This window comes from Ixodes scapularis, unplaced genomic scaffold, assembly GCF_016920785.2.
Source record: "Ixodes scapularis isolate PalLabHiFi unplaced genomic scaffold, ASM1692078v2 PGA_scaffold5__190_contigs__length_132052651, whole genome shotgun sequence".
Lineage (NCBI taxonomy): Eukaryota > Metazoa > Arthropoda > Arachnida > Ixodida > Ixodidae > Ixodes > Ixodes scapularis.
Window position 1 is genome coordinate 60,381,820 of NW_024609880.1, and position 60,948 is coordinate 60,442,767.

At 44.2% G+C, this 60,948-nt stretch overlaps 3 protein-coding genes and 1 pseudogene across 3 annotated transcripts; 3 read left to right on the forward strand and 1 right to left on the reverse strand.

Moving 5' to 3' along the window:
• The first annotated feature begins 23,717 nt into the window (after window positions 1–23,717).
• LOC115326830 lies at window positions 23,718–33,204 on the forward strand. The gene is made up of 5 exons (XM_029987762.2): window positions 23,718–23,751; window positions 23,895–24,147; window positions 24,791–24,962; window positions 28,088–28,199; window positions 32,273–33,204. The coding sequence occupies exons 1-5, from the start codon at window positions 23,718–23,720 to the stop codon at window positions 33,100–33,102; spliced, it is 1,401 nt and encodes a 466-aa protein (XP_029843622.2). The 3' UTR covers window positions 33,103–33,204.
• Window positions 33,205–34,522: 1,318 nt separating this feature from the next.
• Window positions 34,523–35,442, reverse strand: LOC115326822 (annotated as a pseudogene).
• Window positions 35,443–41,385: 5,943 nt separating this feature from the next.
• On the forward strand, window positions 41,386–43,006 carry LOC115326812 (cuticle protein 16.8-like). Its single transcript, XM_040211801.1, has 3 exons — window positions 41,386–41,397; window positions 41,502–41,555; window positions 42,539–43,006. The coding sequence occupies exons 1-3, from the start codon at window positions 41,386–41,388 to the stop codon at window positions 43,004–43,006; spliced, it is 534 nt and encodes a 177-aa protein (XP_040067735.1).
• Window positions 43,007–58,851: 15,845 nt separating this feature from the next.
• Window positions 58,852–60,510, forward strand: LOC115326800 (cuticle protein 10.9-like). The gene is made up of 3 exons (XM_040211800.1): window positions 58,852–58,911; window positions 59,016–59,069; window positions 60,085–60,510. The coding sequence occupies exons 1-3, from the start codon at window positions 58,873–58,875 to the stop codon at window positions 60,508–60,510; spliced, it is 519 nt and encodes a 172-aa protein (XP_040067734.1). The 5' UTR covers window positions 58,852–58,872.
• The last annotated feature ends 438 nt before the right edge of the window (window positions 60,511–60,948 follow it).

Here is a 60,948-nt window from a genome sequence, read left to right on the forward strand (position 1 = left end):
CCAGGTATGGCAACCAGAAAACCACGAAGTATGCAGACCAGATAAGTGATGAAATAAGGAGATGCAAAAGTACAGTGCCAGCATAGGACCTCGTTACAGAAACTGGATTCATTATTTGATATGTGTGCAATGCATCGGCACACATGCTACTTGAAGCAGCTGTGCCTAGATGCACTGTCCGATAATGAAGGCAATATGTGCATGGCAGAAAAGGTAATATTTCAATGTGAAGCTTAACTTATGTGCAAACGTAAGTTACAGGAAAATCTTGCGTGATTTAAGTTTTAGTTCCCACAAAATTTGGAAGGAAAATAAAAAAAATATCCCAGAATTTGTTCCATGGCTAAAGCTTCTGAATTTATTAATTGCTTGATGGTCTTAATACTCGTATACTAGAAAAGATCAGTGGGAGATATTCTCAAACATCATATTAAAGAAGGAGTCTGCCACCAATCTCAATGTGTCATTAAAAGTGTCCAATTGTCAAACTGCCAACACAGAAGTGTGATATGCATCACATGCATGATCAGCACTTGCTCATGCAAACTATGCAATGTGAGAAAGTGTATGGTACAAACATAAACAACAAGGAGCTTAGCTTGTTCAATCCCGATACTTGGTCCTTGCATCCCGCTCTGGCTCGTCGGTCATTTGCCTTGCATATGAGGTGGTTACGAGTTGTCATACTTGGTATGCCGTAGTACCTTTACACATTCGCCCAAGGCATGGCGAGTAGCATCAGCTCCATACAAACAGCATGTGATTAGGCTGCAAGTAAATAAAAGTTGTTATAAAATGAGAAACAAAAAACTGAAAGGGAAAACTATATTAATAACTATTTATTGAGCTATTATGCGACCACAAAAAAATAATGAGGTATGTCCTCCACACACATATCAAAATACAATACTTGAGGCATTCCGTCAAATATCACAGCATATATAGGCCTAGATGCTAGTAAAAATCGAGAAACAATTGGGGGGTTTGAGTCAATAAAAGCCAAATTAAATGAATACTCATTTATTGAACTATTATGTGAGCTCAACAAAATAACCAGCTATGTCCTCCATACAAATAACCAAATATATTTTCTTTAAACATCACAGCATAGGCTTAAGATGCTAGTAAAAATAAGAAAAAAAAACAAAAATCAATACAGATTACCTCAGTACATCACAATGGTTCTTGATAAAAATGACTATAACAGAAGAACAATCTAGATGCCTTCCGTTTCGAGTGTATACTTTTTGTTCCATTGCACATGCGACTTTCATTCAGGACCCTAAAGTTGCATAAAAATCAAGCTACACTTCTTTTAATTTAGGACTTAAAACATTAAACAAGCTACCATATTTTCCAGACTATAGTACACAATCCGTTGTATAATGCGCAAGGGTAAATTTCGGCTAAAAAGAAAAAGTATTTTCTTAGATAGTCTGCACTCGGTGTATAGTCCTCGGGGGAAACTTCAGGCTGGAGAACTCCACAAAAGGGATATCTGCGAATGAAAGTCAGGGGGCTTTCTGTGATCCGCTCGTCAGCCAATCGCAGAGCTCCTCAAGATTAAGCTTGACCTGAGTTGGTTGCTTGCAGGTTCCCAAGCAAACATGTCAGATGCGAGGTGTCGAAAGCCTGGGAAACAGACTGACAGTAGGAGGTTGTCTTGATTACTTTATCCCAGCGTAAAATACCTAAAACACGGCAATCTGGCCTAACCAGTTTTGTAATAATGAACAATCTTGAAACAAAAATTGTAGAGTCCACACCTATAGATAGACTGTAACGGTGTAAAATATCAACTTTTAGACATATATAGTTTGTGCACTATAGTCTGGAAAGTATGGTACATTTATTTTAGTTTAGAGTTAGAAAGTTAAAAGTTAAATGGGTGCTGGTACTGAAATTTGACTTCGCAAAACAAGGCACCAGAAGCACACAGTGGGATGCTACAGACCCCAAAACACCACTCATGCAGCAGTATCTCAACTGGATGGGCATATTTTCGAAAAAGAGAAGAGGAGAATACAGATGTCGCAAGCTTTGTTCAATCATGCTCATATTTTCCAAAAAGTACTGCCATCCATTAGAGATACCGTCATATGAGTTATGTTCTAAGGTTTGCCGCATCCCACCTAGTGCTCCTGCCTGGTTTTGTGCCATCCAAATCTCGGTTCAGCATCCCTTTGGTACTAGAACGGTTGTTTGTCGGCCTCATTGATTTTACGCTCTTGCAACCTTGTTCAGGAATTTCATCACAACTGGCCTTGGAGTAGTGCTGCTGAGGCCGACAAACAACCGTTCTAGAAGAGCAACTGTGTTTGCTGCCTTTTTCGAGTACTTATATTAAAAAGCCAGTAAGCCACCATGAAGGCAGTGATGTCGTCCTCTGCATTCTTCACGGACAAAAACCGCTGCTTATCGACAGCGAGGTACAAAAAGTCAGCCCCCTCGGCGTCATTGCCAGAGTACACGACGCACGGCATTGCCGGGATGTCTTGCTCCTGTGTTAGCAAACAAAATCAATGCAATGTAAGGCAGGCACCATGCGTGATAGTCTTCTCTAAATCATCACAGTTAATATATTACTATCTACCAGCGAGCTAGTCCACTGTTATTTGCTATAGTCACTTGATCTATGTTAAATATGTAATACCCCCACCCCCTGCAGGCCTGATTACACTTGTACAGAATGCAACTTAGACAAGTGGCAGTAAATCATGCTTTCCCAGCACTGAAAAATATGCAAGATCGTCAGTGCAACAGGGACACCTGCATTATCTCTGCGATTAGTAAAATTTCGGCAATGCTAGCCAGAAGTCTGGGTCCACATAGAGACGTAAACGTTGCTTTGGCTTGCTCATTGCAAAAAAGCCAGAATCAGTCAACAGGAGCCCACATTCTCCTTGTGTGATCTCCTGATCTGCAATTACTTCACCTCCCATGTACATTTTGGCCAAAATATTTTGCTTTAGATGGTTAGAAATCTTGTGGAAACTACTTTTGACCATGATATTTCCAACCATCAGTGTGTCAGGAAAGACAGCCACTGGATCTTTTGCACCTTTCTAGAAAAGTGTGCCGTGCAGTGATTAGAAAGCTTGTTTGTCGAAGTTGTAGTCAAACATGTGAAGCAGTGCCATCAGCATCATATTGGCTCCCCTGAGACCATGCGACTTCTAAACATCACCTCCAACTGCATAACTTTGCTAAACTATGATCTAGATAAAGGCTAAACTAGGTACAAGCATGGAACATGGCTCTATCTGTTGTGCAAGAAAGGTGCTAGTTTGTAATGTACTGCATGCTTGGCTGCCATTAAAAAAAAGAAAATGGAAAACTTTAATAAGATGGATACATTCACAATTGCATATGGGTGATTCCACGTCAGTTCATGCAAAGGTGGTCCGGGTCATAATTTTGATATTTTTGTTAAAAATATATATGAAAGCCATGTTCTTGGGAGGAACATTCTGCTATATATGAACGCCGTAACGTTTTTTTTTTTGCTGAGATATAAAATAGAGAAGCTCGAGGCGTGGAAATTGAGAAGATTTCACTATGCTACTTTGCACAGTCGTCATTTTCTCATCGAAGTTTTCACGTTACCATAACTTTTTTAATAAATTTCACAAGAGATATACAACACATACCCAAAAAAGTAAAAATATCAATAACATATTTCTATGCAAACCAAAAAGTCAAACATGGCATAAAAACACGTTTTAGAGACATATTCACAATTCTTTTTGCAAATAAACTATCCTCTATAATACTTCACGAAACATATCAAAATGCGCGCCTTTTAATTATCCTTACGAATGTATAAAGATAATATGGGCCCATCCTTAATTGTCTTCTTGTTATTAACGCGGAAATGCGGCTGATTTCACAAAATGTGTCAAGATTGGGCGTCTATATTTAAAAAAAACTCCATCTTTTATTTTTTTAAAACTCCCCTTGGCAGTTTGCAGTGACATGAACTAACCTGTGATGGCAAAACATTGAGTAACATATGACCTCCGAACGGGAAAAGCTGCGACAAACCTTCACTCGGAACGAGCCGACGTCTCGTTATAGCGGCTTTGCCGCATAACGTCCCCTTGATGGAAGCGTCAAAAGCTGGAAAGCGGGACTCTGTCGTAGAGAGCGGAAAGTCGTGCTGTTCCGAGCATTGCTTTATCGTTGTGTGACTATACCCCCCCCCCCCCCTTCCCCCGCCCTGCCCTCTTCTTCCCGCCCCTTAACATGAGCAAGAACATGAGCAAGAAACGCCTGCGAACGTCACTGCTTGCGGTAGTTAGTAATCGTAAGCACATCACATTGCCTTGAAACCCAAAGCTGTGAAGAGTCAGTTACGGCAAAATAAGGCGAGAGTAGTTGTAAGGAAAAATATGCATGTCAGTTGGTCAGGTAACATTTCAATCTAAACCCAGAGACGAGGAAAAACAAAAATAACGGACAGTGCGAAACGAACTCTCAAATGCAGCTGAACTTATTCACAACAAGAACGACAATAAATGCATGTCCACGCGGAAAGAAATAAAATAGGGAAGATCAAAACATGCGACCGCAAAGACTTGACCGAACCTTACCAGACAAACTAAATCACTCCAAGGTTAAGGACAGCAACGGGAACCTCTCCCAAGGATGTGAACAGATGGGTTGCACCACGCTATGCGAACCGACCAAGACCGAACCCCTAACCCTCTCTTCTATTTTGCTGTCGTAACCCCCTTCCCCAACAAACAAACAAACACACACACACACACACACACACAAACACACACACACACACACACACACACACACACACACACACACACAAACTACACTCCAACACCGAAAACCCCAAAAACATTACAATATAAAAAAACTTTTAGAAAAGAAAAAAAAAGAAAAAAAGACGGCTGACTATCGCTATGCTTACAGGAGACTCGGTGTCTTTGGTGCTCAATAAGTGGTACTACAAACAAACAACACCAGCTTAACCATGCGCGACGCACCGATTCTATCTACAATGGAAGACAGAAGTTGATAATTACAAGGACATTTTCTTTCCGAACTCTGACCGGATATTCGGAGCCGGGAGAGAGGAATTCAGAACCCCTCAAATAGGCGTTTGCGAGGACGTTTGAAGTTCTGTCATTTACGAAGCGAGTAAGAGTCTAGTGTCAAATCGAACAGCCATGGCCCAACGATTCAGCACCGTGCGATTGTTCTGTGTGGACTATCTACGGAGACACAAGAAGAAAGTGTATAGCGATAAGCACCTCGTATCGGTAGGGAGACTCAACAAAGTGCGGTTGGAAAAGCTACTGGCTCCACGGACAGTGAACGAATCTGACCTTTTATGCCAACATTGCTACAAATATCTCCAGAATGAGATTGCTTCTCTTCACAACGTGAGTACATCAGACTCTTCTTTCCGGGACTCTGATGAAGTTCTGGCTGAAGTGAGTCAAGAATTGTGTGCTGCTAGTCCGTCGGTAACTCCATTGAAAACACGTAAAACCATTAAAAAAAAAAAGGCGCGAAGCGTATTTGAAGAAGAAACAAGCTCAAGTGAGTTCTTCCATTAGAAGAAAGCTGTCAGGCGTTTATGGCATGAAAACCGGCGAAGACAGTTGTGAGCACTGCGCGGAGTTTTTTGATGCGTTCCGCGAAGCGCTGAAGGCATGCAGTTCCCACCAGGAACGCAAGCTATTGTACACGCTTCTGCCACCAAGCATCTCGAAAAAAGAAATATTGCGTCTGGTGCCAGAAGCGACTGCCTACATGATTGATCAAACGTAAAAACTGAAGAGTAAAGGTGGTGTATGGGCAACGCCTGATCCCTACATGGGGAAAAAGGCGAATGCCGAAGACGTGAGAGTTGCACTTGAGTAATACACACGCGACGACCTCGCATGCTCTATTCAAAGCCCCAACAAAAAGGACGTCGTCAAAGCCATGATCAACGACAACAAGACCAAAGTCGTAAAAAGGTTTATGACCCGCTCTGTTAAGGAAACTTACCAGCTGTTTGGGAAGGACCATCCCCATCGAGAACTAGGCATCTCTAAGTTCTATTCCCTACGACCAAAATGGGTAAAAAAGAGTCCCGAGCATGAGGTGTGCGCTTGCATATGTTGCGTCAATTTTCAGTTGCTTTTAACGGCAATAACAAATGCCTCACAGGAGATATTTACTGAAGACGACTTCAAGCCCATCTACCTCTGCAGCCCTCCACAAAACGATTGCTTCCTGCGCCGTTGCGAAAAGTGCCCAAAAATGCAGAGCATCTCGCTGCAGTCGCTCCATCTCGACGAAGACGAAGAGATCTGTTACGCGTTATGGGACGCCGGCGAACTCGTGAAAAAGGTTATGGACAGTTCCGCTTTCTATAAGGAACTGGAGTCATGGAGCGAAAAGTATATGAGGCATTCTTACATCCGTGACCTTCAACGAAGCCTGATACGTGACACAAGAACCGCCTTACCACCCAAGGCAGTGATGTTCCACTTCGATTTTGCGGAAAATTGGACAGTCATCTTCCCAACCGAAGTGCAGAGTTTTCATTGGAAAAAAACTCAAATGTCTCTCCTCACATGTGTGGTTACGTCCACGCAAGGCACGGAAAGCTTTGCCGTTGTCAGCGATGACACGATACATGACACAGCTCACGCTCTTCTAGCCACAAAAGCCATAGAAGAGTATGTTGATGAACATTACCCACTCTTTTCTGAAATAATTTTTGTATCAGACGGAGCGGCGGCGCATTTCAAGAATCGCTTCCAATTGCACGAATTATCTCGGAAGCCGTACTCTTTGGCAAGATGGATCTTTTCAGCCACTGGACATGGAAAAAGCGCTTGTGATGGAGTAGGTGGTGTTCTTAAACACCACGCAACGCTAACCAACTTGAGATCTTCGCTCAACTCAACGATTGTCACCGCTAAAGACTTTGTGGAAGTGCTGCGTGAAAAAGTAACAAATGTCTGAATGTTCCACCTGTCTGCGGAACGGGTTCGAGAGTTTCGTGTGGTGAAGCAAGTAGAGTGGGCCGCCGTAAAACCTGTGAGAGGAATCCAGGCATCTCATCTGTGGAAGTCATCATATGCCGAGAGGCCGGATGTATACATGGCCACTTGCGCAACTGAGAGTTTTAAGCTTAGGTATGCATAGTTAGCGAATTTTCAGAGTGGGGCCATTTTGTTTTTGTGAATTGTGAACTAAGTAATGGTATTCCAGCCTAAAGTACATTTTCGTGTCAGTTATACTAACCCCTTCTGAAAAAAAGAATTTGAAAAATATAAAATGCATGCCATAACTAACGCTCAAAATATTTGGCGCTGTGCGGCAAAGCCTCTATGACGAAGACGTCGGCTCGCTCCGAGTGAAGCTGTGTCGTAGCTTTTCCCGTTTGGAGGTCATATGTTACTCAATGTTATGCCATCACAAGTTAGTTCAAGTCACTGCAAAGTGCCAAGGAAAGTTTAAAAAAAATAAAAGGTGGAGTTTTTGAAATATTGACGCCCAATCTTGCCACATTTCGAGAAATCAGCTGCATTTCCACATTAATAACAAGAAGACAATTAAGGGTAGACATATTATCTCTATACATTCGTAAAGAATATTTATAGGCGCGCATTTTGATATGTTTTGTGAAGTATTATGACAAATGGTTTATTTGAAAAGAAAATTGTGAATATATCTCTGAAACGCGTTTTTATGCCATGTTTGATAGTTTTGTTTGCATAGAAATAATTTATTGATATTTTTACTTTTTTGTGTATGTGTTGTATATCTTTTGTAAAATGCATTAAAAAAGTTATGGTGACGTGAAAACTTTGATGAAAAAATGACGACTGCGCAAAGTAGCATAGTGAAATCTTCTCGATTTCCACGCCACGAGCTTCTCTATTTTATATCTCAGCGAAAAAATTTGTTACGGCATTCATATATAGCTTAATGTTCCTCCCAAGAACATGGCTTTCATATATATTTTTAACAAAAATATGAAAATTATGACCCGGACCATCATTGCATGAACTGACGTGGAATCACCCATATGTGCCCCAATGTTGCCTAAACATTTGCTTAGAAAGAATGTGCGCAAGGGAGTTCATAAAAGCGCTAGGTTACATTTTGCAACTTATGCTAGAAAGGATAGTTGAGAGCTTACCTCCTCTCCAACAAACAGATGTGACAGTGCCATGGTTTCCTTGATATTGTAAACCACGATCATTGTAGCCGCTACTGCCAAGATGTCTGAAAAATAGTAGCACCGTTCCAGTATAAGGTTAGTAGAAATTCTCTACAGTTTTTATGCCCTTGGCGCCATGGAGGGCTCGCCTTCCACGGCGCTTGCCTACATGATTTGCAAGGCCCATCGAAGTTGGAGCTTCGGGCACTAAAAGGAGTGTGGAGCTGGATGCAGTGCTGTACAAGCATACTTCTTGTAAGCGTCTAAAGCGCACTAGCGAAGACTCTTGGCTCTAGCCGATATCAGGGGCAGCAGAAGACAACCAAGACCACGCTAATGTTCCGAGCATGCCTACTTACAGCGCCCGGCGAGTCGAAGGCACAGATTGGCGAACATTTGTTGCATTAGTCCCATAACCACCTGTTGCACAAAATTAAGGAGCTTGGTTCTAAGCAAAGTTTCCTGCGATCACACAGGTGTAATCGCAGCCACTGCACAGCTGTGACAACTGCTCAAGTGCGCCTTTACTGCTGAGAGCTACTGTGCTGCACCCCCTGTTCCACCGCTTCATGGCGGGTGTGTTGATGATTTGATGTTTTCGTTGCTTTCAGATGTTCCTTGTTTATCTGCAATATTAAATAAAAAGTACCTTAATAAATAACTGGAGCAGCTCCCTGATTATAATATTCATTTTGCTTTAAAAAAGACATAGCGGGTCTGACCCATCGTAGTTGCTTCATGAGGCATCGCCAATGCGTCGCAAGTCACGTGCATTCGGCATTATGTGACGCCACTGCAGCACAAGCTGGTTCTGCCTTGTTCAATTAAAACATAATGCACTAGTAACATAATTCTCTCCTTATTGCCTAGGTTGCCCAAACCACCAATACAGGGATTCTAAGGATTCTTTTTATCTGAAGAAGCTGAAATGGAAGGTCATAAATAGCGACAAAAAAATGCTCCTCCATCGTCTTTTGCCCAGTACAAACTGACATGTCTAGCTAATTGCTTCAGGGAGCCCAACGACGTCACAACGCACAAAATGAAAGCAACTGCATGGCAACTCCATCGGTAGTGGATTATTCTTTCCGTCTTGTTTTTCTGTATTATTGTTCTGTCGTGTGTGCATTCAATTTTGTTATCCTCTGCCTGCATTCCTCCAGGGCAATTTCTCGGCCACTAATACATATTATAGCTTTTTGGATCCAATTAATTTGAAGGATATGAACCTGAGCTTTCCCAGTGGCACAGAGGCATTGCCAGCGCCTGTCCTACTCAAAAGATAACGAAAGCCCATCCCCTCTCCGCTTCCCCCCCCCCCTCCCCAAAGTCTTCCATTTTGCTGGGGCCTCTTCTCCCCCATGCCCCTCATACAGCATTTTGTCATGGGTGCCGCCGAATCAAGATTTTGGTTACGTGCCTGGCTTGCTCCCATTTTGTTGTTTGTTCATTACTGTAGGATTTAACTGTAAGCACAGTGTTAATGCAGAGTAAAAAATAGCAGCATACTCTTGTTGGCTAGTGCTGATGATTGGGCCAGTTGGTTGACAATTATTAAAAATAAATTGTGAAGAATATGGGAACAGAGCATACGGACATGGCACAGCACTGTGTTCATCTCCTCCTCCTTGTCTGTGCGACTCCCATTCTTTGTTTCTAATAATAATTCATTTTTAATGATTTTGTTTGGTATCATCTGTATGGGGGTTCACTGTAACGACCCACCTGCCATTGCATTCACTTTGGGGGCAGCTCCCTCTTCCTTATGGTGCCATCGTAGAGGAAGTGCAGGGTGGGCGTCACTCTCACCCTTGTGGTGCAGTTCTCCAGGTTCCCATAGGTTGCAAGCTGCCAGCCAAACTGAGTCAGGCCTACGGGAAATGTCAATTCCACTCTTTTAGACGTAGACACCCACGTTTTGAGTGTACCTGAAAAAAAGCTTTAATAGAGAGGAAACAAAATAATTAGCCCTTTTTGAATGCATCTTTTTCTTTCGCTCGGAACGTACATAAAAGTCACAAGCTATTGTACATTCAGTGGTGCGGCTTAATTTACGATGAGCATTTTTTATATAACTTCAAGCATTTAGAGAGAACATACAATATAATGGGTCGGACATTAATTGTTCCTGTGAACTATCCTATACATTTACAGATTACCTGATATCATGAAAGCAACAGAGCAGGGAAGACTGTACTGCATGAATTACACATGATTTATAACCAATTAAAAGTTGGTATTTATTTCATTTATTACTATTGGCTATCATTTTTTTACAGAAAGAATAACTGGGCGAGTCGGTACGTTGGTAGTCTTTGAACACCATCGAATATTCAGGACCTTTTCGCATTTTTTCATACTTTTGCTTTTTGTAGCGGCTTTCGCTGCCCCGTAAAAACGCGACGTCCAAACTCACTTTATTTACATCGCACAATCGTAAACTTCGAAAGCGTGCCGCTTCGGCATACGCGAAGAGACAGCGCGTCTCTGCGGCACAGGCATAGGCATAGGCAAGAAATCATGCTGCTCGCTCTTGTAACGTTTTTTCTCGCTCCCGCTTTACAAAACGAATCGGTGGCGAGCGGCTGTTGAGACCACATGGCAGAATTAGCATGACCTGTGATTGCTTGAACTGCCGTCAGACTGCACTTGAACGCTCCGCAAAATGCGTCATCGGACGAACGTCGTAGAACGGCGCCCAGAACAGCCTCTCGGCTCCGCCGCACACGAATCTTTCTCACCCTGCGGAGCAAGCCATAGGTTTTGAACAACGTACGCTCTTTTTAATTAACGAAATAACACCGGCCAGAAGCATCGTTAGAATCAAGCATAGCTTAGCAAGCACATGGTACACGACAAAGTTTCAAAACAGCGACGCAGTTCGCAAAAACAGAAGTGCTCACCGGCGTTTGCAGCAGTGTTGATGGACTGTCCGCAACTTGCGTTGGTAAGACGCAGCGTCTCCCAGCTCTCAGTCATCCCTTGCTACGCTTGAACACGTTATTCGTAAGGAAGATATCTAAAATATCGGCTAAAACGTAAAAAGGAAGCGATCCTCGAAGCCTGCCTAACCAACCGGCGGACTCTTCCTATACCTCCCATTGGGACTCCAATTGCAGACGGCAGCGCGAAATCTCCCCTAACGGGCGTTGGGTTTCTCCAAAAGAAATAAGAAATAGACAAAACAATACGCGCACCGTCGTCATGGCAACCGCTTGGTTATGGGAGAGGGTGAGAGAAGTGTGTTCCCTCCTCTCCCTCTCTCTCACCCTCGGCGACAAAAAGATGCGAGTTCGTTCGGAGTTCGGAGCAGCCTCCGAACTCCGAACGAATTTGCATTTTATTGTCGCTGATGTTGAGAGAAGAGGGAACTGCTCCCATTGCCGCCGTCTCGTTCTTCTACAATACAATGTAATCTTTTTTAGAACAAAAAAAGTGTTTACCTTTTTTTGCGAATGTCCGACGCTTCCGAAACAATTGCACTTGACTTTGCCTCGCTCGATTGAGATCGGCTTAGCAACAGTGCATGTTCAGTGACAGCCAGTTCTCATAAAATCGTGAATGAATGAATGCAAAGCACGCCCAGCCGCTGCTGTTTAGCGGCTTAAGATGGGCGCACATCGCCAGTCTGAGCACAAGTCCAAACTTCTCTTGCAAGTTCTCTTTTTATTAGGCACGCTCGTTATACAAAGAAGAAGAAAAAAAAAAAAAAAAAAAACGTTCACTGCACAGCACAACAAAGTAACAAAATCTACACGAAACTACTATTCAAGTATTCACAGACCTGCAATCACACATTTAACTTTGCGGTAGTTAGCGACAGTGATTCGATCGCCGGGGTTTCTCGCAGGTTCCTTCTGCAGCGAGCTGCTCCACGCACGAGCTACCGAGCTGCGGTGCTCTAACACCGATACCGCCCACACCGCCCATTTTAAGATACATGCACTGTCCCTTGTGACCTTTTACAATAACTCTTCCATAAAGAAACATGCACCAGCAAGTTTTCGGCAATCCGAAACTGTATAACCAAAAGTATAGCAGCCCGTCTTTACCTTTCGTCACTCGATCGGCAACCCAAAGAACTTGGCAGAGCTGTTGCCACTGGAATTAGAGCACCACTGAGTCGAGCAATGAACAAGGTTTCGTTTGCTCTGTGTACTGGTAGCAGAAATAGACCGATAACCAATAGGTCAACGCTACTGCCCGCTGCCGCAAACGAAAACCACCACCGCACCGCTGGCACAGGCGCCGCCGAGCAGCCGACGCATCCGCGAGCGCGGCAGCCGACGCGCAACTGTTCTCAACGGTCAAAATACAAAAAACAACCGGCCAATGAGAGCAAAGTATGAGGGCGAAACTTTAGCTAACCAAGATATTTGTTTCATCTTACCAGGATAATTTTTGAAATTTGTAAGTAGCAACAATAATATGTATTTCATCCTATTAAATAAACTTTCCGGCGTAAACCGGAAAAACTTAATAGAATACCAACGGATAAGAGATGGCGCTGAAATAGCAAACCGGAAGGCGCTCGATGTGTCCGCCGGTTGGCCTAACTTCCAACGGCTGCCAACGGTAGCTGAGTGCAATAGCGATGGGCCTTGCGCAGTCTTCAAAAAGCTCTTCTTTTTTTTTTTTGAAAACAAAACTAAGCAAATAAGTATTATATTACTAATAATAGTGTCACTATAATGTTGTAGAAAGTTAACAAAAATTTAGCCTATCTTAGGTTTTATCTAAGTTTTAGGTTTTCTTTTTAAACACGAAACCGAAACTATAGCTCAAGCACGTTTCGTTCGTCGTATTCATTTCCGTGCGTGCGTGCTTGTGTGCGTGCATACTCCCGTGCTCGTGTGCGCGTGTGGATACGTCCGCGTGGTTGTTTGTGCGTGCGTCTGCGTCTGCGTGCGTTTGCGCGTGTACATGCTTGCGTACGCGCGTGCGCGCGTGTATGTGTGTGTGCGCGCGCGCAAGCATATCTGTTTATGCATTCTATTGAACTACGCTAGCAAGAAGGCCAATAGACCGATCTCACCAAGCGTTCCACGCATGCGTGACGCCGCCATAGCTGTAGTTTGTAGGAGGCAGAAGCCAATTCACGAGATAGCTCATGCCGCCTCGTGCTCTGCTCGCGCAGACCTCTAGCAGGGTTGTCGCGTGTGCAGAAAGACTGCAGCTCCCACGATGCATGTCGGCAGCGGTGGCGTACTCAAACTAGCTGTGGGATCGGTCTATTGAATGTCCCTGGGCACTGCAAAAAACAATAAATGATTTTATTTTTATTGTTATTATTGAACTATGCCAGCGTGAAATCCAGTGATTCTTAACTCTGCAGTAAATACTAGTTGATTGATTGATTGATTGAGCTTTATTTTTGCTGGTCGTAATTTGAAATAGATGCCGATCGGATTTTCGGAGTATACAGATTTTGGTTGATTAGCCATAAATAATAATAAAATGAATAAAAAAATATACTGTGGTTCATCAATTCATTTAATGTACGCTGAGCCTAGTTATATAAACTGAAGACGACATACAGATATCTATCGCTTCCTTTTTTTCTAAATTATGCTGTTAAAAATAAAGAACACCCTTGACCCAATAACTGAGCACCGTTCCAACACCCTTCCAGCTCTCAGCACCCCTCACAATGAATCGGAAGGGTGCTCGCGCAAAAGCACCCTCGCGCTCGTCGTGAGGGGTGCTAACCCTGCAAGAAAAAGGGTGCTAGACGGCTAAGTGAAGGGTGCAAACCCCCCGCAGCACCCCTAAAGGGTGCTGTAGCACCCTTAAAGGGTGTAAAAAAGTTAAGTGTGCAGTTGACTTCTTTTTGAGTACCGATTAAAAAAACCGATAAACCGGTTAAAATATTTGATCGCGATTCAAGCTTTAATCGATTAATCGGAAGGTTAATCGATCAATTGCCCAGCCCTATTAATAGTAATAATAGTAATGTTTTCTTAGAACAATAATATTGTGACGGTTGTAAGAAGAGGAAGAAGACGTCACGTCGGGGACAAGCGGGGAACAGATTGGGGCAAAGAACACGCTTGAATAAAAGCGTTACACTGCTGTCAGAAGTGTGATCTTCAGTGAAGACGCCTTCTGCCGGCACGCATGGACCTTCCTCGAAAGCCTGAGGATGAGATCCCGCGAACCGGAGAAGCCATCGCGCCCCGGCCGGTTCCCGACTCTATTGACCCTAACATTCGAACTGAGACTTCATCGGCCATTGAAGCCCTGCTGGATGCCCACCACCAACGGACTGCCCAGGAGCTCAGGCACAGAGACGCGGCCCTTTTGGAGCTTCTGTCGAATTTATTCGAACGAATATCGGTCGTACTTCTTGATGGCCTGCGAGCGCTCGTCCAGCCAGGACTTTCGCAGGCAAGTTCAAGTTATCTGCCGCCAACATCAGTGCCGACAAACGTCGCGTCGACTATACCTTTATCTACTCCACGCCTTAAGCTGCGTCCATTGCAGTTTGACGGCACAGGCACATGGTCTGCGTACGTAACACAGTTCGAGATTCTTGCTAAAGCCAATCGCTGGACCGAAGAGCAGCAGGCACAAGTACTTGCAGTAAACCTCAGTGGTCCAGCGTTGCAAGTGCTCCACCACATGCCGCCTGAATCCCGTGGTTCGTACACCTTGCTGGTCCAGGCGTTAGAAGAACGTTTCGGCGATGGGCCTCAACGTCACCTTCACCATGCTGAGCTACGTCATCGACGACAAGCATCGGGTGAGACGTTGTCCCAGCTCGCTGACGACATCGAGCGTCTTGCGCGCTTATCGTTTCTCGGGTCTTCCGAAGACACCGTAGATGCTGTCAGCACTGCGGCGTTCATTGATGCCATTGCATCTGAAGATATCCAAGAAGCTGTGCGTCTTTACCACCAACGCACGTTTCGGGCCGCTCACACGTATGCATTAGAAGTGGAGGCCGCTCACAAGGCCTCACGGTGGACAACCATGCATCAGTCGGCGACCACCCTTCCGACAATGACTTGCTCGAGTTCCCAAGAAGAAGGCCACAGCAGAACAGAAAGTGAAGATGCTCAACCAACAGTTGCTTTTTGCAAGGAAACTACACCTGCTACCTCGCTAGGCTCGTGTTCAGTTGAACTCGGCGCTCACCTTATTCCGCTATACGAGACTACTGCTTCTCGACTTCAACAAGATGACGCTGTCCTTCTAAAAAGCTTTCTATCTTGTTTTTCGACGGTATTCAGCAGTAGCAACACCGATTTGGGAAAAACAAATCTGACCGCACACCGCATCATAACCGGTGATGCTGTGCCCATTCGACAGCCACCTCGCAGGGTGCCGCTGGCTAAGCGCGCGCACGTAAATGACCTTGTTCAAGAAATGCTCACACAAGGTGTCATTGAGCCAGCCTATGGACCCTGGTCTTCGCCGATCACCCTGGTAAAAAAAAAAAGATGGATCGACTCGATTTTGCGTGGATTATAGAAAGCTGAATGACGTTACAAAGAAGGATGCCTTTCCACTACCACGGACAGATGACATCTTAGACGCACTCGCGGGTTCCACTTGGTTCTCGACTCTCGACCTGAAAAGCGGCTACTGGCAGGTTCCAGTACATTCAACTGACCGCGAAAAAAACAGCCTTCAGCACAGGCTGTGCACTCTACCAATTTACAGTCATGCCATTCGGGTTGTGTAATGCGCCCGCAACGTTCCAACGTCTGATGGAGAAGGTTCTTCAGGGACTGACCTGGTCTGCGTGCCTTGTTTATTTAGACGATATCGTGGTCCTTGGGAAAACGTTCGCCGAACACTTGGCAAATCTTGAGCTGGTTATTCAGCGACTTCAGGACGCAAACCTGAAACTAACTCCTAAAAAATGCACCCTATTTGCTAGGGAAACTCGGTACCTAGGCCACGTTATCTCAGCCAATGGAGTTTCTCCTGACCCAACGAAGTTGTGTGCCATAACCGATTGGCCGACCCCGACATCAGGTGCGGACGTTCCGAGTTTCCTTGGCTTAGCGACTTACTACCGGCGATTTGTTCCTGGTTTCTTCCGAGTCGCTAAGACGCTTTATGCTCTAACTGAGAAGTCCAAGGTGTTCAACTGGTCCACCGAATGTCAAGACTCCTTCGATGCACTCAAGCAGGCATTAACATCGCCCCCTGCACTGGCTTACCCAAGAGATGACGCCTTATTTATTCTTGATACAGATGCAAGCAACACTGCAGCCGGTGGCATTCTATCCCAACAGCAAGAGGGCCACGAGCGAATCATCGGGTATTATAGCAAAGCATTCACAAAACCGGAGCGTAACTATTGCACCACAAGACGCGAACTTCTTGCGATAGTCAAGGCGCTCTCTCACTTCAATCACTACTTGTGCGGCAGGAAATTCATTATTCGTACAGACCACGCGGCTTTGACATGGTTGCTTGGTTTAAAGGCGCCAGAAGGACAAGTGGCCCGCTGGCTAGAACAACTCCAGCAGTACAACTTTGAGATCAAACATCGAGCCGGATCACATCACAGCAACTCTGACGCCCTCTCCAGACGACCATGCAGTGAGGGCTCCTGTCGACAGTGCTTGAGCATGATCCGCCGTAATTCGACCCGGACAGACATGTTCTGCCAGGTAGCCATCTCTAACAACATGTGGTCACCTGAAGAGATCCAAGAGGCCCAGTTGCGCGACCCTCCTGTCGGCCTATGTGTCCAATGGAAGCGAAGCGGTCACCGACCGCCACGTACCGAGATATCTCATCTTTCTCCAGACGTCTTAAGCTACTGGGCCCAGTGGGACACGCTGGAATTGCGCAACGGACTTCTTTATCGTCGCTGGGAGTCACCTACTGGTGACCGAGTCGTGTGGCAGCTAGTGGCACCACCCGAGTTCCGCGCCGAGATTTTCAGACAGCTTCACAGCAGTCCTGAAGGAGGCCATTTTGGCTTCAATCGCACCCTTCGGAAGATACGCGAGCGCTTCTACTGGTTGCAGTGCCATAATGACGTTAGATTATGGTGCCGGCAATGCGACATGTGCGCCTCGCGTAAGGGTCCACACAAGAAAGCGCACGCGCCTTTGCAAGAGTGCATCAGTGGAGCACCATTTGAACGTATCGCCATCGTAGTTCTAGGTCCATTACCACGATCAAAAACTGGAAACAGGTATCTTCTCGTCATTGTGGACTACTTTTCGAAATGGCCAGAAGCCATCGCCATTCCTGATTAGACTGCCCCTGTTGTGGCGGATGCTCTGGTGACTCACTGGATATCCCGATACGGCGCACCCTTGGCACTGTATTCCGACCAAGGGCGGAACTTTGAGTCCCAAGTATTTAAAGAGGTTTGTCAACAATTTAACATAACCAAGACAAGAACGACGCCACTGCATCCTCAGTCCAATGGACTCGTGGAGCGCTTTAATCGCACCATACTGCAGCATTTGGCTATGTTTGTTAATAGCCACCATGACAATTGGGACGACTGTGTTCCTTTGTTTCTCTACTTCTACCGAACAGCGGTCCATGAAGTCACCGGGTATACACCTGCTATGATTCTCTTTGGGCGGGAAATTCGTATGCCCTGCGATCTCGCCTTCTCAAGACCGCCAGACCGCCCCTCTCAACCAGAGCCGTACATTAATGACCTGATGACACGTCTTGAACAGACCCACGACTTCGCCAAAAGCCGCTTGTCTATCGGCTTTCAGCGCATGAAGGCACGCTATGACGAGCACAGCACGCAAGAGGTTTTTGAACTGGGTGACAGAGTATGGCTGTATAACCCGCTACGAAAACGAGGACTTTCACCGAAACTTCAAAGAAACTGGCAAGGGCCATACACTGTTGTCGCGCGTCTTAACGACGTGGTGTACCGTGTGAGACACAAGACCCGTTCTCGCATGTTTGTGGTACACAGGAACCGCCTCGCTCGCTACGAGCGCAGCTCTACCTAAAATGAGAATGAAAAGTAGTTATTTTCTTTTTGGAGGGGGAATAGTGTGACGGTTGTAAGAAGAGGAAGAAGACGTCACGTGGGGGGCAAGCGGGGAACAGATTGGGGCAAAGGACACGCTTAAATAAAAGCGTTACAATATATCAAAAAAGGGGGTGCACAGAAGTAGAAAAAAAAGTTTTCTGGATATATCGCCTTGCAATTAAAATTTCATTAGGCCTATGCTAAACCCAAAAATAAATACCAACGTACAGGCATACGCATATATATAATACAAAAATTCTATAAATAGAGGGTGTTTTTTTTTAATCGAAGAAAAAGATATTTCTAAAAAGTACTGAAATATACACAAATACTGTCGGCGCAAGTCAGTTATACGGCCATGCGGATGTTATTTTCAAAAGAGAATGCAAATAATTCATAAATAATTTACAAAAATTTACTAATTACTTTTTTAATTACCTCCTTTTGACCTGTTTTCTCGGTTGGCATTTCGGGCGCGTGGAGGAGAGGTGGATCGGCTTCGCCTTCACGTTGAGGTGAAAAGAGTGTATGACCATTCAGTCACGTCATGGGCATTGCCCGCAGAATTAAAATAAACCTCGCTCCGTCAATCTTGCTCTAATTTTTTTTTTTCGCGTAAGATTCATTTCTTGACAGGATTGTCTCTACCGAACTATTTAAAGCAAATATCTTTTTTTTCTTTTATTGACCCCTTAAGTGACGCCAATAACACAATTTAAAGTGTCCTTAGAGCTCTCGAGGTCTAACATATATCATGTAGGGTGTGTATTTTCCGGTTTTAACCGAAAAACACCGATAAACATCCGTCGGTGACGAAAATACAAAATCGGTTAAAACCGAAAAACTCCGGTGGTTGGATATTTTCGCCCCGGTTAAAACCGAAAAACACCGGTCGTTGCACGTTTCCGACCTAGCGAAACCCTTTCCCCGTAGAGGTTCGTCAAACGTGTTATCCCGTGGATCCTGCATTCTTCCAGTGTCTGTACATGCCTTGCACGTGGCGTCAGTCCGCCCTGCTTTCTGGGGTTAAAAGCGTCTAGTTAACGCAGTCGAAGCTAAGCTCTCACACGCCTTTCCCCCATTGTGTCGCCCATGGCCTCCTTCTGTGGAAAAATTAACGCAGTGGAGGGTACGCTCTCACGTGCCCTTTCCTCATTATGTCTGGTCAACTAATGTCGGTGCAAGCCATGTATTCAGAGGTTGCTGTGGTACCTGGAAGACGCTGCCAACATCCGTGTCGTCGTACAAGGCTGCTGACCTTTCAGAAGTGAGATGCGTTCCTTGCTATCTGTTTAGTTTCCATGGGCTTTTGGGGAAACGGAAAAAGGGTTTTGTTGGCCGGGAGTTTTTCGCTGTATATAAAAGGACCGTTCTGTAAGAAAATTTGCAGACGTGTTTGAGAAGGCGCGTCCGTCCCGCGTCTGCGGGTTTTCTCAACGTGAGACTTGCATCCCTTCGTCGTCACGCGGAGTAGAAGGCCACCAGGATGGGAAGTAAGCGGAAAGCTCAGCATGACTACGCTACATATTTCATGGATGAATCGTCGTTCTGGTTCCGCGTGCTAATTGTTAATCCGTGCATAAAGGTGGAGCTGCCAGGGGGATTTGTGCCTTATGAAAGTATCTATCGGCTGGTCCTCCGAGACGAGAGCTAGCTGAGTGACCTAGAATCAGAGTTTCTTTGTTACCGCCAGTATGCTGTGACAAGCACCGTTGATCCAGTGTTAATTTGGAAACTTCATTTACCTGACTGGCCACTACTGTCCCAAGCCTCGCTGGACATTTTGAGATTTCCTGTGTTCAGCGCAAATGTGGAGCGTGCGTTTTCAAAATTGCGGGTTGTGAACCGCGAGGAACGTGCTGCCATGACGGATGCAAGCCTCTAGAAATATGCTTGCATCTACTATAATAACCAAGTGTGAGAAATATATGCTTCCTCGAGAAGTGAAGGAAATATGTGAATAAAATTGGAACTCTCTGTTTGTGATCAATCACATTTTTTTCTACCGATAATCACCGATTTTAGCCTCGTCGTGAGACGTTCCACCGAAATACACCGGTGTTTCGAGAATAAATAAACACCGAAAAACATCCGCCGATTTTTCTCACAAATAAACACCGGAAAGTACACACCCTACATATATGCTACAATGCAGTTGAAATGTGGTATGCCATCTTTGTTACGAAGACTGATGCAAGCAGTTGGCCATGTTAGACAAGTGCAACTACCTTTACCGGGACTGTCTTTGAAAGCCCACCTCCTTGTGATAAAGCTTAAGCTTACCTTGAAACCAAAACTAGCGTTCTTCGGCTATCTACGAAATTGTGGAATATAATTCTCCGCACTAAAATCAATTTATTGACGGTGCTTAGAATCCATCGATCACCAGTGATTGATGGCCTATGGGGGCGGTCAGGGCAGGGTTGAACCAGTGGCTCTTAAATGGGGCTTCGCGGTAGCTTTGGGGCCCGCAAAAAAAATTCTAGCGAGTCGCGAAGCCCTGCCTCATCAGTCAAGCGCGAAGATAAAAGTTGTATTTTTCTTCAGATTGAGAAGAAACATTCGAATTTTGGAGTGAGTCTTCTCGTGCGCAAGCCAGTGAGGAGAAGTATACCTTACACGCGCCCTTAGTTATATACATTTACTAAACCATTATCACAATTAACCTATGCCTTTCCTTTTCCCTCACCACGAACGGGGTCCTCCGTCATTTCCGCCAATCCACAAGGCAGTCCGGGAAGCATCAATTGTTGAGAACCACTGATTTAAACGTTTTGAAGCGATATTGCGAAGCGAAGCATATCAACATGTCGCGGTCGATAAGGTGGCTTATTGCTTTAGTTCGCCAGTCAGGGAACACCGACTGCGATCAGCTCCGACGCGATGTGGCACAATATAGTGACGCAAATTTCGTCATTTACACGTTACCCTTTGGCGTCAAACGAGGGTTCCCCTTCCGGCGGCATCGCGCGTTTGGATTCGGTATCGCCGAATTTCCAGAACAAAACTTGACAATAAAGAACTCGATCTGCATTCTCAATCCACGATGTCTGAAAAAATTGAGATGGACTTCAACATCGATTGCCCCCCTCTCTTAAATATAAAAATATGTAATAAAATGTCTACTTAAAGAAAATTTATTAGTAAATTTCCGTTGATTAGTCATCTATTACTTGCATGCAGTCTTGAACCTGATGTACGCCTAGCTGTACATCTCACTCGCACAGGCTTTCAGGTGTAGCTTTCGTATGTGTAGCTTTCATGGCTTTTCTTTAAAATTGTATTAGAGAAAAAAAGAACACCCTGTATAAAGTATAACGTGTTAAACCAAATATTAACAAAAAAAAAGGCGCCTGATAAATAAGCCGCATCTTTCCGGCTCTATCATGGCAAAATCAACGCAATTTAAAAGATTTCAAGTGTTTCTTTGCTGCGAGGTTGCAAAAACGAATTATTGTTAGGGCTGGGCGTCGATTAAAATTTTGTAACCGGATTAATCACCACCCTATAATCAATTCATCAATCCATTAATCATTTTCATACATACCCATGCCTAATAGTTCTTAAAAAGTCAAAATTACATGTTTGCTTTTATTGAATTTTGGATAAACGGCAGAATATACAATTTAAGATTCTAAATCAACATTGATCAGTAGGTGAGAACAATCAAAAGAAGTCCCCTCACACATTATTACCTCAGCCTCAAAAGCTAAGAAGTATATTGATATTCTCCGACAATACCGAACTCCTTTGATTGTTCACGATAGCCTCTGCCGCGCTAAACCGACACTCGAATAGCGTTGAACTGGCTGGCACACGTATAACCTTCTCTACGCGTTTGGAGTTACAAATCTCGCCCCTAGAGTTTACTTCTAACTTTCACCTAAACTTTGCCTTCATAAAGGTGTATTTTTCCACGCATACATGGTGAAAGCGTTATATATTAACTTTTTTTATTTGATTGTTAATATCTAACCAATTACCCGGCTAAAAAATTAATCGGGATTAAAGCATTATTTTAATAATCGTCAGAAACGGAGGTAGAGCTGTGACGAGAGGGCGCAGAGTCCTTAGAGTGCTGAGCTCTGATTGGAGAAATTAGTGGATAGACGCAAAGGCTTTGCCTTTGTCTGTACCCACAGTATCTCATCATCAGAAAGAACAAGAGGGTCGTCTGCTCCTCGGGCAGTGCTTCGCGTTCGAACGTGTTCGAGCAGTGAGTAGAGACAAAGGCAGTTTTTCTACGTTTAAGCACTGTGCTTTCATTCAAAGGTCCGCAAAAAAAAAAAAAAAGGTGAATTAGACGTTTGTGTTTCGACAGCATAATGTTGGTCCGTCTTTAAGATGTAGAGACACTGCTCATGCTGTAGTTGAGTAATTTAGCCAGTGCAGTGCGGCTACTAGCTTGCCGCCTTTAACGTGCACCACGAACACTACCGCACGGCGGTACGATGCACAGCGCTCTAACATATCCGCGAACTCTCATCTCCTCAGGCTCAGTTTCTCACCGTTTAGCGTTTCAGCGAGAGTGTCTCCTTCCGTCGGACACCACAGCCTCAACCCTTGTATTTTTCCCTTCTTCATTTTTTCAGAAGCATGTGTTTTAATCTTCCCCTCGCCTGCTGCACATCGCCCACCATATGTGCGAGCGCGCCCGCAGCCTTCAGACGGCATTTCAGAATCCCTTCGAACGCGTCCGTTGTTGTCACAGTTTGTTTAATATCGCATTCATAACCGGATTCCTATATTGATGAATGGTCATGTAATACTCGTGCTTTGCAGGAGTACGCTACAGAAATATGATTTGCAGGATCTAGGAGTCAGCATTGTAGCACGTTCTCTGTTCGAAATAAAAAAGAAAATTTGCTGCACAAAAAAAAAAAAAAAAAAAACGCTCATATGTACTGAGATACTGCATTGACAAAAAAGAGACTAAAAAGGCAAGCGCCGTTGAATCCCCGAGAATTTAGGAAAATAGTTGAAATGTTGGGTGTTTTATTGAGTTGGCTTTATATAGCACCCCAATGAAGATGTAGGAGTTGAAAGTAAACGCAAGATGGTGCGGCTAGACAGAGCGTCTGTGCCCTGCAAAGTAAGTAGGGGTAAAAGCAAAATAAAAAAAAAAATTCACCAACAACAAAAACAAGTTTTTTTTTTTTTTTTTGTAAGCAGCGTAAACAAGAATATTTGCTGTAAAACCGCCACGGCATTCCGAAACAATACGCCGAAAGTGAGAGGGAATAATAAACGAAATGTGTAAAATCTACTCCATAAACCAACAAACAAACAAACATTCAGTTTTTACCCTATTAGCCCCGAGAACTTGGGGTGGCGCCCTCTCACGGCCAGTCGAAGTGACGTCACGCCAAGGAGCGAATTTTCCCCGGCTCGGCTTGTGTACGTCGTACGCGGCAGGCTGCTTCGGTATTCGGTGCGGTAGATCCTTTCTCGTCTATTTATTCGACGATGGTTTTGTTTTTCTTTGTGGTTTCGCGAGGCGGTCGACTTTTGTGGAAATTTCGAGCAGGAATCGGGTCCGGATTTGTTCCGTGCTGCCTCATGGACGACGGACACACCAGAGATCGAGTTACGGGTAAGCAAGCTCGTTCTTAGTTCCCAGCTCTCCGCTGCGCGCGGAACGCGCCCACCGACTGAAAATACTTGGCGTAGGAACGGTGTAGTGTTCGTGGTCTGAGCGACCTCGGTAACCGGTGCGTTAATAATTTTCCTTTGCAGTTGCACTGCCGGTGAGCAGAATTAATCGGTATGTGGACAAGGCCTGCGAGACAAGTCGGTGCCTCATCGAGGCCGAAGATGTGTACTACGCTGGCCACGTCGTTGAGTGCGCCGTTGAAACGGCCCACGGCGACCGCTACACATTCCTGGCGTTTGTTTTACAAACATCCGCAATCTCTGGCGCCCCGCACGAGGTGAAAGTCGCCGTCTGCAGGTCGGAGGCTGACCAAGCCAGCCGCACGTGCAAGGCAGGGTATGTTTCGGGCCGGGCCGATCTTCTCTGCCACGAGCCGAACCACACGCTCGATTTTTACAGTGATCTGAAGTAACATAACTTTGTTTCCATAAAAAGAGCCTGTGAAATCCTTCATATATCGTGTTCCTTTAATTTTCGTGAATTTCGCGATCTCAAAACTTCGCAAAACTTAAAATCTCAGAAGTATTATTTCTGTCTACTAGAGGCCAGAACACTGTCAAAATTTAGTGTCCGACCCCTGTACCCTTCTCGCCAGAACTTGTGGCTAAGGAATTGAATGTTTTAACGGGATCTGAATAAGCATCGGATTTCGCTAGTCTTGCCTGCTTGTCGTATCGACACATATTCTTTGTTCCAAATATTAAATTTAAGGCAACTAATTTCGAAGAGCTAGCTCTTTCGCGCAAGGGTGCTTAATTTAGTTGAGCGGCTAACACATCTGGATTATTTATGCTAGTATTTCATAAACAACTGCTTTTACGTTTATGCGCCCAAACATAAGTGCCATGTTTACATCATGCTAATTGCGGCAGGGGACTCGCCTAGCTTACCTCATTAGTGGCTGTGGTGAAATATTTTTAAAATATACTCTTTGCATCTCTCAAAGCCGTCTGTTTTGTTGGGTCTTCTCTTATTGCAGAAACTACAAGTGCAAGCACATTGTGGCTGTTTTACTTCACATCAACGCTGCAAGAACGTTCGAACAGCTATCGCCAACCGACCAGCCTCAGAAGTGGGGCAAAGTGCAAAAGGAGCGCGTCATGGAGAAATATGAGCCAAGAATGATGGTTGACCTACCTTGCGCAAAGAAAGTAAGCTAATCAAGACAAACTAAAAACCCTGATGCCGGGGAAACAATAGACAACATTGAGGGTTTCCCTCTATGTTGTGTCGTGCTTCATATTCAACCACCACCAACTTGTTTCCGCCTTAGCTCTCTGTTCATATGTTTACAAGTCTTGACCGAAACATAGTGACGACATCAACACAGAATTTTTGCCAGCAATCTGTCAACTTGCAAGCCGTTGGCTCTCTTGCTCAACAGTCGTATCGCATTGGATAAATGACAGCTTGACATGAATGGCAACAGTAATGTTTTCGGTGAGACAGTTTTTGGTAACCAAAAGAGCAGCAACTTGTGTCGCCTAGGTCTGTGGCCGTACAAATTATGGGGCAACGAGAAAACAGATAGCTTTATCTGCGTATGAAGAGCGATCTTAAGAAATAACGGACAGAAAAATATTTATGGTGATATTTCTAAGCGTTAAAGGAGCCCTCTGGAGCTTTCTGCGATCGTCTGTTTATGTTGTTATATTGCATAGTAGGTGCAAGTTAACATGTATACAAAGTTTTAGATTACATAACCGTTTATTAAGCAGATGGCAGAAGAAATATATAGGGAATTTTCTCTTGGAAGACAATTCCCCATTCCCTGCCCATCGGTAAAACCTGACCAATGGAAATGCTGCATCTCGCGGTGAATGCGAACATTATTATTGCGACACTTTTTAAGCTCGTTGTAAATTAGAGTTTGAGAAAAACGTAAACTGATTGCGGTGCGGGAAACAGTCCGCAATTATCGCTCCAAAACCAGCGAACTGTTTTCTCCCCGCAAGCTTGTTTCTAGGGGGTGATGCGTCGGCGCGTCGGCTCGTCTGCCACCCGAGGCGTCTGCAGGCGTGCATTTGCGGGACACGTGTTCCTTCTTCCCGTGGATCCCGACTCCGAAGCCAGCTTTGCGATCCTTTCACATCAACGAGTCAAACATTTCCTTGTCATCTGTGGAATGCGACTGCATATTGCAGTAGCAGCGCGACGGTGCGACGAACGACGGCTGCCGAGCACAAAATCCGGAGAGATTCCTCCGCGGGTGCGTGGTCAGCCGCGTTATTGACGCACAGTGACGCGGGAATCCTTCGCTTGCTATTGGCTGACGCATAAAGAGATGCCCCTCCCGTTTTCCGGGGTCATCTCAGAAAGGGGGGCGTGCCGGGGACTTTGATGGCAATTTTAATAGGGAAATCCACCGCGCATGGCCGTAATCTTATGATTTTTAGGATCCTTAGGGCCTGTAGATTGAGTTACCGCCATAAATAGACCATCGCAGAACGCTCCGGAAGGCCCGTTTAAGCACTACTGGAAGCCATATTGTCAGGCACATAGCCAGGGTTTTGTTTTGGACAAGGGGAGGGGGCACCTATGACAAAATGTCATATGGGAGACGTGATAGAAGGCCCCAGCAAAGCTGGGGACAGCAGGGGGGGGGGGGGGGAAGGTTGCGTGGCACCCCTTTTCTTCTCCCCGCCCCCTTCCTCGGGCAACGTGAATACATATCATAGTAGATTTTGCCCTTTGCACTTTGTAGAAGTTGATTTTCAGCAGTGCCACAGAACACACAAGACAACATAAATATAAAAAATGGTAGACTGTTCGCTGCACTGTCAGCACCGCTCGACAAGGTGCTCTCTGTGTCAGAGGGCAAGTTGGCAAAAATTGTTGCCGGGCGGCAGTGACATGTTTTCGGAGCGTTGCTGCAATGTGGTAGGGTCCCTGAAATTATGTTTCCCTGTGTTGATGGGCCAAGTTCTCCGACTGTTTCTTCAATATGACAGGTCCTTAAGATGTCACTATTTCATGTTGGCTATCGCATTTATGTAACAGTTCTGGTCCAGAAAGAATGCTTAAGTATCGCCTCCTCTATGCTGAATGTCTATACACAAACTCATCTCTGTTATGTCGCGGCGCGGTGGTGGCGCACCGGTCGCATTTCCAGTATGGGGTTGTGGGCAGAAGCCCCCATGCCAGATGCGTATATCTGCATTGTTTTGAAAGGAACCAGACAAAAACATGCCTTCTTGTCAAAACGCTACGACTGGGGCCGTACCAAAAGTGTTGAGAAGGATTTGAAGGTCAGTTTTCACGTGCTCGGTTCGTCCGAGAATCTGTATATATGCCGTGAAAAGGGAAAAGCATACGCCGTCGGACAACGATTGCTTGGGCGGGAAGCACTTTGAGTTGAATTCACGAATACTTGTGGTCATCAGATTTATTTGTTTTGTTCCAACATGAACGCCAGAAAACCGTCAAGTTATGCGAACCACCTACGGACTACGTTCAGTGCGCCTTCAAGTTCAGACGTCCCCCTGATTGATCGAACTGCCGTCTGCTCTTTCAAACGTTTCTGCTTGTCGTCTGCTCTCTTAGATGACGCTGGCCCGTAGAACAAATGTTGGCTCTGTACTTGCAATAAGAAGTAAGTGCAGGCCTGAAAAGACTTAAATTTGAAGGTTGGTAAGCAGGCTCGATGTAAACAGTAAATACAAAAAGATGTTGATCATTGTTACCAGTGGCCATCACCGACTTGTTATCCCTAATTCACTTGGTTCGGTTCTGCTTGCGAATTTCAGTATCGACGTCGGCTATCTCGGCTACGGTTCACGCTTTTGCAGCCTGAGTGGCGTCGCGACTGAAAATTGCGAGCGAAATCGCATCATGCGAATCAGGCTTTAGCATACATACTGCGGCGTCCACGCGGAATGAAGCGCCAAATGTCACATTATTCACGCAAAGTTTTGCGGTGTAACGAGCCTCGGTAATTTTGCTGACGCCCTTCAAGTAGCCAGACATCGCCAGGAAGACGTGGAATCACCATTTCGAACGCGAAAAAGGCAGGGGGACTCATACCGACGCCGACAACATTGCATTTCAACGGTTTGTTTATGGGCGACGGCGAGCTTCTTGCCCACACCCCCATCGCGGATGCGCAGCGCCGGTGGCGTCCGCTAGGGGCGCTCCGGTTTGTTTGTAAACACGAGTTGGTGTATTGGATCGCTCGTCTCGCATTGTTTAGAAATGAACCCATGCAGACACGCTGGGTGTCTGCATGGCAAGTACCTGCATCTTGATCCCTGACATCCATTTGTGCTTTTTTTCCCAGGTAAAGGCCAAAGAGACTCCTCAACTCCAGGGGCACGTCCTCGAAAGGCTTCTGAAGGATGTAGGACATCGGTCAGCTGCGAAAATGCATTTTGAAGCTGCAGTCGAAGCAGGTACGCGCACACAGTTAAATTAATTAGAGCCGAGCATGTGTGTGAGACTTCAGTCTCGCATGAAAAGAATGCGTTAGACAAGTAGTGGGACGCTCGATAACCATGCTACGTATTTACAATATTGTTGTGTCTGGAGCAGTTTTCTGAGGCATCATTCACAATTTGCGCACTCTAACTAGCCTAAAACTGTAAGCACAAGGATAGTAGCACATGCTCAGCAACAGTCGGTAAACGTGTTGACTGATAACCATCACGGTGCAGGATAGGAACATGGCATACCTATGCAATAACAGTTCATGTATTATGTAAAAGCTTCTGGTGTGCTAACAGGTAAATAATGATGGCGCATGATGCGTCTTGCCAGGTCGGTAGGCTAACAAATTTTATTTTATAGTACACAGGCATATTTGTCGGTAAAGTGTTTGGCGATTATCTTACTTTTCCTAACGATTTCTCTTTATAGGCCCTGGTTGCCTATATTCCACAAATAAATAAATATATAGATGTGCCGCTGAGCAGGTCAGTAGGCAGGCTATCTTTAAAATAAAAAGTGTGGGTAATGTAGATATATCATGTTACGCCCACTAAACTGTCTCCAAACAGTGATGTTTATGCAAGTAAGGTTGTGTGGCAATGCCACGCTTGAAGGGCAAAGTGGAAACATGAATGATGATGCTGGCCATAGTTTTGTGACAATTAATCAAGACTGGTGTTGCTGATTTCTTTAGGGCAGCCTACACGCGTTTGCGAGCAGGGCCTCTGAGTACCAGCGTCTTGTTAGCTGGGGTGTGCATGGGGCATGCCATATTCTGATTACGATGCCTCACTAAGGCTATGGTGATTGGATCATGGCATGCTTTGAAGCGCACCCCAGCCAAGAAGATGGCAGCACCCAGAGGCTGTACTCGGAAACGTGTATTACTTCCGGTGTGTTTGATAGCTAAACATCAAACATGAGTGATCGTAAAGTACACAAGAAAGGTAAAAAGCAGACATTGCTAAAAGCTGTTGTTGATTTCACACTGACTGGCTGTCCAGCAGTCGTTGCTGTAAACTATGCAGGTTGAACTGGGTGCCGTGCGACAGTAAAATATGCTGATAAGGTGGACTCTAGCTTTTTGTATATTCGGTATAGATGTAAGACCAGAGAACCACCGCAAATGCTAGTGCATAGCTTCTCAAGCTGGATTACTAGGTATACAGGCGTCGACCGGTGTGCTCTCTGGGGTTTCCCGAGCTCCAAAACTTTCCGCAAAAGCAGTGGAAACACTGTTGTCACTGTTTAATCCTTGAGAAGCCTTGCTGCTTGGGTAGCAAACAATCTACAGCTTATGTGGAGGGCAAGTTTGTCTGCTTCTTGCGCAGGGGGTAGCGGTGACGTCAGAACGCCGAGCCCCGATTGGCAGATCGCGACCCCCTATCTGAGCGTCGTATGCTCCTTTGCAGCATCGTCTGGTCCTTTGCAACGTCGTCTGCGTCTGTCTTACCTTTCCTGCGACTTTCGGAAGTGCAGGTCTTTACGACCAAGCTCGACTTCACCTTTTAGAGAGAGCAGACGAAATAACTCGAGCGGTACGTTGTTTTCGTCTAACAATTATACTTCATTTCAGCTTAGGTCCGAGTGCGGCCGATGTTATGAGCCGAAGGGCTAATCAAACAGCGAAAGAGGCACAACGTCATGGCATGATCTCTGCAGTTGATAGGATCAGCTGGTATTCGCCGTCTTTCTGTGCGTGCTTCTCCGCCGGCTAGTCCTATCAAGCGCAGAGAGCACGCCATAACACTGCAATTTTTGCGCCTTTTGATTGGCCCTTCAGCTCATAACATCGGCCACGCTCGAACCTAAGCTGAAACGAAGTATAACAGACGCGCATCGAGGAGAGAAGTCAAAGGACTCACTGGCGAGGTGTCCCGAGGCGCCGAGGTTTAGAACCGAGAGTGAGGGTGGCTAGAGTCCGCAAGTTCCCGCCCAAATACTTTTTCCCTCCTTTCGTGTGCGGCAAGACTCCTCACTCTTTAACGGCATCGGCGGGTTGGCGCAGTTAACATTCTCTGCTAGTCAAAGCGATGGCTGCTTCACCTTTCCTGCGTCTGTCGGAGATTCACCACTTTTTCACCGGCGAGAACACGGCCTTCAAAAAAAAAAAAAGAAAGTGTTTGTCCTTTGTCCCTCTTGCTCCCCTTCTCTTAGGATTATTTACGTCCTTCTTGTTCAGCTCGCTTGCACCTTTGCATTTAATTGCACTATAACAATAATTACTTCTTGGTGTCAACGAGTCTACGACATGACTTCCGCAATACGTTCGACGCCGCTCGAGTAGCTCCATCGATCTTGCTCGGATTCTATTTCACAGATTAGCACAGGTTTTCTAACTTTTGCCACGTGGGTTAACACCACACATACATACCCCAATATGCTACCCGACAACAGCCTTTTAGTCGAGCGAGGAAGTTGTGACAACAAGCAGCGATCGAGCACTTTTGGGCTATGATGTGCTCACAGTACCGATTGCACAGCCGTATTTGTTTATTTACAGTAACTACATCAGCTGTCATCTGTCTTCAGCTGATTATCTTTCAACAACTCATTAAACGCGAGGTACCATTCACGAAACTCGTGCAACTAAACGTTTTAACATAGCAATGAACATGGTGTTTACTTCTTACCTGAGCGAGCGACCTACCGCGGCATGCTGCTCTTGGGGCATTGCAGCCATTGCTGTGGAAGGTCCGTCTTGGACAGTCCATTTAGAGCCGCGTAAAGTGCGGTAGCCTCCATGTGGCTTCACTTTGCGGCCCCGCGAGGGCACTCACAGTGACTCTGTAAAATGTCACCTAGATCGGAGAGCGCCATCTTTACCGCGTAGCTACAATTCTTAAACGACGCCTCGACATTCGCAACGAGAGTGAAATCCTTCACCTCAAAAGAAAGGACGTATCCTTTAAGGTATTTTCTTTCGCCTTTCTTGAAGGCCGCTTTCTCGCCGGTGAAAAAGCGGTGAATCTCTGACAGTCGTAGGAAAGGTAAAGCAGCCATCGCTTTGACTAGCAGACGGCGTTAACTGCGCCAACCCGCCGACGCCGTTAAAGAGTGAGGAGTCTCGCTGCACACGAAAGGAGGGGAAAAGTATTTGGGAGGGAACTTGTGGACACTAACCACCCTCAGTCTCGGTTCTTAGCAAACAAACCTTGGTGCCTCGGGACACCTCGCCAGTGAGTCCTTTGACTTCTCTCCTTGATGTGCTTCTGCTAGTTGTTGGACAAAAACAACGCACCGCTTGAGTTACTTCGTCTGCCCTCTCTGAAAGGCGAAGTCGAGCTCGCTCGTAAAGACCAGGACTTCCGAAAGTCACAGGAAAGGTAAGACAGACGCAGACAACGTTGCAAAGTAACAGACGAAGCTCAGATAGGGGGTCGCAATCAGCCAATCAGGGCTCGGCGTTCTGACATCACCGCTACCCCCTGCGCAAGAAGCACAAACTGAGGTAGACAGACAAGATGACAACAAGCTCGCAGTGCAGTGCAGTAGAATGATGTTTGGTGACAGAAATGAAGTTATGAAAGCTGGATGTCGGGCGACAGCGTGCTACCTGATAATTGCTGTTGCCGCGATGAGACAGGAATGCTAAAATCATGTCTCACCTATGTTTGCGAACAAAGTTATAATAATAATAATAAAGTTAAGGAGTTGCTTTAATGGTGAGGCACAACCTTTAGTAGATTGGCGGTTGTCTCTTCGAGGTTTATATGTCTTTCTGATCTTATTTCATGCTCTGCACTTAGTGAACCATTGTTAACTCATATGCTTAGCCACAAGCAGGCTCCAATCATTTGCAATATTCCGGTCGGCTCACTTAGCTTGGCAACATTATGACTGGAGCAGAGAAGAAACTTTATTTTCTAAGGTTTGCTATGTGTGAAAGTGTTTGTTTTTTCGATTACTACCATTCACAAAATGCATGTATATGGTTGGGTTGCACACATTTCAGTTTTGACAAGCATGCATTTTGGTTTGGGTACAGTGAGTAATTTGGGATATGTTTCATATATAATAATACTGTATTACATTGCAGCCGTGGAAGCTACCATGGACTTCGACACCACCTCAGAGCCTGGACCGAGGGATTTAACCCTGATGGGCTCTTTGGATGAATTGAGCAAACTTGCTGGGAGCAGCGGCAAACGGCTGCAACTACAGGACGTCCTCCAGCACCTACACGAGAGCAAGAGTGCCAAGGACGTCAAAGAAATTCAGTTCTCGACACGGGAGCAACAGAAATCGAATCTCTGGATGCGCCACAGGGTGGGCATGATCACCGCATCCATTGCGTACAGTGTGTATACGAGGGTGAAAACGCTCAGAACAAGGATGGGCCCTCATGACGTGAGGCCCCTATTGAAGAAGATTATGCGTCAAACAAATGTCCGAACGCCCTCAATGCGTCATGGCAGTGAAACGGAAGGCACTGCGAAAGAGTGCTTCAAAACAAAGTATGCAGGGCATGGGAATTTAGTGGTGAGAGAGTGTGGCCAGCATGTTATGGAGGGACGACCATACATTGGTGCCAGCCCAGATGGTCTAGTGGAGTTCATTTGCTGCCCAAAGCGCATCCTCGAGGTTAAATGCCTTGAAATCATGAACAAATTCCTACAGGAAAATATGGAAAAAACCAAAGACAATGTTTCTGGCGAGAATCTGAAGCGCATGACGACCTGTTTCTGCCAGGTGCAAATGCAGATGGGTCTCGCAGGAGTCAAACACGGTGACTTGTTTGTCTACGTTAGCGAGCACGACAATGTCTGCATCAAAGTAGAATTTGATGAAGACTACTTTCAGGATGTAGTTGAAAGAGCTTCATCTTTCTTTGAAAAGTATGTGCTCCCACGTATGTTGTCTGTTTAGACTGAATCAAGTTTGTCCTGTCTTTACAATTGATGTGCTTAAAGGAATTCTGGATTAAAATTGGGACATCATAAAGCAAGGCAGGTGCAGTAGGCGGGATGGTACAATCCCCATAACATCGCTCATACAGCGATATCTCCAATGGATGGCCATATTTTTGAAAAAGAAGGAAGCGACAAAATGAGGCAGACGAGGCCAGTCACATCCCAATTCTCATACCCTCTCTTCGCTTTGTCCCCTCAAGGCAGCAAACCAAAATGGGGAGGAGAGAAGGAAGGCTGGTTTCTCTCTTTCTCAATCTTTCCCGGAGAATAGCTACGCCACATTTTCTACTCAATCGCGCCCCTTTTTGTTCAAAAATACGACCATCCGTTCGAGATATCGCTGAATGAGTGATGTTTTGGGGTTCGTAGTGTCCTGTTGAACTCTTCTGCGGCCTTATTTTGTGGAATTCACATTTCGGTTCAGCATCCCTTTGAAGGGGTCATGCAGCATTTTTTTTAAATCTTGCCAAATACAAATAACTTCACAGGCGTACCTACAGAACACTCATTTGCTTCATTATTCTCTGTTCAGAAACCTAGGGACTTGTAAACTTATCTTTATCATTCTGATATAGCCAAGAAGCTTAGAATTTTTCATGCGTGTATTGTGGATGTAGTACGACTCTGTACTTGGTCATAGATTGTGGGCTTATCAGAATGATCAAGACATATTTATAATTTGCACAATAGAGACTTGTTTCAACAGTTGCGGTCTTGGCTACCTCTATCAGAGCTTACTGGCGCAGGTTTCCTCAAATCAGGCTTACATATGGCATGTTGGAAGATTGTAATCAGTGAGTGCCCGACGACTCCATAATGTAGATTTGAATGCAAGGCATCAAGACATTGAGCTTTTTCTTTTACACAACCCATGTGAGGAGGATACTTGGGTCACGCCAGTGCCAGTACGCTTGTTGGAAAAGTTCAAATGTAAAATTGTTTCACGACCCCTTTAAAATTGTACTGACATACGCATAGTAATGTAAAAGTTTGGATTTGAAGGGCCTCTCCATAGCAACTGGTCACATTAAAAAAAATCATGAGCAGGCATAATCATACTCTTTATTACAAGAAAATGCACGAAAGAGATGTGGGACTGGAAACACGTTTGTCTATTATTTGCAACAGTATTTACTGTTTGAAATTTATGCTTGAGCACTACTTAAAGATAGATGTTCTGTGTGGTAGTCATTTTGATGCATTTGTACTCTGTTTATTAATTCCCCTGTTATTTGATTGTGTCATTAAAAAGATTAACCATTTTTGTAATGGACTACCATACTCTTTCATCTCAGTCTACATAAAAAGAAACATGGTCAAAATAAGCCTACATGCTGAATGCTTAAGCCAGACAGGCACTCACACTAGCCGCATTTCTACTTGAAGAGGAATTTATCCTCGCTAAACAGAGGCTTCGAAAGGTTTACCATGCCAGACATCACTGTGAAGATCTTGTCTATGTATGGCACAAGATCTAGATCAACCGATTTCTCAGAGTGCGGTAGATCTTCATCCTCTGAATTGCTCTCTCTACATGAACACGTGCACAGGCTATAGACTGATGGGACCTGGCTTCTTCTGTCGTCAGCTGTTTCTCCATAAGGAAGGGAGGCCTGATCATTCGCACATTTTTTTCCCTGCACAGCTCACTGATCAGGAACCCTTTGTCCACCATCACACTGTCGACATGTGGAGTACACCTGTCCAGCAGCCGGGACTGCTTTGTGATGAAGGTGTCCGAGGCTTTTCCACCATATGCTGGGCTTACGTAACTGATTAGCCCTCCTGGTGTTTCACTTACTAGGACCTTTGCCGTGTACGTTCGTTTATAATGGCTGTATGTGAGCAACCTTGACATAAGGTCTTTTGGCCTCTCGATTTCTAACTCTGTGCAGTCCAGCACCATTCTCGTGTCCTTGTACTCCCAGAAGTAGGTTGTTAGGCAGCTAACCACGGAGTCTTTTTCCGGCCAGAAGACAGCATGCTCGAAAATGCTTGCGAGTATCACAATAGACTCTTTAAAGATGTTCGACACTGTTGTTCGGTGCACACCGAAGAGCACTCCTAACAGCGAAAACGTAATGTCGTGATACAACTTCATAAAAGTAAAGAGCACGGCGTCATCGTCACTTATGCAGAAGCTGCGGGATGACTGGAGTGTGCGGGCTTCTGTGTAGAGCTCTGTTATATTATAAAACAACTCGAATGAGCACACTCCTGTCAGTACCAGCAGCCCATTTTCGCCTGTTATTTTAGATATCGCTATCAGCTGTTCTCGCTTGAATGGGTTGCTCATGGTATCGACTTCAACACCCGTGTTCCGTTGAAACTTCTCCAGCTCTGCGGTGAGTTCTGCAAATAAAAGCGAAGTGGTATAAAAAGGAAACAATTCAGTTGTTTCAAATGAAGCATTGATATAATTCCTACCTTCAACATTTGTGATGTGTTCGCCGGGGCTCCCACTGGGAACTGAGAAGGCACTGGCACTTGCCGCAGTTGAGTGTACAACCAATGTTTCGGGAGTGGGCGAAGGGGCAGGTAGCGTCCGAATCACTGATACATGAAATGAAATGGGGACTGCATTTGCAGATGCATTACTCAATTACTGGCACAAACAGTCAAATGAAATAACGCATATCATTTAACATTTTTGTAGTATCCATGGTTTCTAAACAGGAATGCAGTATCAGAATTACTATTACTTCAGTAACGCACTACTTTATTTCCTATGAATAAACAATCGCCAGTAATTTTTGCGAATGGCGAATGCCCTCTGCTTGTTTTCCTAGTAGTGTTTCACTTGACTGATTGTAGGAACGGTGCGAAATACACATGGAAACACCAGACTGGCCCCACTTGCCAACCTATTAATTTTTTTTGTCCTGTTCACACAATGGTTTATACCAACTGGCCGAGCTTTCCATCTGATCAATCACCTATCTCGGTGATATCTGCGGACTCGTTTATATTATCCCTCAAATGGTGCAAAAGTTCGGCAACGAAGGGCATTTAATTTATAATTAGTTTTACTGCAATATTTTGTTATTTATGAGATCTAGGAAATTGATTTTACATAAATAAAATTGTCTCCGGACTAGAACACCAGAACCTTTTCGTACACAAACTGTCATCCTCCGTGGGTTCCACAACTTGTTCTGCTGCGGCAACATCTTCCACAGGAGAGCTGTCCGAAATCCCGCTGCTGCTCGTGTTTTCCTGTACTATCAGGAGGTCCAATTGTAGGGAAATGGGAGGTTGTGGCACCTGCTGTGGATTTGCAGCAGCATGCCTTTCACCTGAAAGTTAAAAATTTATTAAAATGGCGCATTGACTAATGCTGATGATTCGGCTAGCTGGTAGTTCATTCCCCAAATACGCACAGCGCACAGTCACCGACAAAGTACAAGATGACTAACAGACAGCAGTGCTGACCTACATTGAACTTTTACTGGTGCCTACTTCGAGTATGCCAACGGTAAACAAGCCAAGGTAAGGAAAATACATACAAAAGGAGAAGTAACATGAGTGGCGTAATAAACAAGGCAGGAAAAATGCAATTTAGTCAGGGAAATGTACAATGTAGCCGTTAGGATAACATGCTGAACTGAGTTACTTATGTCAAATAACACTGACACTGGGAATTGAGCAAATTGTACTACTGTAAAACTTCTGATTCTCACAGCCCCATTTTTTTTCTACGGATCGGGCAAAGAGACATTTGCGACCACTAAATTTCGCAAATTCTGGACGAGGCAATTCAGGGCTTCTAGAGGCCGGTATTTCGCTTGCCCCTAAATTTCGCGTAATTCGCAAAATTTATAGGCACCGGGAAAAAAAAGGGGGCTACAGTATCCTTTCTGGTTACCATGGAACGCTATTTCTAGTTGGTGCTCGTGCTCTATCAAAAATAAGCGCATGGGTGACCCAGCCAGTCCACGGTGTCCGAGTTCCACCCCTACCACGCACGTGTACAGGCAGGCATCTGAAGGTTTCAGAACGAGGACGTGCACAACCGGCGACTTGTGCGCGTGCGGCACGCGCACGTAGGGGTTGCAGCACATCGCCACTCGTCCAAGAGCCCCCGGCATGAATGCCGTTCCAAATTCCAGTGAGAGATGAACGTCAGTGCTAGCTCATCAACGTGCGAGGAACAGAACTTTATAAACACTTACGCCGGCGTCTCGCCGCCGCTTCGCCCGGTCGCCTTGTGTCGTGGGGACGCACGGGAAGGTTCAGCGACGGAATTGCCTCCGGTGACAATTTTCGGTACTTGTAACCTAGATATAAAATTAAATGGGACTACGCGCTCACAGAATGTACGCGTCGCACCGGTGTCGGACTTACCCAGAGATTTGTAGACAGGGTAGACGAAGTCCTGCTCATCGAAGTGCTTGCTGCACACAACGGTCGACGCTGACGGCGCCTTCCCCATTCTTAATTTAATCATCCATTCCTTCTTTTTTCTCGATGACTTTGGGTAGAAGTGAAAACTGACACCGGGTTCTTTTCGAGACGTGCATTGCGGCACGGAACAGAATGTTACCATCTCCAAAGCGAATGTACGAGGACAGGGGCAAGGCGAAATCGGGAAGGAACCGGGAGAGCGCTCCCCGCCGTGACGTCACGGCACACTTCACCCAATCAGGGCGCTGCGACCGCAGCGACGCTTGTGCTCGCTCTCGGGGCTAATACCTTCTGGGATTGCCTTCAACAATTATGAGTTCAAAATTATGTGCCATTTATTTGTGACACTAATATCGTCTAGCATCACTCTCTGAGGATAAAAATTGGAACCAAATTTCAAGCAAAACACCGTATTTTGTTAAGCCAGTGCAGTAATAGGTGAAAATATAAAAAATTAACTATGATTTAGAGCGACTATTTTGAATCAATATTAGCTAATTTATGAAAGTTACGACGTTGGTTCTCCACGCCAACTTCCAGACGCTTGTATGAAAGTGGAAGAAATAGCTGCACCTCGAACGATTTATAAGTCATGGTCTCTTATTTAAAAAAGGCAAAGGCCTTTAAAATAGCTGATAAATTAACAGCAGCTGTTCATAGGTTTATTAAATTTACTTAATACTATGTATTAGTTGCGCGGAAAAACTCTGAACCCCGGTCTCACTGAGCTGAGCGACCTGTACTAGTAAAAGGCTGTTTTCAGATTTCAAAATATTTTGTTATGCATCCTGCGTAAAATTACTGACTGCTTCGTAGTAAATACCATTGGTTGCGATCCTGCGGAACATTGTTTTCGTCATCACAAGACCTCATTTTTCTGCTACTGACTTATAAATTGAGACAAGGGATGCTGCCTTGTCATCCAGGTGGAACGCAAAACTTCTGCAATGATTTCGGTGCTGCCATTGCGAACTCTAATGAAAGCAGACGCACTTTGTCACGAGCTTTCACTCGTTGTCGAGGAGCCTACATATTTTATGATGCATGCGCCTTTGTTTTAATGGGTGGCCTTTTTCCTCAGCCAATTGTATTCTACGACGGCGTTCCCGAAGTTACAGTGAAAACAAATTTCACGGACACCGGAGCCCCATTTAAGCTCTTGAGTGCCAAAAGATGTGATAAACAATATACCGCAGCCGTCCCTTCTGGTAGTCTAAAACGTTGGAATGTTTCATCATTTGTTCACTGCGAGACTGAATCTTCTGGTAAACCACCGTGAAAACCGGATTGGTAATATATAATTTAAATTAAATGACAGATGAAAGAAAGCTATTTTATTAAGATAATTTTGACAAGATAATCTGACAGACTTAAGATTTATTACAAAACCTCCTTTATCAAACTTTTTCTAATGCATATGTATCACTGGGTGATACATGAACTGATGTGTGACAATTATTTCCAATAATAAGCGAGTTGAGAAACACTAATTTAGGTAGCCGACTTATTAATACTTTTTACAGCTGCAATTAAAACATTTGATTTTGCACATTTTTAGAACACATGCAAAGCAAATCTCGATCAAAGCGTGAGTATTATATACATTTCAGAAGTGACCATTTTCACGCACACCATCAAACTATCCCAAAAATTACTTTTACACTTATGACGCCACTTGTCTCAAACGTCAAAATAGTGGCTTTATAATTTCGACGTCCCCCGTCAATGCAGCTGTCACAGGGTAGCCAGTGGCAGCCGTTTCGTATTTTCGTCGTTTTGTTCCAATTAGTTTCTGATGATGTTTTCGGTGTTGTGTTGACGTTTTGACGGAGTCATGTGAGGCTGTGTCGCACTCCTATGGAAGTTCAATCCTACTTGGCAATGGAAATATCTTATTCAGCGTGTATGCTGGACTGCCTCCAAAGTATATTCTCTCGATCGTGAAACTCAAGGCGGCAATGTTCTGAGCTTACTCACATCACTTGAGCACACGTCTCTCTAAAAAAAATTGAATCCACAACAAAGGCAAGCTGGGTATTGCTTTATCTTGACTGCACGCAGAAAATTTAAGTGCGTACACTACGTTATATTGAGAGATCGGTACGCTTTTCGTATATCCACGCCTCCACTATCGTGCGAGCGCGTCTTCTTCTGGCTGAAAGGTATTGCTTTGCATCAGGCTCCCACCCTTTATTTAATCGGGTTTCGTGAGTTTGTTGTTGAATTTAGATTTTATTTTGGCTTCGTGTTTAACGAGCGGGTTACCTATGAAATGATCGAGATATTAAATAAAATTTTGCTAATGCAAACGTTGTCTTCTTGATGTTTCTCGAGCGGTGCGAACGAACAACATAGTCGGCGTCGTAGTTGTTAGATACACGCATTTTCCGACAGCAAATATCGTCCAATCAACTGCAAACGTTATGAAACAATATTCAACTCCTTTGTCAATAGAAAACACGTGAAATAAATATTGAAAAGCAACTGTGGCGCATTCTAATGTTTAGCACAACCAAGAAAACGCTGCTTGCGGCCTGGTAGCTGAAGTTGTACTTTGATAAATGTTTTTCCCATTCCGGATTACTTAAAATGTCAAAAACTGCAGTCAACTGCACATCACTTTTTTTTCCGTAAACTGGGTAGACGCGTGTTGAACCCCGAACCTGCCTGAGAGCTAGATGGTATTTTCTTGGCCGCCACCATTGACCAGGCGGACAAAGGAAAGAAACATGAACGGAGAAAACGACACGGAAAGGACAAAACATCTTTGCTCCGTCCTCCTCGTTTCCGCAGGTCATGTTGCTGTCCTTTAACTTCATAACGTTATCAGCACACCCGAATTTGTTAGGCCCTTCGATTAAATTTCAGTCGTGACTTTGTATCCACCGAGGGTTTGAAGAGTTCAAAATTTAAGACGTCGAATAAAAAATAAAATCTTGTCAAAATATAAAAAAGGACGTCAAAATTATTTTCAATATATTTTCGCTTATTCAGAGAGTTGTGTCGCGAACCTCAAAATAATAGTCCGACTTATTTTGATCGGGGACGTCGAAATTGGCACCACCATGTCTTAACGTATACAATCTTATAAAGTAAATATATTATTAACATATTGATATATATATGTTGAATAAGTGATAAAAGTTCTACAGTCTTTATTTAATAAATATGTGTTAACCTCACATTTTCCTCAAGAGTGAAGTTGTAGATTCCTAAATTTACCTCTATGTATATCATTTTTTTAGATCACGCAATACTGTAAGTTATGACTATAAGCTAGCAGCCCTGTATATTTTGAATAAAATGTTCTTCGAAAATAAATCTATATTATTAAAAAAAATATCACATACATATTCCGCAAAGCAGCAAGCTTAGTCTTGGCGGATTCTATCTGTCAATTTAGCCAATTAATACATTTATTCGCCCAGATTGTACTTTGGTGTCGTAGCTAAATGAGGAGTATCCGTTACAACAGCCACTAAAGGTGGGGTAGGGTGGTTTTATTAAGGTAGTTCCTTCAGTTTTCATTCATAATATATGAACGGGGAAAGTCACGCCGAGCATACCGAATCAGCGCCGACTCTCTGCTTGCTTGTATAATGCATGGTGTCGCTATCCGTTACGATCCCTCAAAGATTACGAAATGCTTGATCTGGACGCGTTAAGATTTTAAAAAAGGATATCCTCTTTTTTTTTTTATTGGTCGAACACTTGTTTAAGGAAAGATATGCCACGGTCGGTGTGACCTAAGATCACTATAAAAGCGTCGCGGAGAAGAGATCTTGCATCTAACCCTTCGTTGTGAACAAGGAGAGAAGATCTTCCACCTTCCACCATGTTCTCCAAGGTGCGCCATCTTTGCGTACAATTTTTGGGGCCTTTGGTTACCTGATGTGATCTGCCGGTCCACTGAAAGAAATAGCTCGCTCATGGATTACTGTCTCCTTACAGGTTCTTCTGTGCTGCCTCTTCGCCTACGTGGCTGCCGGCGTTGTGGAAGAATATGTAAGTGGAACATCGTCATGCACGACATAGGAAAAACTAGTGAAAATCATATTATTTATGAAAAAAGTTTTATCAAACCCGAATAATAATTTCGTGTGGCACGTTCAAATAGTTGAATCCTTGGGTTTATTATGGACGTGTGTACATTAGTTACGCGCAAATAAGCCATAATACAGTCATCTCAGATTTTATGAAGCGGCAGGTAGAGGTATGATTAATATAAATTATGTGTATTGCATTCGGTTTCACCATTTCTAAAACCGCTCCTTAAGATATATTTTGATTTTTTCCCCAATGCGATTCCTTTTTTTCTAGCTTATTTTAACAACGTTTATATACTACCGTTAGAGAGACACACAACCACCGTGTCGTGCATTTACGTTTTCAAACGTTTTCTCAGGTTTTTAAAATATCCAACTACCAGTTGGACTTATTATTCAGCTCTGAAACAAACCTGTTGAAGTTATTTCAGAATTACTTTAATTTTTTTTTTAATTAGTGGGAGTAAAAATGCCTGTGCAATTAACAAAGTAGTCAAAAACCCATCTTATTACCAGGGAAAACCCATATTAAACTATGGCTTGCCAATTTCTTGGGTGACAGAAAGGAACATTTCAGATCATAGGGTGCCTTAAAGCCTGTAAGCAATGAAACGTTACGTAGTGTGCAATCAGACCGATTTCACGTATTCATGCATACATATTTCTGGAATGTTCGTTTATGTTGTGTCTGTAAACATACACGAAATTGTTAGGTATTTGTTTTGACCGTCTGCCCGAAATAACACACAGCTCGACCCTCCAAATGAATATTTTTCTACCACATACTGATGATTCTTTTGATTTATTTGAACATAAAGGGACTAAAAAAATATCTCGCCGCTATGCTTCGTCGTAAAGTTGCCGTGACCCGTGCTAATGCGTAAGATTAAGAGTGTTCGTGAACAGAACAAAACAGCTCAATAATCTTTTTCACCCTTGCAGCCACCTCAGCCATACAGCTTCGCCTACGATAACACCGACGAGTTCGGCACCCGCATCGCCCACGAGGAGAACGCCGACGCCAACAACGCTAGGGTGGGATCCTACAGCTACTCTGACGCCTCCGGCATCACCCGTACCGTGAGGTACACTGCCGACGCCAGTGGCTTCCACGCCACCGTCGAGACCAACGAGCCAGGCACCAAGTCCTCCGCCCCAGCCGACGTGGAGTACGCCTCCTCTGCCGTTGAGGGCCCAGCCCCAGTTGCCGTCAAGGCCCCTGTCGCCGTTCACGCCGCCCCAGTCACCGTCCACGCCGTTCACGCTGCTCCAGTTGTGCACGCTGTGCACGCTGCCCCAGTGGTTCACGCAGTGCACGCTTCTCCAGTGGCCTTCCACGCCGCTCCAGTCTCCTATGCCCTCTCTCACGCTCCCCTCACCTACACTCTTGGCCGTGCCAAGAGCGCCTAAGGTGAAGGTTAGTTAGGTAAAACAATTGTTATCTAGAGTATTTTTTTATTGAGCAACGTAAGACACTGTTCTGAGCGATGCCGAAACTTCGCTAGTTTCAAGGTATTCGTTCGAGAGTGTCTCTTTATTAGCCTTCTGTCCTCGAAGTCCTCAACTACATTGTCTCAAGTTGACTAAATATTTAAATAAAACTATGAAAATTAAGTTCTCTGCTTGTTCTTTTTAGTTGTTCCAGCAATGATTGCGAGTGTTTTGTTCAATTGGTCACGTTACTGTACTAAGAGCGATATGATCAATAATGACGTAGTTGAAGTAATTGTTAAACATAGGAAAGAGAGGCCCTTCACCTTAGAGAGACTAAGACGGGAGAGTTGGCGATGGGTAGTACAGTTACACTGACTTGGCATGTCGTAATGCCGCAGTAAGCTATGTCAAAAACTAAGTTGTTTAATGTTTTAGTGTGTTATGTCTGCTAGCTGTCCTATATGAATCTGTAATATTTATGATTTTACCTTTAGTGCGAAGCTGAAGACGTTCTTGAAAACAAAACGACTTAGAGGTGAATTCTCAAGTATTTTTATTTCATACTTATGAATACCGCGTTCGTTATCCTCGAATATGTAACTAAAGGCGAGAAAACACAAAAGACCTCCGACAAGTCGTTAGGGTAAGGTTGGGTAAAATAAAGCACAGGTTAAAATGCAACAGTTTGTGCTTATCAACATCCACCTCCCAGACAAGTAATCGGAGTAGTTGCAAATTTCACTGAGCGGTGCCGCAGCCTGCCCACTTTGCGCAGAAAAACGTAAGAGCTGTCGGCGAGGGTGTTCCGGACAAAATAAATACGGAGTTGAGGTTGACGAGTTTCCCCTCTGCCAAAAAGGCGCAAATTTATGCTCGAGGTTTCGCTTCGAGACATGCAGCCCGGTTGTGACCAACTATTCTGCCAAGGTAAACTCTATTTTTACTGGTATCCTACTTAGCTCCATGTGAACCAAATTTGTGCTATCTCTGAGTACTTTTTTTTAACAAAGTAGGTATTTACGTAACAGTATACGCGCGGGGCAAAAGGCGACAATTTTACATTCTTTGACACACATGTCAATAACGCAGTTTTCTTCTGGTTACTCATGAGCCATTAATGTATTTTTTCGATGTCTACACTCTAAAAAAAAAGTTGGCCTAAAGGGACTAACGGCAGCATTTGGTCCTCTGAACTCCCAGTTGCTCCCCGAAAGGACCATCTGGCTCAAGCTAGGTACCGTGCGCAAACGCTGGGGACTAATTGCACTTGACTGGGACGAACCGATAGGCGTGCGCGAGCAAAAGCATCCGTTAGTCCCCCTCAGACAGGGTGCATCTGTATGATTTAGTCCACAAAGGCAGACGGAATGTTTTCCAGGAGGACGGATGCTATTTCGCTTGTCTTGGGGATCTGCGAGACTCAGCCCAGCACGGCTCGAAGTGCTGACAAAACTCGGACGAAACTGGCGAATTTGTTTAATGTGCCACGAACGTTAAGACATTACATGGTAGAGCTTCACGCGTTGTGTGAATGCGAGTGAACGAATGTGTTGACTCGACTTCACCCAACTATCTCGTCAAAAAGGATCTGTTGACATTTCACAAGTCTCATTTACGTAATTTGCCTTCGCGCAAAAAATGTGCATTTATCCAAACGGAACACCTCCAAATACTAACACTTTTTTTCTTTTTAAAATTAAACGTAACAGTTTGTAGAAGCCCCGCTTTTAACACCGGAGTCTCGCAGTCAGAATAAATGGTCACTTCAATCGCTAAAACAGATCATTCCCACCGGCGATATAAGCAGTCACGCGATGCGACTAGATCGCATTGCAAAAAAAAATTAGATGGTCACACCGGCGTGTGCGATAAGCGAGTCCAACGCCTTCGTTGGCGAGTTGTTTCTCGAAAACTCTCGTTCCGAACGCCGTAGATTGGCTCAGAGGCTCCGCGACTACATCGCATCTCAAAAAAGTCGGGTCGAGAAGCGACTGCTCAAATCGCGTCGCTTTTTGGCCGCGATGGTCGCTTTTGCGATGAAAGTTATCGCGCGACTAGGTCGCATCGCCGGTGGGAACGCGCCTCCGTCTCTGCGTCACAAACCTTTCTGGGTAGCCCAATGTCCAACTCAAAATCCGCAACGACACACTTGATGCACGGCACGTTCCACTTGGAGAGCACATCCACGGGCAGTATCCAGACACCTTCATGCCATCGTCGTCGTTATTTCCAAAACAATCCAGATGAACAACGAAGACCGAATCACGCCCGGAACGTCACACCTGGCAGCACCCTACTAATACTAAACAAATGCAAACTAAAAAAAAAAGCCACTCGAGAAAGCTAAAAGAAAAAAAACGTGTTTGCTTGTACGTCACTCGACCGGCGTGTTGAAAGTGGCGACCTTCTCCCGTCCTTGGAGCTCTTCGGTGTCCTTGTGTCATGTGTAGTGGGAGCGGGAAAAGAGATTATCTTCTACGCGCACTGCCCCCTCCGCCCAATCCCCTACCCCGCATTCCTTCTTCACGCGGGGGGTTGGGCGTTGGTTGTGCAGATGGGGTCCGCCGGGAAAATGGGAAGTGTCTTTGTTTGAAAATAACCTGTTTTTAGTAAGTTGAAAGTCAAAATACAGCCTTCGTAGGAGGCTGGTCGCCTTGTGTCATCTCCGATCATGGCGGGATCCGGTTTGGATTCGCGGCGCTGAAGCACTGCACTTGATCTGTTCTGAAGTCACAAGTCAAGGGAACTCAATTAAGGTATGTCGAAGTGCTTCTGTTTATGGTGTACTTATTAACTGCGGCTTCAGAAAGTGTTTTATTTTGAGCGCGTTCTCTAGCTTGCAAAGCGCGCGCCATGCTCTATTTTTTTTTTTTTTTTGGCACCATGGTTGCTGATTTTGTTATGCAGCACAGCATATTCAATCGTATCGAGCGAAACGCCAGTTCTCCGTGGGAAAATAAGCGCCAAAAAAACACGGACAAAGAGTAGATTGACAACGACACAGGGCGCACAAAGAGTAGATTGACAACGACACAGGGCGCTAAAGAGTAGATTGACAACGACACAGGGCGCACAAAGAGTAGATTGACAACGACACAGGGCGCTGAACAGAGCCCGTTGTAATTTTCCCACGATGTACCAACTGGCCCATCTAAGCATTTTATTGCAGTTCTCCCGATGGCTTATTTTTTTTTTTTTTTGTGAGTGTGTTTCCCAGATCCTGGCAGGATCGCTTGACCATAAACGCCTGTCCACACATGCAGCGGAGCGCTACAGGCAGAGCGCTGACCTTGCGCTAAGCGCGTGCTGACGGGATCGGTCACCAGCTTTGTATCGCACGGACAAAACGCTTGCTCATGGCAAACGAAAAGTAGCTCATGACACGTGAGCAGCGCTACATCAGCGCTTCGCTCCGTGTGAGAAGCGGCATTAATGGAGATATTTATTCGATTGTAAACTAGACTTTCGCGTTGATGGCGGGAGATCGTGCCGTCACTTTGAAGCATAGTTTGAGCACGCACGCGCTGGGTCTGTAATTCGCAGCGAACGGTCTACTAAAATCTAATATTGCGCTGGTCTGCTGTCAACAGATCGCATGTTGGATGTGAACCATTGTATCATTTATGCAGCCTATTTGTTAATTTATTATGCATGTGTTATAACTTATACTTCATATATTTGTCAAGCAATTGGGTATTTACGCTGCCCTGTTACTAATAATCTGATTTCCTCCCAAACAGGCAGAAAGCTTCCGGTGCCCCAATAAACGGTGCTGGGACCACGACCGGCTTGGACAGACGTCCCAGTGTCCAAGCCATCGTCGACGCAAGTGCACTCTTCGGAATTTGCCTTATTGTGGATTCTACCGCAAAGGAACTTCGACTTCAGTCATCCTTGAATGCGATGTGTATCTACGAGGCAATAAAGCTACGTTTAACCTGAACTCCACAATTTCGTTTCGGAGATTTGTGACCCGGGACCAAATGTAAAAAATAAACCTTTAGTCCCAGGGGTCTAAATCCAAGGGCGCGACGTTTAGACCCAGGGGTCCAAGTGCAAGGGCCTAACAGTTGGTCCTCGGGGTTCATTTGAAACGGTGTAACAGTTAGTCCCAGGGGTCCAAGCGCGAGGGTCTAACAGTTCGTCTTCGAGGTTCAATTAAAACGGTGTAACAGTTGATCCCAAAGGACCAAGTGTAAGGGCCTAACAGCTAGTCCTCGAGGTGTAACTGAAAGGGTGTAACAGTTAGTCCCAACGGTGCTAGTGCGGGGGACTAACTGACGGGCGCAACAGTTGCTCCCGTTACAGTTGCTCCCCTAGGGGACTAATGGTGGTGGCAGCGCATTTGGTCCCCCGAGGGACTAAGTCGCGCTCCCTTTTTTCTTAGAGTGTAGGGTGGTCCCAAGGTACGAAAGAGAAACAAGGGCATCATGGCGCTAAAGTTACATGAAGAAAGCTCTTGGAACTCTCAAGCAACAGCGTCCCTAAATCGCACCTTAAATGGCACTGCTGCCACACTTTTCGGCGTACCAAATGGATGCGCTATAAAGGCGGGGCAAACGACTAAAAAAATATAAAGAACTGCCGCTCTACAATAAACGAGTAAGTATCCTGAGGCGCGTTCTTTCCGGCGAGAAAAAAAATTTGCTCATAGATCAATTTTTCTGTACCAAACGTAGGACAGAGAAAGAGAACAAGCAGAACGGAGAGCGGCACTGTTCTACGGTCATGTCCCCACAAGGCAAAGCTGATTTTTACGAAAGCAGACAAGAACCGACTTTCCACTTGCACCTCCCCTACCCCCCCCCCCCCCCCCCCCCCCACACACACACACAAAAAACACTGAAACCGATGTGAGACCATAGTGACCCCAGAAGAAGCGCGCAGTGTCCGAGCGTTCTGCACACCGTGGGGTACACACCACGCGAGACTGGCAGTGCCTGGGATGTAAAGAACTTTGGAGCCGAGCAGCCCCCCCCCCCCCCCCCCCCCGCATTCAGTATAGATGAAGTGCGTGAGATTCTAGGAGTGGGCTCATGAAGAGTGCGTTGGATCTCACACAGTGCGTTTCAAGTGATTTTATTGCAAAAACTGAACGCGTATCAGGTTTTTGAAGTGTGTCTCATTTTGCGCCACAGTGCGTGGAGCAAAATGAGACAGTGTGTTACTTTCGTATATTCTTGATGTGTTTGATGTTTCGCTTGTTCGCGTTGAGTAATATTTGCTGAGCATAGAGCCAAGGCATGTAAGAATATCCCTATCTTGTGTTTTTTTATTTAATTTTATAGCAAAATTAAAAATCACCATTGAACGTAAAATTGTTCGTCAAATTTCTCACCACCTTACCCTATGTCATTCTAGGATGTTTGGGCCGCCAAGCGCGTGTCGCTCGTGTGGGCAGCGAGTGCAATGGCAAGCTTGCCAAGTATATTTCCTCGTACTGACACCAATCGTGACCTCTTTTTCTAACCTTAAAGGTGCCCTCGGGAGGTTCCTGAGATTAGCCTAAATATGGCGATAACTCACTCTGCTGGCTCTAAACATCCTAGAATTCTTTAAAGCGTGAGGAATGGCGGTAAATTTCCCTATTAAAAAGCAATTAAAGATTGCAGCACACTCAGGTTATCTCCAGCGATGCGAGAAGCATGTTCCGCATGTCCCGAAGAAAAGGAACACTAAGCGTGTACATGCGAAGGATGCTCGCGCCTTCGACCACTGAAACCGCGGAATGATATATCGAATGCCCGAGGCCGCGCGGCTCGTGGCCCGTACAGACAGGACTACGATTCCACCCAGCGAGCGCGCGCTGGAGCGCTCGAGAGCTGATATCCAAACAAATTACTTCTGAAAAAAAAAAAAAAAAAAACACAAAAAAGCCAACAACAAAAACAACAACATAGTATTGTGTTTTCTCTCCGACAACAATTAACTATTATCGACGACTCTTATGTGCTTTGAAGATCTACAAAAGTCTATATATTTTGTAATACCTGGGTTTGCAATCTCAACGAAATGTCGCGTTTTTTGGCTAAAGGAACAATGCTCCTCCCATCACTGGCGACGACCTCGGTGTGTTGCGTTCCTTGATTACCTCAAAACAAAAGCGCAAGTACAGAGTTGCACAGAAACAGAAGTCACCACTGGCCCCAAAAAGAATCACACATAGTGACACAATCACAGCAGACAAAACACTCACAAAGCGCTGACCCACAACCACGGTGGAAGAAATACGTGCCCACAACTCAATCTATATCGCTTCTTTTTCTTCTATACGTTTTCGAGACATCCGTGAAAATTGACTTCTTTGTCTTCAATGACCCATGAAATCGACGTTGAATAAAAAGAAGCCAATTTTCACAAATGTATTCAAAAGCCCCCGAAGAAAAAGAACTGCAAATATGGATTCAGTTGTAAGTCAGCGCTGATTGAGTGTGTCGTCTGCTGGGATTTTGTCACTATGTGTGATTTTTTTTTTGTTTTGCGGCCAGTGTTGACGTGTGTTTGTGTGTAAATCCATAATTGCGCTGTTGTTTTGAGACATGGATAACCGATTCGCTCAGGGCGCCGTTTTTTCCAGCTTTAACTACATTTTTAATAAGGCAATTGCCCGCGAAATATTATGATTTATGAATTTGTAGGATGCTTAGAGCCCGCAGAATCAGCTATTCCTATATTTAGGCGATCTCAGAAACCTCCTCAGGGCACCTTTAAAATAGCAAGAGTTCGATTGCATACCATTGATAGGCGCTGAAGATGCGCGAAATCGGAGATTCCGAAAACTACTAATACTACGTCACGCTGTCGGAAGAAGGGGCTTCAGCGGTGCATTGAAAACATTTTTCTGCAGCCTCCGTGCACCAAATTGAGAAGTAATCTCAATATTTGTGATCCTAGATACGAGATAAGAAGGATTAAATCTGCTTCGTCAAGTACAGAACCGCTTCAGTTTCCCTTTAAGCCTGTTATTGCTTTTATTGTGTTGCTTTGACAAAGGGTGTTCCGACCGCTCCTAGTACCCTGAAATTAAGCATCTTTTTCTACAACTTTATCATAGCAAGAAACCAAAGATTACTGATTCTTAGAAAAGCAATCTCATCTTAGAAAAAATCACGTTAATTCAACCATTACGTTGAGACCATCTGCCGAATGTGAAATGCAGAGTGCTCCCTCACTAGCAAACAGTGTCCCTAATAATTTGATACCTCTTTTTTTTTATCCTTCACTGAAAGAAGTAAAACCAATCCTGACACCCATTCATCACACTTTACTGGAGCTTTAGTTCAGGTTTTCCAAATAGAAAAGAAAGCCTGATCTGAAGGCGCACATAAATGATAATATATCTTGGACAATTCAGTGTCCAGTAATTACTGGTAAAGAATAAAATTGTTTTAGTTGTGAGGAGCCCCTTAAGCTTTTGCAAAATTTCTTAGACTAGCTCCGCTCCATAAATGCATGCTCATTTACGCCATTTTTTACGTCTAAAGAAGTGTGCAACGTCGTAGAAGGAAAAGCATGTCACAAAATTAGACGAAGACAGGTAGGAATACACAGTAAGAAAAATAAATTAACCAGTTTTCCGAATACAAGCGCTGCTCTCTAGTTATGTATGTAGGGAAAAATATATTTATTATAGAAACTTTCAAATTTAACGTTTCATATTTTCAGAAGTCTTTTTCTCTTTAAAAAGAATTAGAAGAACGATCCATGCGAACAAGCGTGCCCGCTATTTTATAAATCTTGCACATAATAGGAAGGGCATATAATTTAATTACATTATACACGAAAAAAAACGCGCTGTTATTAAATTAATTGTCTGCAATCGTCGGAAGACGGTCGTGTTCCCTGAAGATGATTTTGGTTAGGAACGATGTTGCATAATAGCATTGATTCCTTTAGAGCAGGTCGTTAAGTAATCTTAAGTAGTTTAATGAGAACCTGATTAATATTTTAAAACGCCTTAAAAGGACCAATTTGTGTTACTCATTTTACAGGTTGGTCATTTTCAATATTATGTTGTGTGATTGTGTCTTTTTGTCAAATATTAGGCGCACATTAAATACTGCAAAACCGTCAAACAATCCAGTAAACAGCCAAAGAATGTACACATACAATCTGGAGGAACAATGTTTCATTGACAGCGGGTAAGTTGTGGCATAATCAAAGCGTGACGTTTTGTTCATATTTTAATTTTTATACAATCCAGGATACTGTACAAAGCAGTGCCTATTAATATTTGAAGTGGACACCCTGCAGTAGCAATTAAAATAAAATCATTTAAGAGTTGAGATGCACCAACTCACGCGTTTAATAATTATGCCTTATTTGTTTCAGATAATTACCTTGTTTGTAAGTCATGCTGTAAACGAAGCATCACTGTTGCGTTAGACACGGCGGCAAACATATAAAAGTGAGCTTTGTTCTTTTCAACGGGCAGCTTTTTGTACGATATGAAGGTTTCTTTTTAGCTTCACTTTAATGAACATATCTAATCATTACGGTGGATTTTTGGAAGTGAGGTGGGCCGAGTTCGATTTTATTGTATTTATACTTACAATATGTGCTCAAATATGTGGTCAACCAACGGAAATAGAAATAAATGAAACATTGTGGAAACTTTACATTAAACGCAATAACTAGACTCTAATAATGCAGTTGTTATGCATCTGAAGCCAAAGGACAGCCTTATAACAAAGATGGCTCGTGTTTTGCCTTTCCTAAACTAACCAGTTCTCTTGTTGCAGCCACGGCGCTTTATTGATGAAATTGACCATTAGACGTGACAAAAGTGAATGTCAATGATCCACTAAAACAGTCACTAACAGAGACGAATATCGTGATTGTAGCTACTTATGATAAATAAACCTGTAAGCAGCCTAGAAATAATAATGCGTTTCCTAGTTGCCAAAGTCACAAATATGTGATTTTTATCCGTTTGAAGATTAAAGCTACTTTTTTCATTCATACCTTAAAGTCAATGACCTCTTATAGAATTATATTTCTTTCGTTGGAGTGACATGGCATATCCCAATTTTGGTGCAAGGAACTTACAGTTTATTGATCGATTACTCGTTCGTATTTCTCTAGTTAGAGGAATAACGCACATGGGCGATTCTTTCAGCGAGAAACCAGTAAAGGTATTTCGCCGGAGTTTTAAGTAAACATGTGCCCACAATGCCCATTCTGCATCTACACCGGCTCGAGGTGAAGGGTTTCTGCTAACTAGGAGCGTCAAATTAACAGGCTGGGAAGGACAAGGAGATATGCTTTCTTTGATATGCGGATATTCTCGAACATTGTAATCAAGAGGCCTCCATTCTTCTGTAATTTCCCAGCAAGTATAACAACTACCAAAATAAAACAAGCTTGTGTGGTGAGAGTAGCGTTCAGTTTTTCTTCTTATTCTGGAATATCTTCCCTGTGTGAGTATACAGCAAGATAGCGGGAGAAGCGCATCCACTTTATCGTAAACAATATAGCGGGTTGTTCAACATGCTCTTTCCTTAGTGATGAAATTCCCTGTCTACCACGCATTAAATCGACTTTCAGAGCCAGTCACATCAAAGCAAACAATGAAATAATATCATACGACCATCCAATCTTTGTTTTGAATGTAAGATCAATTACATTATTTAATATTGCTTTTTTTATACCTTGTAGAGGGTATGTGTATTGCGTATTATTTCATGCGTAACTGGTAAAACTTTTCAGTTAGTTCATAAATATTACTTTCAGCTTTACTTGCAGATCCCAGGCTGCAGTGTAAAAATGGTTTTGGTTAGGTTTAAAAATTGCCGAACGTTACTCAGTATGACAGCATGCCGGTACTAGATGGATGCAAATATTATACACAGTGTTTAGCGACTTGAATAATCGGCCTGGCTGTGCTTTGATACACACAGCCAGAAAACAAAACGAGTGCAGCTCCACATAATGAGGGGACTGCTAACGGCCAGAATTAATATTTCTTTGTTCATTTTCTCTTCTTTCTTTAAAGTTACGTTCCTAAATTTCCTCCATTCATCTCCGTCAATTTAATTTCAAGTTTGACACTAGGAATTATATTTGATATATGTGAGCTACAATACTTTCCTCGATAGAAGTACATTTTGACAAGTGAAATAAACAACACATTTACAAAGCAGCAACCTCATTAATGTTATTGTTATTATCATTACCATAATATTAATTATAAAATCGAGCAATCGGTTTTTTCCGAATGCTTTCCATATTTTTAACGAAAATCAAATAATTTAGCGCCCTCTACAGTCGGTAACCGACCGGAGGCTCAGGTTAAGGACCAGAAAACTTCGCAAGAACGATCCCCACCCAAGACCAGGTCAGTACAGTCTTTTTGGCTCCAGATCCAGGTCAGGCCTCGGCAATTTCAGCGGTCCAGGCTCTCGCTGCACTCGCTGTACGCCAGCTCAACTATAACGTCATTATTCGCGGTGTGCTGACAATGGTTCCGGTTAAATCTGTGCAAACCATCTGCGCTGTAAATGGAATCGCAGGATCTATGACGCCACTGGCTGAGATAACTGAGCTGTGGCTGTTCTACTAGATCGCCTCTATCATTCACCATTTGAGTTCCAGCCAAGTGTGCGCTTCTGTCTGCCTCTGAGCGACCGAGCCTGAAAGATTCCTATCATTTCCACCGAACACTTTTGAGTCGTCCCCGGAGACGCCCTTCTGTGTGTATGTGCAGTGTGGTGTCATCTCAACCAGGCTGCTTCCTGTAAGCCCGTACTTCTACTATTCCGGCACTTTTGTCGTCGTCCTCTTTGCTGCTGATTGGAAACTCGACAATACAAAATGTCCCCACCTACCGTCTGTGATGTGTGTGATGTGTCCGAGCCGAAGGATGGAAGACATGAAGTGTGTGCGGAATGTCATAGCGTCCTTCATTTGGGACAGTGTGCTGGTATTGCCGACGCTACCTTCACGACGATGGGTGCCTCAAAACGTGAGAAGTGGAGATGTAGGAGATGTCGGAGTGGTGACAGTCGCTCGGGCGCAGGGGCTGCGGATGCTGTGTCTCAAGACGACCCCTTCGCTTTCTCGGCGCAGCTTGCATCTGTCAACCAAAAGCTGGATATGCTACTTTCTTTAAAAGAAAGTGTTGACACTCTTCTTACCCTGCCAGCAAAAGTCGACGCTCTCCTGGCGTTGAGATCCGCAGTGGAATGGCTGCGGACTACCGTTGACGCTGTTGAGAAGTCAGTTACTTTCCTTAACGACAAGTATGGCTCCGTGGTGTCAGACCTCGCAGCTCAAAAACAACTGACAAAGAACATGGAGGCCGAAGTCGGGACACTTCGGAACACGGTGAACGAACAGGCTAATTCTATCTGCCTGCTTCAGACAGAAATCAATGAGCTCGACTAACAACAGCGTTTGTCTAATATGGAAATTCAGGGCCTACCCTCCACTCCAAAAGAAAACTTGAGTGTGGTTCTGTGTGATCTTCCCTCGAAGATCGGCCTCTCCCAATTTCAACCATCTGACGTTCCCTCCGCTCGGCGTCTACCCCCTAAGAAAACAGACAAACCTGGCACTGCTACATTAATTTTGGTCAGCTTTGCGTCGGTTTCCCTAAAGGAACAATGGATGGGTTGCCATGGGCGACTAGGGGAACTCAGCCACGCCGGACTGGCACCCAAAATATTTTTCAACAAAAACCTCTCTCGGTCTAACCATGAGCTTTTCTGGAAGGCGAGGATGAAAGGAAAGAAGAAGCAGTACAAGTACATTTGGACGAAAAACGGGCAAATCTATGCACAAAAAAGCGACAGTACAACTGTCCTATGGATTGCCTCCGTAGGGGATATTGAATTGGTTTAAACCTGGCAGCTACATTTGCGCAGTATAGTAACTTCTTGTACTTTCAGACTTCGCTCAACAAAAGAAAGGAGAGCACTTTTATATGTTTGCACGTGAACATACCAAGCCTCCGCAAATACTGGGATAATTTTCGAATAATCGTTCGAAACATAATGTTTCATGTCGATGCGTTTATTTTTACAGAAATCAATATTCTGGAGTTTATGCTGTGTCAATACGCCCTTACAGATTACAATACTTTTTTTTCCACACGATCGAAACGCAGTGGCGGGGGGATTGCGGCATATGTTCCTCAAATATGGCAAGTTTCTCACCTCGATTTAAATTTTTCTCACAGTGAGGTCCTTTCCCTAAAACTTGATAATTCGAATTTCTCTATTTCTCTTCTTTGTATTTATAGGCCTCTGCGGAAAGTGCTCGACTGTTTCTTGGTGAGCTTGAATCAACACTTTGCAATTTCTCCTCTATGCAATACCCTTGTCTGGTAGGCGACTTTAATATCAACGTATTAAACACAACGAACCCTATTGTGTGTGACTACTTAAATATGTTATCTAATTCTGCTTTTGAATGTGTTATTTCGGCTCCAACACGAGAAGAGATCTTAGGGACCAAATTAGTCTTTTCATGCATTGACCACATTTCCATACGAACTGCGAATGCTCAAGTGGAATCTGCTGTAATTCTCGAAAAGTTAGCCGATCACTACTTCGTGGCATGTCGACTAACAGATAATTTAGCTTTCGAACCTGAATGTGGAGCTTCACGACAAGTTTAGTTTATTGATATTGTTTTGTTTGACAAATTGGTTGCCTCGTATGATTGGAAAGGCTTTCTAAGTTCAGTTAACACTACCAACGTGTATCCAAGGTTCGTGGAGGCTTTTAAAAACTTTACCGAATCTGCAAAAATAACTGTAATTCTAAGTAGACGTAGACCTAACCGTCAGTGGCTCAGCTCTTATATCCTTAAACTAATTAAGGAAAAGGACCTTCTTTGGAAACGATGCCGGAGGTCTCCTAATAACAATGATTTGCGTAATGAGTTTCGACAAGTTAGAAGTAAGGAAAACGCAGTAATTCGCTCTGCAAAGCGAATATATTTCATACCAAAATTTGAGAAATCAAGGTTTAGCTCGGCTAGGACATGGTCGCTGATTAATCAATCTCGAGGTACTGGTGCTGAGCGTTCCATTGATGACGCTGTCGAAAGAAATTTTGGTTCACTCACATTCTCACTAGCAACGATTTCAACAACTTCTTTGCTAAATTTTCTGGCGTGTGTTGATAACTCGTGCACACTGAATGATACGTCCTTAAAGTCAGTTTTTCTTCCCTCTTTAAATGAGATTGATCTCCATTCTATGTTGTTTAGTTTCAAAGCAAGCAAGTCCCCTGGGACTGATAGCATTCGCGCATATGATCTGCAGAGATATTTCACACGAAGTAAGGATGTTATTCTAGTCATGCTTAATAGCTTTATTACTTTTGCCAACATACCTGATGGCCTAAAGGTTGCCATTGTCAGACCCATCTTCAAAGGAGGCGCCCGATCGAAAATCGAGAATTATCGCCCTATTTCTTTATTACCAATTTTAGGCCAAAGTCTCGAGAAACACCTCTTTCAGTCGATGCTTAGCTTTTTGGATGCAAATGAAATCTTTTCACCAACTCAGTACGGTTTCATTGCTGGAAAAGGCACGCAGCCAGCCCTTGAAGATTTTTCTGATAACTTATATTCCACATTTGAAAATAATATGTTCGCATGCGCGCTCTTTCTTGACCTGTCTAAGGCCTTTGACACTGTTAACCACAAACTGCTCCTAAGGAAATTACATCGCCTGGATTTTCGTGGACCTTTTTATTCTTTACTAGAAAACTTCCTTTCTCACCGTTCTCAACTCGTGTCAATCGGTGGCTTAAAGAGTTCTCTTCTTCCTCTTAAGGCGGGGGTGCCTCAAGGTTCAGTGTTATCGCCTCTACTTCTCAACATTTTTGTTAATGACATGGGTAGTGTCGTCAGTGGATGCACGCTCTGCCAATACGCCGACGATACCCTTCTTGTGTCGCATCATATTAATTTCCATGACTCTTTCAAAACACTTGAAGAGAATGCTACCCATATAATGGACTGGTTTGCTGAAAACATGATGGACATTAATAAGTCTAAAACAGAGCTAGTTTATTTTCGTAATCCTCTCAAAAGCCATCCTACTAATGTAACGTTTCTTCTTCACCGGTCTAAATGTGATCCATGTACATGTATACCAATTGAGTCGGTTAATTATGTTAAATACTTGGGTGTTTATTTTGATTTTGATATCTCGTGGAACACACATATTCAATACTTATGTAGCAAAATACGAGCTGTATCCTGCATGCGTTACAACACTAGTCTTTATACCAGTTGGTATAAGGCTGATGATAGCTCACGCACTTGCTTACAGTGTCATTCGGTACAGCGTAACCGTTTTTGGAAATTGTTCTAGACACTTGCAAACCAAAGATAATACCCTACTGAGAGGAATACTCACTAGGGGTGCATATAATACACCCTTTGTCAACAACTATGGATATTTTCAAAGCTCTCCAATTGCCAAACCTATGTTCACTGTATATTCAAACTGTTATATTACGCAACTTTTGGAATAAGGATTTCAAAACCATGTCACTTCCGTCTCGCCCTTTGCGATGCACCCCTCGTTTCAAGGTGCCACGTTGTTGGACCCGTTATGGTAAATGCACGCGCGATTATTATGTTCCGAGTTTATTCAACGCTCTGCCGGACTCAATCCTGGACATCACCTCACCGAAAGCATTGAAGAAGGAACTTAAGTGTGTTGACTTGGATATTAGTTAATGCAAGCCTAGTACCAGTGTGTGCATAGCGAATTTGCAGGGCTATTATTATTTTTTTCTCTGGCCCCTTCTTCCCCAATGACTGTGATGATATTTCTATGACTTCTGGCATTTTATTTTACATTTATTTGCTTTCCTCGTGCCATGTAGTGTCATTTTGTAACTGTGTTTCAATTTGCTTTCTGTTTTTTTTTTGGTTTTTTTTCATGTGTGTATTAATTTGCTTATTCACTGACTGTTTTTTTTTTTGTCACTGTCTGATGACAGTTACGACTTTTCCTTCTACTTTTCTTTTCCTTAATATCTTTTCCTAACGTCGTGTTTCCATTTCAGTATAGTTCTGCTGAAATTGTTTAGTTTTTACTTACTTTTTTTTGCTAAGATTATCGACAATTTTGCTTGTCGCTGATTATACTTTCATGTCTATTGGTCTAATAGTTCTGATGACATGTATGTGTAGCTTTCTGTCCTGGTAATGTTTTCCTTTGCTTCGTCGTGTTTTTTTTTTTTCTTCTACTTTTGCATTTTTACCGATCCTATTGTTCTTTTTTATTCTTTTAGGGCGTCATCACACAAACCTTTAGCTGGCTTTGATGTGCCCATACATATAACATTGCATTTGTGATGGGCAAATAAAATTATTATTATTGTTATTATTATTTATTATTATTATTAGCAGTAGTACTAGTAGCAGTAGTGTTGGTGCCTTCTATATGAATTATAGCCAGGTTACTGAATCCAGACAATTGATACACTTATTTGCCCAACATTTACTTAGTCATTGTAATTAAATTAGAAGTATCCGGCAAAAGAGCCACTGACGGTAGGGTGGTGTATTCTTATTAAGCTAGTTCCTTTAGTTTCATTTCGTAATTACGAATGGGAGATAGTCACGCCCAGCATACCAAAGCGGCGCCGACTCTCCGCTTTCTTGTATAATGCCTGCCGGCACTGTCCTTTTCGCGATATCTCAAAGATGACGACATGCTTCATCTGGACGTGGCAAGAGTTTAAAAAAGGCTATCCTATTCTTCTGATTGGTCAATCACTTGGTTAAAGGAAAGATATGCCACGGTCGGTATGCCTAAGATCAGTATAAAAGCGTCGCGGAGAAGATACCTTGAATCTAACCCTTCGTTGTGAATGAGAAGAGATCTTCCACCTTCCACCATGTTCTCCAAGGTGCGCCGTCTTTGCGGACAGTTTTTGGGACCTTTGGTTATCTGATGTGATCTGCCGGTCCACTGGAAGAAATAGCTCGCTCATGGATTACTGTCTTCTTTCAGGTGCTTCTGTGCTGCCTCTTCGCCTACGTGGCTGCCGGCGTTGTGGAAGAATACGTAAGTGAAGCAACGTCATGCACGACAAAGGGAAAACAAGTGAAAGCTATATTATTTCTTCAAAGGTTTATAGAGCCGAGGCAAACTAATTTCGTGAGGCAGGTTCAAATAGTAGAAAATTGTTTCTTTTTATTATGGAGATGTAGTCATTAGTTGCGCACAAATAACAAAAAAAAACGCTTTCGTATGTCTTATCAAGCGATGCGCCTTTCTGTTGCAGGGAGCGGTATGATTAGTAAAACTAGTGTGTTACACTCAGTTTCACTCTTTCTAAAAATCACCTCTCAGGATACGTCTTCATTTTTTTTTACTGGTGAGTAGTTTTTGCCAGCTTATTCTAAAAACGTTTATATACTAAAGTTACAGAGAAAAAAAATAAACACACAACCATTTCTGTAATTAGAAGTTTTTTGTCTGCTGTGCCAGGTTTTTAGAATATCAGACTACCAGTTGGATTTATTGTTGAACTCTGAAACAACCCTGTAGGAGTTATCTCAGAATGATCTCAAGCTGAATCTTTTTTTTTTAATAAATGAGAGTAACAAATGGCAAGGCAATTAACAAATTAGTCTCAACCCATCTTACTACAAGGGAGAAACCATATTAAACTGTGGCCTCGAATTTCTCGGGTGACACAAAAGAAGCTTTTAGATCAAAGGACACTTTAAAGCTTGTAAGCACTGAAACGTTACGTAGTGTGAAATCAGACAGATTTACCGTATTCATGCAAATATATTATTGAAAAGTTCGTTGATGTTGTGTTTGTCAACATATAGGAAGTTGTTACGTAATATTTTTGACCATCTGGCCCATGTAACACATAGATCATTACTCCAAATGAATATTCCTGGATCAGATACTGATGACTCTTTTGATTGATTTGAATATAAAGGAAGTAAATAAATATTTAGCCGCTATTCTTCGTCGTAAGTTTTCCGTGATCCGCACTAAGGCATAAGATTAAGGGTGCTCGTGAAGAGAACAAAGCAGCTCATTTGTCCTTTCACCCTTGCAGCCACCTCAGCCATACAGCTTTGCCTATGACAACACCGACGAGTTCGGCACCCGCATCGCCCACGAGGAGAGCGCCGACGCCAACAACGCTAGGGTGGGATCCTACAGCTACTCCGACGCCTCCGGCATCGCCCGTACCGTTAAGTACACCGCTGACGCCACCGGCTTCCACGCCACCGTCGAGACCAACGAGCCAGGCACTAAGTCCTCCGCCCCAGCCGACGTACAGTACGCCTCCTCCGCCGTTGAGGGCCCAGCCCCAGTTGCCGTGAAGGCCGCCCCTGTCGTCGTGAAGACCGTCCACGCTGCCCCAGTGGTCCACGCCGTGCACGCCGTGCACGCCGCACCAGTTGCCTTCCACGCCGCACCAGTCTCCTTCGCCGTTGCCCACGCTCCCCTGACCTACACCCTCGCCAAGCGCGCCTAAGTTTGCGAATTTAATATTAATACCTGGATGCATGAGATGTGCTTCTAGGGATGTAAATAAAAGACGTTCGTAAGCTCATCTGTGGCTTGGTTGGAGTGGATGCTACCCTTGAAGTTTGAAGTAAGACACTTTAGCCTAAAGCCCCCTTATACTGAAGGTAACGCGAATCCTTCTACAAAACGTTGTACTAGATAATACATCTTACTCCGTGAAAATCCTATGGCCTTGGAGTCGACAGCTTTCGCTTAATTGGAACGGATGGACACGCGCAGCCACTGGCTTTTCCCTTTTGGAATGGAGGGGGTGGCCGCCGACATCTATCGCCGTGGGCACCCTTCGAGGCAGCGGAGACAACCGTGTCTGCTGTCTTGTCGTATCTCGTATACCGGCGCGTCGGCGGCAGCCCTCTGCCTGGGTGCATCACAAGGGCCCGACAGC

Excerpts from the sequence above, each read along its gene's own strand:
- LOC115326830 (XM_029987762.2), top strand. The coding sequence starts at position 23,718 with ATGGACGACGGACACACCAGAGATCGAGTTACGG. Across the intron at positions 23,752-23,894 it reads CACCAGAGATCGAGTTACGG|TTGCACTGCCGGTGAGCAGA; the intron begins GTAAGCAAGCTC and ends TTTCCTTTGCAG. Across the intron at positions 24,963-28,087 it reads ACCTACCTTGCGCAAAGAAA|GTAAAGGCCAAAGAGACTCC; the intron begins GTAAGCTAATCA and ends TTTTTTTCCCAG.
- LOC115326812 (XM_040211801.1), top strand. Across the intron at positions 41,556-42,538 it reads CCGGCGTTGTGGAAGAATAT|CCACCTCAGCCATACAGCTT; the intron begins GTAAGTGGAACA and ends TCACCCTTGCAG.
- LOC115326800 (XM_040211800.1), top strand. The coding sequence starts at position 58,873 with ATGAGAAGAGATCTTCCACCTTCCACCATGTTCTCCAAG. Across the intron at positions 58,912-59,015 it reads CTTCCACCATGTTCTCCAAG|GTGCTTCTGTGCTGCCTCTT; the intron begins GTGCGCCGTCTT and ends GTCTTCTTTCAG. Across the intron at positions 59,070-60,084 it reads CCGGCGTTGTGGAAGAATAC|CCACCTCAGCCATACAGCTT; the intron begins GTAAGTGAAGCA and ends TCACCCTTGCAG.